Source organism: Pelophylax lessonae (assembly GCF_965119305.1).
Source record: "Pelophylax lessonae genome assembly, chromosome: 3".
NCBI lineage: Eukaryota > Metazoa > Chordata > Amphibia > Anura > Ranidae > Pelophylax > Pelophylax lessonae.
Window position 1 is genome coordinate 91288816 of NC_138770.1, and position 72089 is coordinate 91360904.

Here is a 72089-nt window from a genome sequence, read left to right on the forward strand (position 1 = left end):
GCCCAAAACATGTGTCTCCTGAGGAATGCATGGGGAGATAGTCTTAACAGCTAAAATGTTCCAGCCAAGCTGGCAAGTATTAGGAGTTGGAGAAAAGTACTGTCTCTCAAAGTAGCCATCATCTTGCTAAGGAGGAGGGTGTCCCGTATGACCTCACAGGTAGACCTTTTTAGATCATAGTTTCTCAACCAGGGTTCTTCAAGAGATTACTAAGGGTTCCTTGAGCAATGAAGATATCCTAACTCTCAGTAATTACTGAAATCAATTATCTTTTTTCCTGGGTGAAAGGGGGCAGTTTTCCCACTGGTCAACGATGTAAAAGTGTCCTTCTCCCATTGGCCACCAATGTTTGGGGCCACTATACCTACTACCAGCATAAGAAGGCACTTTCCAATTTTCCTGGGGCACTACAAATTTCACAGTTATGTTCATTTCATGATTGTTACTGAAATCATTTTTCTTGGGGAGGGGAGTATATGTACACATACACACATATAGGTGTGATAGGAGCGGAGCCCTATGCCTGCAAATAATTTCATTAGCGCAGGCATAGGGTTCTGCTACTTTTACACCTATATGTGTGTATGTGTATATATACATATATGTGTGTGTGCATATAGACCCCTATACAGAAGTTCAAATGTTATGCCTGCCTCCAAAGACGCCCAAAAAATGCCCAAAAAATCGCCTGCAACAAAAACGTCCAGGTGTGTTGTTGCAGGCCTTTTTTTGTGCATTTTTTGGGCGTCTTTGGAGGCAGGCATAACATCTGAACTTCTGTATAGGGGTATATATATATACACACACACTTATATGTATATATACACACATATAGGTGTGATAGGAGCGGAGCCCTATGCCTGCAAATAATTTCATTAGCGCGGGCATAGGGTTCTGCTACTTTCACACCTATATATGTGTATATATACATATATGTGTGTGTGTGTATATATACCCCTACACAGAAGTTCAGAAGTTATGCCTGCCTCCAAAGACGCCCAGACAATGCCCAAAAAAACGCCTGCAACAAAAATGCCCAGGTGTGTTGTTGCAGGCGTTTTTTTGTGCATTTTTTGGGCGTCTTTGGAGGCAGGCATAACATCTGAACTTCTGTATAGGGGTATATATATACACACACACTTACATGTATATATACACATACACACATATAGGTGTGATAGGAGCGGAGCCCTATGCCTGCAAATAATTTCATTAGCTCAGGCATAGGGTTCTGCTACTTTCACACCTATATGTGTGTATGTGTATATATACATATATGTGTGTGTGTGTATATATACCCCTACACAGAAGTTCAGATGTCATGCCTGTCTCCAAAGACGTCCACAAAAAAGCCCAATAAACGCCTGCAACAAAAACGGCCAGGTGTGAAAGTAGCAGAGCTACTACCCTGCTCTACTGCAATTCTAATACAAATGATCTTTTTTCTATGGCGGTCACCCTGACATGGAAAGGTTTGGTCACCCTGCCATAGCAGTCAGAGTCAGTTCACCCTGCACTACACTACGTTCACCCTGACACTTAACACTTTCCCTACAGAAACTAGATTCTTGAATCTAACTATAGTGGAAAATAGTACCCTAACTACACTAGATATCCCTTTCCTCACACTAATAATTGCTAAATGACACTTTTGAAGCAGGAGTAACAGAACTGCTTCCACTCTCTTCCACAGCCCCTATATTACAATGCTAGAGATTTGGGGGGGCTTACTTATATACTGGGGGTGTATTCACTACTGATTGGCCTCTGGACCCCCTAGTCACTCCAATCACATTCCTAGCATCCTCCTGCCCCCTCAATTGGCTTTTACTGATAGTTCTGGTCCAATCACGGGCCCTTAAAGCCCAGTTCCTGTCCCATTGCGTTTTGGTCGGTTCTGGTTGCCGAATTCCGAACTTTTACAGCAAAAAGTTCAGAATTCGGCCGAATTTCAAACAGTCAATGTTCGGGTCGAACCGATGGTCGACCTGAACCATTCAATCATCCCTACTAAGGACTACCCACCACCAGAGAGAGTCAGGAGAGGAAGAGGTCTCATAACATCACATGACCGACCAGAAAACATCTGAAAAAAAAAAAAGCATAACATACATGGGGCCCCCATACAGGGAAGGACGCTCATTAGCTAGGGGAGCATGGAGCCTAGAGTTGGCCCTAAATTTAATTGGAATATATTCTTGCTCAAATTCAATCAAAGGCCTAACTAAACAACATTTAGTTTGCTATAGAACTGTGTACCGTAAACAACTGCCACATTTTTTTTTTGTAAAATGTGTCCACTTTTTCTCCATTTGTTTTCTGTCCCAGTTTTGTTGATCTTCTCCAGCCTATGGTCCATTCTGCTTTAGCAAGGAAAACGTTACTTCCTGACTAGCCGCAATTGGATTAATCCCTATACCAACATTATGTTATCTATTATTATAACATGTTACAGTATATTGCGTCCTTTAGAAAAGCATTCATGCACCAATAATTTTTGGAATTAATTTACTGTATCTACTAGAAACAATGCTTGTGGAAGACAACACACAAGCAAGGATCAGGGTATCTGATAATATTAAACAGGGCACTTATTTAAACTATCAACATTATAAATTGCATAGCTCCCAACTGTTCCTATTTTCGAAGGACTGTCTCTGATTTGGAACAAAGTCCCTCTGTCCCTCTCTCCTCTTCATTTGTTTCTCATTTAGGTCTGATCTCTATAGTTGTATATAAAATGCATGTTTTATCTTTCAAAAAGTGTTTCCCATTGCTAAACCTTTCATCCAATTTCTAAAATTGCTGCATTTGTAAATTTCAAAAGCCGGTATAAGGGAATAGTAGTGGTAAAAAAAAAGCACTTGTGGGTTTAACTAATCATATTTTTTGTATAATTCTCCTTTAAGGGGGAGTGGCAGGGGGTGTGCCCTATTCCTACATACTTTTGCTAATATGTGTCTTTCATTCCCATCTCAAAAAGTTGAGAGGTATGTATATTGTGACACAGGTACCAGCTGTATGGCAGTGTGGGAAAAGGCCAGTTCTGGCAAGGGAAGGGTACCTTATAGCTCAGGACAGGTAGCCCAGTGGATGAGTTTTCACATAATCAGGGCTCTCCAGTAAAAGCTATTGTTAATGAGCCAGCATGTGTCAGGACAATAGAAGATTGTGTCCAGGCCTGTCTGGCCCTAAATGGAAAGGCACCTAAATCTGACTGACACATCACCTGAATGACTGGCTGTATTATCAGATCCAATAATGGTGTAGCCAAGGGAAAGTAAGAAAAAGCCCCCAAAAACTTCTCCCAAATCGGGAGGGAGTAGGTCAGCCTCTTACCAGAATTTTGGTATATCTGTGCAAGAAAATCCGCCTATATGGAATGCCTCTTCTGTTTTCCCAAGGTCTTAGGATCTGTATTGCTCTGGTTGGTATGACGAATCTCCCCGGTATAGAATGAAAAGACCGCTAATAGTGTAAAATCTTCAAACTATTTTCATTTAAATAAAGTATCACACTTACAATGCGTCGGCTTGAAATGATGCAGAAAGCGGTATGTATACCGGAGAAGTAGATTAGAAAGCCGCGGTCGCCTGCAGCGCGGTCCGCGGCGATGGATCGTGCCGTTGCGGCGCTCCTCTCTGACGCGTTTCCTCCTACGACGGACGTCAACTGAGATAGACTGAGATTTTCCCCAACGACCCCAGGTGAATTGGTTTTAGTCAGGTTTACCTGAGACCTGAAAAATTTCTAGGGTTCCTCTGGGGTAAAATGTTAGGAAAGGCTGGTCTGCTCTAGCCTTAGAGAAGCAGTCCAACAGGGAGAACTGTAACAAGCAGTCAAGAGGATGACTCTTTTTTTTTTTTTTGTGTCATGCTCAATGATCCCTGAAAGAGTAGATCCTTGTGTTATTCTTCTTCTTTGTGAAAAAAAAGGTGGCAAGGAGCCTTTAAAGAAGAAGTAAGGCCAAAGCTATTGGGATCACATGAATGCACTTTGTTCTGCACTTCTATCACTCATATTCAGCTGACAGTGTGCTAAAGCCCACTGTTGGCTGGCGTCACTCAGGCAATCCAGATTCTGGAGAGATCCTGACTTTAAAGTCAGGATCCACCCAGGTGCCTTTACCAGCAGCTAACTCTGATCCAGCCGCTCCCACCCCCTCCACAACCCGTTGATACAGTGAGTGCTGGAGGGCAGAGCACACTACTCTCTGAAGCCTGACAACTGAGTGATCAGCAGTATTTGATTGCTCAGTTCTGTGTGTAGAGGCGGCGGGGGACAGATTTTTCTAATCCCTAAATGGCCTAAAATCTTGAAAAACTCTCTGTTGAAGCTGATTCTTAAAATGTTTATTAAAATGTATTGTTATTTATTTAAAGAGATCTGATTACACACCTAGTCAATTTTAATTGAGCAAATGCAAAAGGTAAAGTGTATGTATAACCAAAACGTTTTTATTATTATTGGATAGAGTAGGAAAAGGTTTAAGTCCATCAGGCCATTTTTGTTGTCTGTGTGTAGCGCTCAAGTTTCTTTCCGCACTAGTGGAGCGGCAGCAAGGCACACGGCAAAATTCACTCTTCTGGCTCTATAAACATTTTAGGGGTTGCCTTTTTTATATTTATTGCTGCACAAACTTGGATAGGACACTGGGAGCTGTTGGATACGCCAAAAAAAAAAAAAAAGACTGAGCAGTATTTAGAAGATACTCTTGACTCTGCAGCTACTTTTTAGAACTGTTCCTTTAATAATACCCTAGCAAACTGACAGCACATGAGCAATGTCTCAGGCCAGGCAAGCCTTAGCAATAGTGCACAAGGGCGAGCAACAGTAACCCAGATCCTGCACTTAGGTTTGTACTCACAAGATCTCAGAATATTTGGATGTTTCCTTCCAGTATCAGACAAACACTTCCTTAGTGAGCTCTGCAGACCTAGATTCTCTCTTCAGAGATTCACAGTAAGCAGGCCAACCAGCTTTAGCATAGTTGGGACCTCAACGAGCTCAGTTAAATTTGAACTGGGCTGCCTGGGAAGGCAGCCCAGTTAAAATTTCCCTGAGATCATTAAGGTCCCAACTATGCTGGAACTTATGCTGGAACTTATCCTCCAAGACAAGAACAAGACTGCTCCAGATCCATGCTATTTATGTGGTCTGCGGTCACCTACTGGGAACACTTCTCAGGGATTGGCCAAGACCCTATAAATATTTAGGGCTACTCACTTGACCTGCTCCACTCCTATGTTCTGGAGCCTTCCTGACCCTGATCAGTCTAAAACAATCAGCAACTGCTCCACCAATTAAAGAGGAGCCAAAAATAACTAAATTTACCTAGCAGCCTAGCACCTAATTAGAAGAGTGCTACACATGTCTTGCTGTCAAAATTTCCCTTTACCTCCTGTCCTGAAAATAAATCAGGGAATGAGGTCATGCACCTTTAAACTGAGCATCTGCAAAAGGTAAAGTGTATGCATAACCAAATCTTTTCTTACTTTTAGACAGGGCTTTTTTTCTTGAAGAATAGGTACAGGAACTCCCCCTACCCACAACCGAGGACCGTTCCCCGATTCCACCCCCTGCCCACCTCCCAGTACTGCCCTTTATAGAGAATGCAGAACTATTTTTGGTACCAAGTACTGTAAGTATGGAATTTGTTAATGATTGTTATAAATAACAAGAAAATCTGTAAAATAGATCTCCTGCAGCCAGCAACATCAATACACCCTCCAGCAACAATAGATTCCCCCCAACAACAATGCACCACCCACAACAAAATATCCCAAAGTACAACAATAAAGCCCTGGCAGCGACAACAGATCTCCCCACAGCCTGCATCAATAAACCCCCCTTAACAGTAGATCTCTCCCAGCAACAACTGACCCCCCAGCAACATAAGACAATCCCCAGCAATAATAGATCCCCCTCCTGTAACAATAAACTTCCCCAGCAACAACAGACCCCCCCCTGCAGTGCAAATATGGATCCCCTCCAGCTACAATACATCCCCTACCAGCCAGCATCAGTAGACCCTTCAGCACACCCCAGTACCCCTTGCATACATTCAGTGCCGGAGGTGCCGGAACTGCGTTCCCCCCTGTTCCTGCTGAAAAAAGCCCTGCTTTTAGATAGGGTGGGTACAGGTTGAAACCCCTGTAAGGTTATTTTTGTTGTCCGTGTCTTGCTGGAGACATTTCTCTTCACCTCCTTTCCTGAAGACGCAACAGGAAATGTAGAAATCTCTCTAAATTTAGTGGAACTCCCATCTTAGATGGTGTCACTGGAAAATTGAATGTTCCAACCTGAGCTTTTTCTCTAAAATTTTAGATTTTCCCTCGTTTTATATTTTAGTCACAACAGTCATTAGGAAAAAAGGGAGGTACATTTTTTCAGCAGAAATACAGACTGGAAAAAATACTCAACAGGAGCTCTAACCAAATCTAAAACAAAAAGTTTGGGCTTTAGGGACACTTTAATTTCAGGGAAAAAAAAAACAATGTCAACAAATCATCAGATTACGCAGCTGAATCTATATGCAAATGTTGGCTCTTTTTTGTAAAAATTGAGTTGGGCCTGTCTCCTTACCATATTCTGAGCCTTCCTATTGGTCCATAATACGGTTAACCACCTTATAGGACCAATAGTTAGACTTGGAAGATGGGGGGGGGGGGGGGTCAAGCTTGACATCTATCAAAACTTGATCTATATCTGTAGTTCCACTCATTGTCTCCTCATGTGGTTTTCCTTAAACAAAATCTTTGCTTATACATTTTCCAAATCATAATTCTTAGTCCCCAGGTTTGGGAAATCATTGTTGGAAATTGTTACAGGACCTCTTTCAACCAGACATTTTCTCACAAGCTATTTCACAGTGATACATTAGGATAATAATCTCTCCCGCACTATATTTACTGATTTAATAAAACGAGCAGTAGAATCTTTGGCTGGAGCTATTTGTTTCACAGTTGGATACAATTTTCCCAGGTAGCATGAACAGGAATACCAATCACCGTGTTTTGGTAGGCAATCATAAAACATTGGATTTTCCTTGAACCAGTGCACATTATCTGAAACATCTTCATGTCTCACTCGAGAAATACCGCTGCGGAATGTAAAGCAATACAATTCTGTCCATAACCCTTGGAGCAATAATAGAACGGCAGGAGTGTGCCGGTGATAGACTTTGTGAGAGTTAATGTATTAACACAGTTGGATGTGAAATGAGTGACAACGTAAATACTGGACCAAAACAAATGAAAGGCAGATTGGCGGCAAGCGGCTTCTGCAGAAGATATTGTGGCTAACACATTATATTGTACATAAAACTGACGCTTTTTATGAGTTACTTGAGCATAGTCTAAGACCACACCCTGGTAACCCTTTGATTACTAACAGCAACATAAAATAATTCAGTTGTGGAAGTGCAATACTTTTAAACCACCCCCTTCTTATCACCTATACTATTTATTATATACTGGCAGCTATTAACCACTTCAATACCGAGCACTTTCACCCCCTTCCTGCCCAGGCCCATTTTTAGCTTTCAGCGCTGTTGAACTTGGAAGGACAATTGCACGGTCATGCAACACTGTTCCCCATTTAATTTTTTTCACACAAATATAGCTTTCTTTTGGTGGTTTTTAATCACTGCTGGGTTTTTATTTATTGCTAAATAAATTTAAAAAGACCGAAAATGTTTAAAAAAAAAATGTATTTCTTCGTTTCTGTTAAAAAAAAATTCAAATAGATAATCTTTCTTTGTAAATTTGGGCCAAACTGTATTCTGCTACATTTCTTTGAAGAAAATAACCCAAATCAGTGTCTATTATTTAGTCTGTAGGAAAGTTATAGAGTCCACAAACCATGGTATATATTTGAAAATTGATCAATTCTCATATACTGAAGGCCCTGTCTCATTTCTTGAGGAACGAAAATGCCAGGATAGTGCAAAAATGATCCCTATTTATAAAGTAGATAATCCTAGGTATTTAACAAGAGGCATGACACGTTTTTTGAAGTTGTAATTTTTCTGTCACATTTTTTGGGAAAATGAAAAAACAATACTGTCACCAGTGCAGCATCATCATATAACTGGTGTGGCAGTTAACAGGAACACTTACAGGTGACAGTTCAATTATTTTATTTTTTATTACTTTTTTTTCCTTTTTTACCTTTTTGTGACTGAGCAACACAGTGTTACCATAGTGACACTGTACTACTCTGGGGAAGTGATAAGGAATTATTATTTTTTTGTTACATAATATGATTGCTTATACCAGTGAATTTCACTGATATAAGCAACTATTTTTACTGAATGAAATTGATTCATTCAGTGTGTATTGTTGTAATTACCTGTAATTGGTCACAGCTAATCACATGGTACATATGGGAAATGATTGGGCCTGTCTGCACCATGTGATCACTGTGACCAATTACAGTTAGCAACACAGTTGTACACAATGAATGGCATGAAAAGAAGCCATACATTGTCTACAATTGTCTTGTGATCTGTTATGGTTGATCCCAGTGATTACATGGTACCAACGGTGAGTCAATATACTAATTAGTCATCAGTTGTGTCCAGTGGACACAGCCAGTAAAAGATTGTGCTGCAGTGTGGCCCATGAGGCGAGCATGAAATGTGTTTCGGGAGGAAGTCATATGACGTCTATCTGGAAGGACAAATGTTCCGCCCAGCCGTCATTTGACAATAGGCTGGGCTGGAAGTGGTTATGAATGCAGGTCTGTAAAAATAAATATATCATTAAATGTATTTTCTTTAATTGCAAATATTGTATGTGCCCAAGTCAGGTGCAGGTAATCCCCCCCCTCCCCAACCTTGAATCATACTTGTCTCTGCTCACTACCTACCTCGAAGCACTGTCTCTTGTCAGGCTGGCCACAGATGGTACAATTTTTTTCCTGTAACCATGGGTTGCTGGAAAGAAAATGGCCTGATGGCTTGAAGCTGGTCCTGGATGACCCCAGCAGCAACAATAGACCCCCAGCAAAAATAGATCTACATCACCTAAAATAGACCCGCCAGCAAAAATAGATCTACATCAACTACAATAGACCTCCCACACAGTAACAGTAGATCTCGCAGCAACAATAAACCCTCATAGTTATAATGCCCCCCCTTCACCACCAGTAATTAGCATTAACATACCTCCCAACTTTTTTAAATGAGAATGAGGGACACTTAATTGAAAATGTATGTAGGTGTAGGACACACCCCCTGCCATGCCCCCTTAACCTTCCTAGCGGTATTCCCGAGCGTGACTCGGGGTTAGATTTTAGAGCCAAAAGCGGTAACCCCCAAGCCACACTCGGGGTACCGCTAGGAAGATCGCTGGATCCTGGTAGAGGTTTTACTTACCTTTTCTCCGGGATCCAGCGACGAATGCGTGCGGTATGCAGCGGCGGAGCTTCCTCCCGATCGTCTGCGAGCCCCGGCTTCCGTCTCCGGCGACGTGACGTCCGCCGGGGGGTGGAACTGGCGGCAAATTCAAATGTAAAACACACTGATACCATTCAAAATAAAATAAATTCACATTACATTGCCCCCCAGTGCCCTTTCCTGCAGTTTTACTGTACTTTTTATGTAAATATATATATATATATATATATATATATATACATATATATATATATATATATACATATATATATATATATATATATATACATATATATATATATATATATATATATATATATATATATATATATATTATGTGAGGGATTAGCTCGGTGGCGGGCGTGAATGACCCCTTTGGGGGTGCGTTTACACAAGGAGATAGCCGAGCAGTGGTTGCAAACAGTGTGGTTTATTCATGCAATTTTCTTCACCAGACTGCATGCAGCAAAAACATCCAAAATAAAATAAAACACAAAATAAATCCTTGCCACTGTGGGCGGCTACCTTCTCACACAGGAACCTACCTAAGAGTCTGTCTCCAACCTACTGTTGGGCAGACGTTCTTATCCTACAGCGGACATTCAATAGTCCATGTTTTATCTTCCCACAACAAATGTCCATTGAACATGTCCCTTTACTCTTCACATTGAAAATGTCCCTTTGCTTGTCTCTTCACATGGCAAACATTCCTTTATTTCTTCCACATAGAAATAGTTTGTTTTCTCACCTTGAGAAGTCTTCACAACTGTTTACCCTCCTTAGCGCACATCACTTCAGGGGGTCTTCTCCCATGCCCACACAGCGTCAGGAGGTATACATCTGACTGCTCTCCTGTCCCCAGCTCAAACAGCTTCAGGAGACAGCTTCCGGAGGCAGCCCTCCATAGACTTTCTTTGGACAAATTATAGAAGCCTTAACTTCCTCATTCCGAACAGCTGAAGTCTGTTCAACGTCTTTAGACCTTTCTGCTGGCTTCTGCAGCCGACACCCTATAGTAATTGGTGAATTGTATCTCCCATCTGTGACAACACTCACAGATTTACCTGACTTTCTGTCACATGTCACATTTACTTGACGTCCTGTTACAATATATATATATATATACAGTATATATATATATATATATATATATATATATATATATACGTAATAATTCTTGTGAATGAGCAGCCCAAACCAACTGTATACATTATATATATATATATATATATACGTATATATATATATATATATATATATATATATATATATATAATATATATGTATACATAATATTATATATATATATATATATATATATATATATATATATATATATATATATAATAAATGTATACAGTTGGTTTGGGCTGCTCATTCACAAGAATTACATGCAAAATAATGGTACCGCTTTCAGCACCTAAAATCCAAAAGAATCATACCGCCAGGAAGGTTAAAGGAGAATTATACAATATGCTCATAAGTATATTAACCATAAGAGCTTTTTTTTTTACCACTAATATTCCTTTATATTGGCTTTTGAAATTTACGAATGCAGCAATTTAGAAATTTGATAAAGGTTTAGCATTGGCAAACACTTCTTGAAAGATAAAAAGGACATTTTATAAGCAACTATATATAGATCAGACTAAAATGAGGGACAAATGAGGAGGAACGAGGGATAGAGGGACTTTGTTCCAAATCAGGGACAGTACCTCAAAATCACAGACAGTTGGGAGCTATGCATTAATAGAGCCTCCTGCAGCCCACAACGGTAGACCCCCACAATAGGAGATCATGTAAGCAACAGTAAAGCCCACAAGCAAGATAAGACCAGCAAAAGCAACAATAGACTTCCCCCCAGCAATATTACACCCTTCAGGAGCCATAGATTTCCTAGCACACCCAAGCACCCCTTACCAGTATATACTTTAAATTCAGCGCTGGAGGTGCCAGAACTGTGTGCTGTAGCTTTCCCACTGAAACAAAGTCCTGTATGTACTTAGACTTAGACTTTGGACTTAGACTTGGTATCAGCCTCATGCAGTCCCTGTACAGTTTTCACAGTCAAGCTCAACGAGGGTGGGGAGAAGCAGCACAAAGGGCCAGTAAGGTGTGCTGCAGTTTAAGATACAAGCTGATAGGAGGAACAGGACCAGGACAAGCGGTCGGCAGGAGGGGCGGTGTGGTATCTTGTGAGCTGTGGGGGGGGGGGGGCAACACAAGCGTATTGGGGGGAGGGGATTTGTATTGGAAGGGGGAATTTGGGGGATGGCATGGGATAAGTATTGTTCTAGGAGGGAAAAATGGGGGGGGGGGTGCTAAGAATGGTGATTTAGGGGGATTTGTGCAGGGAGGGGGTATAGGGGGGAAGAAGATTTGTGCTATAAGGGGGGATTTGGGGGGAATTTGCACTGGGGGGGGGGGCATTTGAAATGGGGGGGTGTACACTAAGAGGGGAACGTTTAGGGATACAGGATTTGTGCTAGGAAGGGTGATTTTTTTTGGGGGGGACATTTTAGCTGGGGGGGATTTGAGGAATTTCAGGGCTATCAGAAGGCGTCACCTGGGATTGGAGGACCTTCTGAGGGGAAACGCGTTGGGTGGAGCAGTCGTGTCGTCACCAGGCGGCCGTGCACACTCGCCTAACCTGTCTTCCATCTACATACATGTAAGTGCAACTGTTTTATAATAAAAGGGATTTTTAAAGGTAATCACCCTTTCCTTTAATTGTATGTGAGTTCTGGATAGCCCTGTATGTCCAAGAAGCATCTCGATCTATGGATTGCTGACTTCATCTGTTAGAAATGTGTCTGTAGAGAGTGGAGACCAGTGGCTTGAATATTCAGGCTGGGCACAGTTCCTAATGCGCTACCCTGGTATAAAATAAGTAATGAAAAGTGCACGTGCAAACTTGTAAACAATGCTTACATAATAACTTATTGCTGATAAATAGTATTATAAATAAATTGATATTAGAATAATCAATAAATAAATATATATTCTGTGATGTTCCGTGATAAACCTCTAAAGTGCATGTGCAAACGTGTAAACCATAGAATAATAAATATATGATTAATATAATAAATAGCTTTCAGTATGTTGAATATAAATAAAGCCCAAAAAAGTTGATTAACATAAAAGTCCAATATAAAAATAGTCCGTGAAGTGAACACAACTTAGTAAGTGCAAAAACGTGCTCAAAAACTCTTGGTGTGGGAATGGGGTAGTGCGTGCCAGTGGTCCTTGGGTTCTCACACTCTGTGCCCAGGGGTAAGGTAACACACTTACCAGAAGGTGTGGATTCCAATGGCATACGCCAATAGAAATCGAAAGCGCTTTGTCTGCTGCTCCTATGTATGGATAGGTGGGTGGACGATCTCCTTATGGATAGGGATGAGCATTCAGCATGGAAGAAAGAAGGTAGAGGCTCCTCATAATGTAAAAAGGTTTTGTACCCTTTATTAAAACTTCAAAAAATGCACATCAATCTTCACATACAACATTCAAAAAAATCCATAAAACCCCCGATCGGTACGGCAGCTTGTACTTTAAAAACACTCCAAATATGATAAAAAAACACTCCAGATAAAAACGTGGGTGACACAGCAAAACGAACTTGACCCAAAAGAACTAAAGGGTCAGTGTGGTAATAAAGCCGCTCTTAGAGCTCCTATGTTGCCTCGCGGCTGGGATAAACATAGGACGCTGGCTCTATCCGCTGATTGCGCCGAACCTGGAAGTTGGAATCTCGGCGTGCGGTCCAGCTACTGGCTCAGAGCGAGGCAACGTGCGTGCCAACTTGACGCGTTTCGTCAGAGTGAGACGTCTTCGGAAGTGGGAAGATAGAGCATGATGCTTATGTGCACTTAAAGCTTGTATTTTCAATGTTCTAATCTTGACTCATGTAATGTCCACATATCTGGGGCAAAGACTTGTTGTTATGCTTCTTCACCACCTCAATGTACAGGTAAGCTACATTGGGAGATCAGGTGATCTCATAGCACAACCATGTTTATGCCTGTGGATGTTATTCTTGAGTTTGAAATAAGTGATGTTGACGCAAAGGTCCAGCAAGGACATGATTGGTCTATCTTGGATTCGGTACTACTGTCGGTCTTATTTCATTTCAGATGTTCCTTCACAGTCTCAATGGTCTCTACAGTGGATATAATAGTGGCATTTTACATTTTCCTGGCTATAACTTCAATCCATCGGTATCTGTACTCTGCATCTATGTGACAGAGTTGATGCTGCTGATAACTGGTCTTGGAGGGGTGCCTTCCTTGTAAATCTTAGAGAGTCAATACAGGCATGGGGTAGCTTCCCCAGGATAGAGATAGTGGTACAAGGTCTGATCAATGGTTTTTATATTTCCTAGCTGTTGTAAACAGTCTATCACATTTTCTTGTAAGAGCTAGTGGGGTTCTTTTTTTCATTTTGGAAAGAGTAAGGGAGGGTTATAATCCCTGTGAGTTTTTTTTTTTCAATATCTGTGTCCGATTGTGGAGATTTCCCTTCACTTCCTGTCAAATAGCCAAACAGGAAATGAGAGGAAATCCCTGGCATATAAGGGAATCCATTGGGCCTCCCTAGGTCACCAGAACCAATGCCCTTGTTGGAAGATTTCCCCTCTATTGTTTTTCTGGGAACAGCCCAAAATTGGGGATTTTCCTTTTCTTTTACCTTCACTTTCAGTGATAATGGTAAACAGGACAAATAGAAAGGATGAATCTCCCTTAAGGAGGCCCCAAAAGCAATAATAACAGGCATTCTAATCCAGCGTGACTCTGTCCAAAACTAAACAAAAACAAATTGCCTTTAGGGCTCTTTCACACGGGCGGTCCGATCAGATCCGCTTGTCAGTTTTTTAGGCGGATCTGATCGGATCCTCCATGCAGCTCTATGGGGCAGCGGGTGTCAGCGGAGACACCTCCGCTGACACCCGCTGCCATCCGCATCCGATCCTGTGCTGAAATCTGGACGGATGGAAACCCTATTTTTCCATCCGTTCAGTAATCGGAGCGGAGCGGATCTGATGAGAGCGGACAAGCGGCTAAGACGTCCATTCAGTCCATTGGCTAAGACGTCCATTCAGTCCATTGGCTAAGACGTCCATTCAGTCCATTGGCTAAGACGTCCATTCAGTCCATCGGCTACGACTTCTGTCTCTGGCCCTTTAAGCTCTCTAAAAGGTTTTCTGCCTACGTGTCATTATTGCTTTGAGTTGTTCCACTATCATCCATTCTCCTCCAGGTTAACTTTTGTTATTGCTGGTCCATAGTTGCAACTTGTTGATCTGCTTTTCCTTGCCCTTAGCGCGTTGGGCTAGCTAAGCTCATTCTGTGATCTCAACCACTCTTTCTAGGATCTCACTAGAAAGTTTTGATGCCAAACTCCAAACTATTTGTTCAGTTCCATTTGTTTAGATGCGGCTTTCATACTTTGGATAATTCGTAACTTCGGATAATTCATAACTTTGGATGCATTCGTAATAATTTAACTCTCACTCCCTGTGTCACAAGAGACTCACAAATCCAAAAAACCAAACCACCGGCCCACCACACCCTGTCTGGACTCTGGATGGAATGCAGTCTGACACAGAAAAACACACAAAGGGAATAAGGGACAAGCTCATTGGCCAGAGATAACACACTAACACTGCCCATCCTAAAATCAAATGAATCCGAATATATCCAAAAGAAATATGAATATAGTTACATAGTTACATAGTTAGTGAGGCTGAAAAAAGACACAAGTCCATCCAGTTCAACCTATGATGTGTGTGTGTGTTTGCTTTTAACCGTACATTGTATACCCCTGTATGTTGTGGTCTTTAAGGTGCCCATCTAATAGTTTTTTGAAACTATCAAGGCTCCCCGCTGATACGACTGCTTGCGGAAGAGAATTCCACATCCTTACCGCTCTTACAGTGAAGAACCCCTTACGCACTTTAAGGTTAAACCGCCTTTCCTCTAGTTTTAGTGAGTGGCCACGTGTCTTATTGTATTCCCTTACTCTGAATAGTTTGTTCCTTATGCTAGGGTCGCCAGTACAGTATTTGTACATTGATATCATATCCCCCCTCAATCCTCTCTTCTCCAGAGAGAATAGGTTCAGTGCTTGTAGTCTTTCCTCATAGCTGATGTCCTCCATTCCCCTAATTATTTTTGTTGCCCTTCTCTGGACTTTCTCCAGTTCCAGCACATCCTTCCTGAGGACCGGTGCCCAGAACTGGACAGCATACTCCAGATGTGGCCGGACCAGAGTCTTGTAGAGTGGAAGAATAATCTCTTTATTTCTGGAGTGAATCCCCTTTTTTATACAACCCAGTATTCTGTTGGCTTTGCTTGCAGCGGCTTGGCATTGCATGCCACTTCCAAGCCTGTTGTCTACCAGTACCCCCAGGTCCCTTTCCATCCTAGACTCACCCAGAGGTTCTCCCCCTAGTGAGTAGCTTGCTTTCTGGTTTCTGGCCCCCAAGTGCATTACTTTACATTTTTCTACATTAAATCTCATCTGCCATGTAGTTGCCCACCCCGTTATTTTGTTCAGGTCTGCTTGCAAGATTTCCACATCCTGCATAGAAGATATTGGCATGCCTAATTTAGTATCATCTGCAAATACTGAGATTGTACTAGATATCCCCTCCTCTAGATCATTTATGAATAAATTAAACAGGATTGGTCCCAGGACAGAACCCTGGGGGACCCCACTTTCCACACCCGCCCAATCAGAGTACTCCCCATTAATCACCACCCTCTGGACTCTCCCCTGGAGCCAGTTCTCTATCCAGGTACTCACCTTATGGTCCATACCTACCTTCCTTAGTTTGTACAGTAAGCGTTTGTGGGGAACGGTGTCAAAGGCCTTTGCAAAGTCCAGATACACCACATCCACAGGCTTACCTTTATCTAAGTGTCAGCTCACTTCATCGTAGAAGGTTAATAGATTGGTTTGGCATGAACGATTTTTCATGAATCCATGCTGATTACTACTTATAATACCGTTTTCATTACTAAAGTCTTGTATGTGGTCCCTTAACATCCCCTCCAAAATTTTGCAGACTACTGATGTTAGGCTGACCGGCCTATAGTTACCCGGGATATATCTCGGCCCCTTTTTAAATATTGGTACCACGTTGGCTTTTTTCCAATCAGCTGGCACCATACCTGTCTGTAAACTATCCTTAAAGATCAAGAATAATGGTCTGGCAATCACCTGACTGAGCTCATTAAGAACCCTTGGGTGCAAGCCATCCGGTCCCGGGGATTTATTTATGTTAAGTTTCTCTAGTTTAGCTCTAAGTCTATCCTCTGTTAGCCATGGCGGCACTTCCTGAGGTGTATTATTTAGTTCGGCCTTACAAGCAAGGTTCGTGTAGCCCCCCGATTCCTTTGTGAAGACTGAAGAAAAGAAATTATTTAACACTTCCGCCTTTTCTCTGTCCTCAGTGGCCATTTTTCCTTTATCATCTTTTATGGGGCCAATGTGTTCTGGCCTCGCTTTCTTACTGTTTATATACTTAAAGAACTTCTTGGGGTTCTTTTTACTCTCCTCCGCTATATGTCTCTCGTGTTCTATTTTAGCCGCCCTGATTTTGTCTTTACATTTCTTATTACACTCTTTGTAATGCTTGAATGCTGCCAATGACCCCTCAGTCTTGTATTTTTGAAGGCCTTTTCTTTAGCTCTAATATACATTTTTATGTTGGAGTTTAGCCACCCAGGGTTTAGTTTTGCTCTTTTAAATTTATTTCCCTGTGGAATGCACTGGCCCACCCCCTTGTTAAGTATGCTCTTGAAGCACTCCCATTTTTCCTCCGTGTTCTTTGTTCCCAGGGTTCTATCCCATTTGATATTTTCTAGCAGCGAGCGCAGTTTAGGGAAATTGGCTCTTTTGAAATTCAGTGTCCTTATATTACCCTTGTGTTTCCTATTACTGTAATTAATACTGAAACCAATTGACCTATGGTCACTGTTTCCTAAGTTGTCCCGTATTTCTATATCCGTGAGCAGGTCTGTATTGTTGGTAATCAGTAGGTCAAGTACCGCATTGTTTCTTGTCGGTGCATTCACCATCTGACCCATGAAATTGTCCTGCAAAACATTTAGGAACTGCCGAGCCTTGGCTGAATGCGCGGTTCCTTCTGCCCAGTCTATATCAGGATAATTAAAGTCCCCCATTATAATGACATTTCCCATCCTTGCTGCCAATCCTATCTGTAACATGAGGTCCACCTCACCCTCCTCCCTCTGGTTTGGGGGCCTATAGCATACGCCCAATATTACCTTCCCCACCGTGCCTTTCCTTTGAAGCTCTACCCATAGGGATTCTGCCTCGTCCATAGCTCCATTATTAATATCATCCCTCATATTTACCTGTATACTGTTCTTAATATACAAACATACCCCTCCCCCTTTTTTACCCTCTCTATCTCTGCGATAAAGGGAATACCCCTGAATGGTCGCCATCCAGTCATGAGAGCAGTCAAACCAAGTCTCAGTTATCCCCACAAAATCTAAGTCCTCCTCAAACATCAGCAGCTCCAGCTCTCCCATCTTGTTGGCCAGGCTTCTGGCATTGGTATATAAGCCTCGTAATTTTGATGTTTTTAGGCTGCTCTCTTGATTTTTCCCCGTACCCACCCTGGGTATAGGGGCTCCGAACACCCTACCGCTAATGCCCCCATTTCTGCCCTCTGAAACTTGCTTTCCACTGGCTAATTCTACATCTGTACCCTCCCCCCCCATTCCCTAGTTTAAAAGCCCCTCTAACTTTTTGGCCATCCTCGCACCCAGTACGGCTGCACCCACCCCATTTAGGTGCAATCAGTCCCTACCAAAGAGCCGGTGACCGACTGAGAAGTCGGCCCAGTTCTCCAGGAACCCGAAACCCTCCTTACTACACCAGATCCTCAGCCACTCGTTAACTTCCCTAATCTCCCGCTGCCTCTCTGGTGTGGCTCGAGGTACAGGTAGTATTTCGGAAAATACTACCTTGGAGGTCCTAGTCCTCAACTTAGCGCCTAAGTCCCTGAAATCGTTTAGGACTCTCCGTCTTCCTCTGCCTATGTCATTGGTACCCACGTGTACCATGACAGCTGGGTCTTCCCCAGCCCCACCCAATAATCTGTCCATCCGATCCGCGATGTGCCGAACCCGAGCGCCCGGCAAACAACAGACTGTTCGGCGCACACGGTCTTTGTCACAGATTACACTATCTGCCCTTCTAATAATTGAGTCCCCTACCACCAGCACCTGTCTTTCCTATCCCTTTCTCCCAGCCTCACTGGAGGAGTTCTTCCCCTGGCAGCTAGGGGCGTCGCTCTGCTCCAGCAATGCTGGTCCCTGACTGGTTTCCCCAACATCACACAACGGGGCGTATCTATTGGGGTGCTCCAGCCCAGGATCAGCCTCCTTGACTTGTTCCCTTCTACCCCTCCTAACTGTCACCCCTCTAAACTGCTCTGATGCCTGCACCTCCGATACTCCGCCCACCTCTGTGCAAACCCCTGTCTGCACCTGACTGGTACGATCCTGGCTCTCCTCCGGTATGGACATTCGTCTCAGTGTTGCCAGCTGCTTCCCTAGATTCAGGACCTGAGCTTCCAGGGAAGCAACGTGCTCACATTTTGCGCATTTGTATTCGCCCTTGATCGCATGACCGAGGAACGCATACATATCACAAGATGTACACTGAGTCGCATCTCCACACCCACCGGGCATTGTACCTACTATCTAATCTAATGGGGATTCAGCGATTTAAGTCTATCCTATGTGGCTATTTCCTGGCTTCCTAACGCTACCTTCTCACCCTCTGGTATTCCGCTCCACTCACTTGACACCGGTCAGTCACCCAACACTCACAATCTCACAGCCCGGTCAGACGCACAACGCTGAGTCGCACAGCCCGGTCAGACGCACAACACTAAGTCGCACAGCCCGGTCAGACGCACAACACTAAGTCGCACAGCGCGGTCAGAAGCACAACATTCAGTCGCACAGCCCGGTCAGACGCACAACACTGAGTCGCACAGCCCGGTCAGACGCACAACACTAAGTCGCACAGCCCGGTCAGACGCACGACACTCAGTCGCACAGCCCGGTCAGACGCACAACACTCAGTCGCACAGCCCGGTCAGAAGCACAACACCGAGTCGCACAGCCCGGTCAGACGCACAACACCGAGTCGCACAGCCCGGTCAGACGCACAACACCGAGTCGCACAGCCCGGTCAGACGCACAACACCGAGTCGCACAGCCCGGTCAGACGCACAACACCGAGTCGCACAGCCCAGTCAGACGCACAACACTCAGTCGCACAGCCCGGTCAGACGCACAACACTCAGTCGCACAGCCCGGTCAGACTCACAACACAGTCGCACAGCCCGGTCAGACGCACAACACTGAGTCGCACAGCCCGGTCAGACGCACAACACTGAGTCGCACAGCCCGGTCAGACTCACAACATTGAGTCGCACAGCCCGGTCAGACTCACAACACTGAGTCGCACAGCCCGGTCAGACGCACAACACTGAGTCGCACAGCCCGGTCAGACGCACAACACTGAGTCGCACAGCCCGGTCAGACGCACAACACTCAGTCGCACCGCCCGGTCAGACGCACAACACTCAGTCGCACCGTCCGGTCAGACGCACAACACTCAGTCGCACCGCCCGGTCAGACGCACAACACTCAGTCGCACAGCCCGGTCAGACGCACAACGCTCAGTCGCACAGCCTGGTCAGACCCAAAACACTCAGTCGCACAGCCCGGTCAGACGCAAAACACTCAGTCGCACAGCCCGGTCAGACGCAAAACACTGAGTCGCACAGCCCCGTCAGACGCACAACACTGAGTCGCACAGCCCGGTCAGACGCACAACGCTCAGTCGCACTGCCTGGTCAGACGCACAACGCTCAGTCGCACAGCCCGGTCAGACGCAAAACACTCAGGTAGTGATAGGTACTCCCAGACACTCAGGTAGCAACAGGTACTCACAGATACTCAGGTACTCACAGATACTCAGGTACTCACAGGTACTCACAGATACTCAGGTACTCACAAATACTCACAGGTACTCACAGATACTCAGGTACTCACAGATACTCACAGATACTCACAGATACTCAGGTACTCACAGATACTCAGGTACTCACAGATACTCACAGATACTCAGGTACTCACAGATACTCAGGTACTCACAGATACTCAGGTACTCACAGATACTCAGGTACTACACTACACCCTCAGTCAGTGTACAATCTCAGTCACCAGTCTTACTTACCTAGTGCATGTCCCTTTAAGTCTGTCTCTAGCAGTTCCTGGCTGTTTTTTTTTTTTTTTTTTTCCCTCAGACGGTCAGTCTCAGCTCTGCACCCGCCTCCCTCTGTCACTTCCCGGTCAGCCTTTGCTCGCTAGTCTCCTCTGCTCCCTCTCTGTCTGGGGGGGGGGTCCGCACCACTCGCCGCCCTCCGCAAAAGGGGGGGGGGGTTTACTGTTCTGCTCGCCACCCGCAACAAGAGAGGGGGGGGGTTACCGACCCGCTCGCCGCTCGCTTCTGGGGGGGGGGGGTTGGGGTTCGAGCGCCGCTCCCCGCCGCTGCTCTCCTGGGGGGGGGGTTACTCACATGCGGTCGGTCACGCACACACTCCACACACACTCCTCTCTCCTGCACGCCCTGACAGCCTCTGATCCCGCGCTCTGCTCCACAGCACCACCTGCTGGCAAATGCATCCATCAATTATTTCTTTATATTCAGCGATAATGAATATTTGGAAAGAAGGAAAATACAAAAAATGAAATTATCCGAATGTAATCGATTCGTTAAACTCGTAGGTTGAATCATTTTTTGTTCTTTTGGCTTTTTGGATTTTCTGATTTTCGTTCTTTAGGGTTTTTGTTCTTTTGGATTTTCGTTCTTTCTGACAATTGAGTTTCGTACGCATTCGTCAAAAGAGTCTTTCATTCATTTGAATGCTCTCAAATTAACAAATATGCCTGATTTCATCTGAAAACCAATTCGTAACAAAACAAATTGCACGTTTAGAGTTTATGTGCCGGTTCACGCATATGCGATATGGGGAACCCTGCGAATCCGCTGCTGGATTGCGCATCGTACTCAGCTCGCAGGCAGTTCACACTGCCATATGCAAATCGCTGGGGGTGTCAATACAAAGTTAACAACACCCCCAGATCAGTTCAAATATCGCTGTGCGAACTGTCAGTTCGGACATGAATTGGATCGCATAGGTGTGAACACCCATGCGATCTGATTCTGGTGCGAACCAAAAAAAAAGTGTCCTGTGCGACTTTGGTCCGAATGCAATGCAAATTCAGCTATACTATCTGTCTGACATCGCATATGTGTGAACCGGCACTATAAAAGAGAACTAAGAAAGCTGGTAACATTGTTTTGGATTTCAAGAGTAACTCCAATTTTGTTGAGAAAACAACATTTTAACAAACTTTATTGCAGATTCCATCCTTTTGTTTTTTTTTTTTTCAAAATAACTGTTTGTTTGTCCATGTGCAATGTAAGTATGAATGGCAGTGATTTCATAATTATCGATCAGCTGCTGCACTTGCAGGGTTAAAATGAGGAAAATGGCAGGGTCTGCATCCCTTTAGTTGTGATTTCCCTTTGGGAGTATCTCACCAAAAATGAAATTTTTGTTGCAGGGAATTCCAGATTGCTAGAATATTGCAAGAGTGTCTCATAGACCCTTGCTAGATAGTGAGGTGGGGTTTGTTATTTTTAAGTACCTGTATTCTATTGTTCTATTGTTTCTGTCTGCCTTAAGATCAACCTATTATGGGATGTATATGTGTATGTGGATTGGCTGCTAAGGGGGAGGGGGGATTGTCCAATAGTGTATATCTCTTTGTGCCTGTGTTTGAATAAACAGTTCATTCTGGTTGACTCCAAAACTTGTACTGTCGAGTTCTTGGGGTAACTATAACCAGATTCATGGATCCCATGTTCCAGAGCTTAGAAAACAGCTTCTTGGTGGAGATACCCAGTCGGGGTGTCCGGATTCCATCACACAAGGATTTTAACAAATTTTATTGCAGACTCCATCCTTTTGTTTTTTGTTTTTTTCCCTCAAAATAGCTGTTTGTTTGTCCATGTTCAATGTGAGTATGAATGGGAGTGATTTCATTTTTGTCGATCAGCTGCTGCACTTGCAGGGTTCAAATGAGGAAAGTGGCAGGGTCTGCATCCCTTTAGTTGTGATTTCCCTTTGGGAGTATCTCACCAAAAAATGAAATTTTTGTTACAGGGCATTCCCAAAATCTGACTTGTATAAACAGTAGATTTGTTTTCAGCTCTGGAAGTTGGGGAAAATCAGTGAGCCAATCACACAAGCAGAAAATTACATATCTGGGGGGCAGAACAAGATCGCATGCGGTGTCCAGACACATTTTCCCTAAATATCACACGCAATCCTGAAACTGTCAAATCACTATACTGTTCTGCAGTATTAACCGCAACACGCTAAAAAGCTTAGTAAATACTGCATGAACAGGCTTTAAATTCAATTCATGTACTATTTAAGTAGGGTTTTTTTAGTGAATGCCAAAAACACTGTGCGGCATCTTACCGCATACGCAGATGCAGTAAAACACATCTTTGTAAATAGAGCCCAATATGACTTGTGTTGACATTGTACATGCTATATTATTTTTGCTATTTTTTTTTTTCCCCATAAAAGGGGAGTTACCTTTCCAGTGCAAAGCACAGAAATTATAAGGAGACTGAATTTTGGAAGGATCAACAGTTTTTTTCAGTGCTTGCTACAAAGAAAACAATTGAAGTCATCACATCTTAAAGTTATATTAAAGCTTCAGTTTTTTGTTTTTTTTAAATAACAAACATGTTATATTTAGCTGCTCTGTGCAGTGGTTTTGTACAGAGCAGCTCCAATCCTTGTCCTTTCAGGTCCCTCGGTGCTCGTGACTCCTCCCCCTCAAGCAGTGACCCCAGAGAAAGCCTCTTGTCCTAGGGGCACCGCTGCACGCTTGCTCCTGAGCCACTGCTCTTTGCGTCCATAAAACTCTTAGAGCTGCAGCTAGACCCCTCTCTCATCATTGGCTCATTGGCTGTGATTGACAGCAGTAGGAGCTAATGGGAAAGTCCCCATACAGCCTAGGCTATAGTGAACATCGCTGGATTGGAGGGTGGAGGGTGCTCAGGTAATGGTTGTGGGGGGGGGGGGGGCTTGGGGGAGCCACTGCACATAGAAGGTTTTTTTTACCTTCATGCATAGAATGCTTGAAGGTAAAAAAACGTTCAGCCTTTACAACCACTTTAAGACTAGTAAACTGTGAAGTATTATTGTTTGTCCTTGGGTTAAGGTATTCTAAAGTATTATTTTCAGAGTCAGAGTTAAGGTAGGGGAAGGATTAAGTGTTCGATTTAAAGTAGAACTGTGGGCAGTGGCGGCCCGTCCATTGAGGGTGCAGGCGCACCGCCCCCCCATGCATGCGTCCGGCCCCCTAATCTGCATGCAGGGCGCCGGATGCATGGATTCCAACAGGGGAATTTCTTTTTTTGAAGAACATGATTAGAGCCAGAGGCTCTAATAGGTTTCAAAAAAGGGTGGGCTCTGGGCGCAAAGCACTGCGCCCTGAGCCCACCCAGTTGTATGACAATAGCAAATGAATATTCGCTATTATCACACTGATTTGCCTCCCAGGCAATCATGAAGTGGGTCATGAGACCCCTTACCTGATTGGCTGAAAAGAGGAGCAATTTTACTGGCCATTGGCTAGGAAGAGGGAGGAGACGCATGGCCTTAGGAGACTCACAGTCACTCGGGGAAGGAGCAGGTAAGGATGCTGGCTGTCCGTCTGGGAGGAGGTGGTAGATTTAATTGTCTCACCGGGGGTGTGGGGGGTGGTGGGTTTTTTATTCACCAGCCACCACTGACTGTGGGCAAAACCTTTTTTTTTTTCATTTTGGATAGAGCGGGGGTGGGGGGGGGTTATAACCCCTGTCAGAATTTTTTTCTTCATCTGTGTGCCATTGCGGAGATTTCCCTTCACTTCCTGCCCCATAGCCTAACAGGAAGTGAGGAAATCCCTGCAAATTAAGGGAATTCATTGGGGACCCCCAGATCACCAGAACTAGTGTCCCCATTGGAAGATTTCCCCTCTATTACTTTTCTAGGGTCAGCCCAAAATTTGGGATTTTCTTTTACTTTCACTTTCAATGACAATGGTAAACAGGACAAATAGAAAGGGCGAATCTCCTTAATGTGGACCCAGACAGCAATAAAACCTGACAGGTATTCTCATCCTGCTCAACTCCATCCAAAAAAAAAAAAAAGTTTGCCTTTAGTAATACTTTCAGGGCAATTTGGGGAATGTTTGTGTTTTTCACTTGTTTCCATTGCCGGAATTCTCATGCCAAATATTCCAGAGCCAAAAACAAATCTACTGTTTAAACAAGTCATAAAATAAGATTTTTATTGTTGATATTTTATTTTAAAGAAATCAGTCTCGCTCTTCTATTCCATAAAGTATTATTTCATTGACATCCTGGCAAGAAAGAAAACAAGACGAGGCTTGGCGTTTTTCCATTTTTTTTTTCTTCCATTGCACGCCGTGAACATTAGAGGATATTTAGAATGCGAGGGCTCTGTGTATGGAACTTGCGAGGTCAGTCCGGCGCAGGCAGCTGTGAGTCAGTGACATTCACTTATATTGACACAACCCACTTTTTGCTGCAGAATCACAAAGCAAAAACACCCCGGGCTCTTCTGCCTTTTTCAATAAGACGAGAATTTTTGTCTTCCTCGTATTAAGCAGGGATCTGTCATATTGACTTGTTCACTAAATGGTCCATTCTGACTGCCTTGTTTTGTGTCCAATCGCTGCCAGAAAACCTGGAAACATGTGTTAACGTTCGGCATGTTTAGGGGCCAGTGGAAAGGCCTCGGGCTACACTCCCTGATGCTTGCTGCAGGGCAGTCAATAATCATTAGCCCTTCAAGTAGTGGATGCCCAACATAAATGTACTTATTTATTTAAAAAAATCTTTACTCTCGGCCGTAGAGAAAGAAGTATTAGAAGAGTTCTATGTCTTCAACTGGAAGCTGAGGGAAAGTGGCAGGACAGCTGCAACAGGAAGTTGTATGAAGTTAGAAGTGAGAGGTCTACTTGTTGCCCAACTGAACTTTGGGTCCAAATCAGTTCAATGCATTCAAGATGCATCAGGTGTACAAAGGCTTTGCAAATTGTTTTACTATAGATAGTAGCTACAGCCTGAGTAGAAAACCCTATTCCTGCCAGCATGCTGCAGGAAAGGACCCTTGCTCCCAGTGTGGAATTGGTGGTCTCTCTGCAGAGGTCCGGCACACCGTCTGTACTCTGCAATTAGTAGAGGTTTAAGCTTTTTGATTGGAGCGCTATAGGTCTGACTCAGCAAGTGGGTGCGTTAGACCTCTTCAGAGAGACCACTGCTGCCACACAAAGGGCAAGGGTACTTCTCTATTGTATGCTGCCAAGGGAAAGTTTTTTTTCACACAGGCTATGACTGCTCTCTACAGAAAATGAACCGTAAGACTTTTCAACTGAAAACAAGTAACAGCGCTACTACCTCTCCAATTATACATCCATGGGTGGACGACCTGTGCTCAGGCACGGATTGAGGTTATCTAAAGAACTGTAGACAAGATTGCTGGGATCCAGTCTAATGCAGCAGGACATCAACTTTATTTGGACATCGGTGTGCGCAGCACGAACAGTCAACGCGTTTCTGCCAAAACGGCCTTACTCATTAATGGTTATGACTGTCATGAGTACGGCCATTGTGGTGGAAATGTGTTTACTGTTTGAGTTGCACACATTGATGTCTCAATAAAGTTGATGTTCTTCCTTCCAGGCTAGGGCCCTTCCACTGATCCCGGGACCCTTTACTCCCTCTGCGGGCCCTTTATAGTCCCTGTTTATATTGCTGCCATAGACTGCAATGTCAAATCACAAAAGTCGCAAGGAAATCCCAAGTAAGTCACAAGCAAGTTGCAGTTACAGCAGTGTGAACCAAGCCTTAGGGTCCCTTTCACATGTTCTACAGTGGGCCTCCTTCCTCCCATTTTGGGGCCCCCCACAGTAGAGGAACGCCAGGGCCCAGTCGCAAGTGTGACCTTTGTGAGTCTGGTAGTTCCGCTACTGCTGCTAAGTGAGCCTATCAAGAGCACTGGACTGCAAGAGTGCTGCTGCAGCTGCCCTGCCAAAGACTGTCTCCTTGTAAGGAGAAAGCTAAAAGGGATTCTGTTGCTGTAGGTTGTGAGTGGTACTACTCTTCTAAAGACTCTGTTACTGTTCCAAAGACTGCTGTATACTACTGTTCCAGTATTCCTGCCCGTACAGGGTTTCTGCAGGCTGGATCTTCCCATTATTTCTGTCTACTGCTTACTACAGGTGCTTCAAAATCTGAACAGGTTAAAGAAGTAGGCTATTCCATAACTATCCTGAGTGAGGGAGAGATCCTATATTGGACTGACACCAAAGGAACACTTTCATAATACAAGATTGGTGGGAAGCCCTTTGTAATACAGCTGTTGTTGTTGAACATTACCTACAGAGAGGAATGGAGCTCTTAACCATCCTGGAATTGCAAACACTCCCACTGTGGAGTAAGTGCCCCACTATAAGAGCCCCACCTACTGCAATAGTGTATTTAGTATCCCATACTTGCCAACAGTCATGGATTGCCCGGGACAGTCACAGAAACCAGACCAATGTCACAGTCTATGCCTGTCCCAGGCAGAATCCAGAAAATCTGCCTCTGTCAATGACAGCCGTGCTAATGATGGAGGTTGGAGCTCAGGTGCTGCTGGGCGGGTGCCAAGAGACAGAGAATCAGAAGCATTGATTGCCGGTCTATCCCTCCCCATACCTTAGATCAGACACTCTCATTACAACACCCTGCAAAGCTTGCAGTGTCTGATTGGCTGGGACACAGGGAGGGGGTGTGGCCAGTCTCAGAGAGCGTGTCAAGCCCACCTCCTGAAGGGAAACAGATGGAGGGAGATTTCCTGTAGGACCACCCCCTTTCTGCTCTGCTTATCTCTGGCTTAATGAACAGAAGGGGGGGGGGCACGGTGGTGAACAGAGAGACACCTGAGGCCGGTACCCATGCCTGCTGCCAGAAAAGCTACAGCGTTGAGTCCTATAGGAAACTGTCTGCTGATTGTCCTGTGCAGCAACTTTTGTGCACCTTTCCCCCCCCCCCACTGTTCCGTCCCAGTGTCTTCCCTCCTAGCACTCCTGAACAGCCCAGCTCTGCTCAAAATCCCCCTTCACCAACCCTATTAACCCCCCCAACTCTGCTCATCCCCCTCTTCTCCATATCCACCCAACTCTGCTCACCCCCTCTTCTCCACCCCCCCCCCCAATCTCTGCTAACCCCCTCTTTTCAATAACCACCCCACAATTCTGCTTACCCTCTTCTTCTCCATATCCACAACATCTCTGCTCACCTCTCCCCTCTTTTCCATCCCCCCCCAAATTGTGCTCACTCCCCTCTTTTTCACCCCCCCCCCAACTCTGCTCACTCCCCTCTTCTCCACTCTCCGAACTCTGCTCACCCCATCTTCTCAATATCCACCCCAATTCTGCTCACCCCCCTCTTCTCCATATCCACAGCATCTCTGCTCACCCCTCCCCTATTTTCCATCCCCCCCAACTCTGCTCACTCCCCTCTTCTCCATCCCCCAATTCTGCTCACCCTTATCCCCATCTCCACCCCAACTCTGCTCACCCCCCTCTTCTCCATATCCACCCCAGTTCTGCTCACCCCCCTCTTCTCCATATTCACCCTAACTCTACTTACCCTCCTCTTCTCCATATCCACCCCAATTCTGCTCACCCCCCTCTTCTCCATATCCACCCCAACTCTGCTCACCCCCTCATCTTCCTCTCCATCTCCATCCCAACTCTGCTCACCCCCCTCTTCTCCATATCCACCCCAACTCTGCTCACTCCCTCATCTCCATCTCCATCCCAAACTCGGCTCACCCCCCTCTTATCCATTTCCACCCCAACTCTGCTCACCACCCTCTTTCCCATATCCACTCCAACTCTGCTCACCCCCTTCTTCTCCATCCCCCCAACTCTGCTCACCCCCTCTTCTCAATCCCCCCAAAATCTGCTCAACCCCTCTTATCCATTTCCACCCCAACCTTGCTAACCGTTCCTCTTCTCTATCCCCACCCCAACTCTGCTCACCCCCCCCTCCCCTCTTCTCCACCCGCAACCCCTGCCCTACCTACATTCCCTATATATTACCACATCTTCCACTATGTAAGTCATCTCAGACTCTAACCACACCCCCTTTTAGCCACACCCACCATTTAGAATAATTTAAACAGCACCACAATTTTTGAATCCTGCTAAGCCACGACTACTAATGAATGTCACTTCCATAATTAAAATAATACTTCGCCTACAGAGAAAAAAAGTGTCCCTAAACATTTTTCCAGAATGTTGGCAACTATAGTATCCCCCTGGCCAGTGGTAGACAGGGTCTGTGATTTAGTAGTTAGAATACACTGCTATTGATACTGTCATTATATCTGTTGTTACTGCTTGTTACATACCTAGTAGTGACTGACGAGAGGGCTCTATCCTGTCCTATTATCCTCCCGAGATTGGTGACAGAGTATGATGGGATAGGTAGTAGCTGTAGAGCAAGAACTTGTGCTGAAGGTCTTGATCAGGCAATGAGGCAGGAGCAATAGAGCAAGAACTGGCGCTGAATAACGTCAAAGGCACTTGCAAGTAAAGAAGACAGAACAGTGGTCAGGCAGTAGTTGGCAACAGCTGGGCAGCAGAGGAGCAGATTCAGAAGACAAGAGCATAAATGGACATTGAGCCAAGGTCACTATCACACAGGCAAGAGATGGTACCAAAACCATGAGCAGGATGTGGAGTCCAATAACAAGCCAGAGGTCAGGTAATGATTTGAGGTCAGGCAAATTGGGTTGAATACAGAAGCAATAAGGGTCTGGTCACGGATCACAGGAGCTGATGACTGATCACTAATGATCTTGAGCCTTGCATTGCTTCAAATAGGCCACTGGGCTCCAAAGTCAATTCAAACATGCACACTCATGCTCATGTGCATGCTCATGCAGGCAAACGTACAGATGTGTGCAGGTCCGTGGAATTTGTGCATCATCGGTGGACAATTCCGCACACATGTGCAGTTCTTTGGGAATGGGCATACACTTGGTTTTCCTGACACTGCTTAACCAGCATTGTTTCCTTTTTCTGGTCTGGGTTAAATTCTTTGACGTGGGTCACATGTAAATCCATATAATTAATAATTAAAGTGGTTGTAAAGGCAGAAGTTTTTTTTTTACCTTACTGTATTATAAGCAATGAGGCAAATGCCCCTGGGTTTAATTCTCTGACCCCTAAGTCTTTACAGGGCTCAGCAATGACATACTGGTTAGAGAAAGTAACCAGAGTATAAGGTTAGGGGACACACACACCATCCGCCACTCCGGGAAATGTCAAATGCTGAAAAGTCATTTGGAGGCTGCTTCATTGGAACACTGGGGAGTTAGGAGACATTGGCGTCAACTCACTAAGCTTTACTACACGCGATGAGGGTATAATGTTACTCATTTGTATAAATTATTGCATGCAATTCACCAAAAAAAAAAAAACAAAGATTATGCGGTACTTACCCGAAAAAAAAGTGTGCCAGTAAATATTGCATAAAAAACTTGACGCATCCTTAACAACAGATGACTCATCAGCTGTCAGCAAGCTAAGTGTAAAAATAAAAGCTGACATTTAAAAAATATGAAAAGAAAACAGTGTTGGGTCCCTCCCCCAATCCTTCTTAGGCCCTTACCAGGCTCTGCCCCCACCCCAAAGCACCTTGTCCCAATGTTGATTGGGACATGGGCCTCATACCCACAACCGTAGATGTTAGTTGTGGGGGTCTGCAGGCAGGTGGCTTATTGGAATCTGGAAGCCCCCTTTCACAAAGGGGGCCCCAGATCCCGCCCCCCCCCCCATGTGAATGAGTGTAGAGTACATAGTACCCCTACTCATTCACCGAAAAAGTGTAAATTAGTAAGTAAAACCCCAAAACAGTTTTTGACAAATCATTTATTTAAAAAAGAAAAATGTGTCCTCTGATGTAGATCCATCGTCAATCACAACGACCGCGCACCACTGGAACCCAAAAAAAAAGAGCTCTGCTTCCGAGGACGGCTGGCTGCCGAATGCCTCCTTCGCAGTTTGACAGTTCTTATACAGGTAAGACGTGATGTCACCGACCTAGCATTTACTGGTCCATGACATCACGAGGGGTGCAGTGCCACCAGGCATTCGGTGGCCAGCTGTCCTCAGGAGCACAGCTCTTTTTTTTTTTTTGGGGCTTTAGTTGGTGCGCGGGCGTCAAGATTGACAATGTATTTACGGGGAACACTGATTTTGTTAAATAAAGGATTTGGTACTTTTTTGGTGAATAGGTAGGGCTATGTACCCCATATTCATTCACATGGGGGGGGTGGGATCTGGGGGCCCCCTGGTGATAGGGGGCTTCCAGATTCCAATAAGCCCCCTGCCTGCAGACCCCCACAATGACCGGCCACAGTTGTGCCCCCCTGCCCCAATGCATCCACCCCCCATGTTGAAGGTATGTGGCCTGGTATGGTTCAGGAGAGGGAGGTGGGGGCGCTCGCTCACTTGTCCCCCCCCCCTCCTGACTTGCCAGGCTGCATTACCAGAAAAGGGTCTGATATTACATTTTGGGGGGGGGGGTTTAAATGGGGTTCCTCCTTAGATCCATACCAGGCTCTTTGCGCTGTGGGTTTTTTTTTTTTTTCATACTTTTTAATTGTCCGTTTTTGAAAACATTTTTAGCATGGAAGCCCGCTGACAGCTGATGAGTCATCTGTTATTAAGGAGGTGGCAACCGGCTTCCCGGCCTACTGCTTAGCAAACAGCATTGTCAAGAAAATGGCATGAGGGTTCCTCGACCCCAAGCTGTTTTTTGACAAATCGACAATGCGATAAATTACTGTATTAAATAATGTGGTATTAAAGTAAATATTATGGTAATTCCAGCTAAATCAAACAAATACAGCATTCGGTATTTAACGGTAAATTCTTTGTAAATTGAACTTTTACAACAGATTTACCACATGCAGTATTTTACCACATTTTATTTGCCTTATTTAACTCTTAGTGAATTTACCCAATTGGCTGCTGGAGATGAGTATTGTAACGGAGCTCCAGTACTCCAACCGAGTACCTCCGCCAAGTCTGCTACCTATTAGTTATCAGGAACCTTGGAGCACTTCATATCCAGTCACCGAGGCTTGTCTGAGATCACTGGGGGCCTTTTCCAACATGGACCAGGCTAATGTGCTTACGGCCCTGGACACCCTTTCCATCAGCAGATTATATCCTTTTCCCCAAACACCAGACGACACATGGTGAAGGTTAACACAGCAACTCCTTTTACTAGACATAGCAAACACATTTCAAGCCCCCAACAGCCTCATTTACATGGTGCATAGAGTACTATAGTAAAGGAAGGGTGGGGTCAGACAATAGCAAGGGCTGATGGGAGATTGAGGAAGGACAAAACAGCTAATTTAAACTGGTCTGCCAGTGACAGGGGACTGCTGGGGAAACAATAGTACAGGAAAAAGGGGGAGGGGGAGAGGCACAGACAAGCAATACATTCAACATATCAATAATGGGCCCAGGGTGACCAAAATACAAAAGGAATCTAGGGGACCCACATATAGTGTCTGTCTTTCATTCCTAGTGACAGTGACTACCGTCACAAGAATAATTCCTCTTCTATTACAGGAGACCTAAATTAGGATTTTTTTCACTAGAGCTAATTGTATGGCCACATGGCACAGCTGTCAAAAGACATCACTCCAATAATGTAAATCCTTTTTAAAAACATTTATTGCTACATAAAACCCAATTAACTATGCACTTCACAATATTACCAGTGAGGTATCAGATGCCTTGTGTGTTGTAGTCCCCACCACCCGACACGTTTCGTCAGAATGACTTTAACAGTCAACAAATGTTTTGTAAAAAGGATTTAGAATTTTGAATTATTTTATGCTTTTAACATGGCTTGACGTGATTTGGAGTGGAAGATAGAAATGGGAATTAGCGGCTTTGGTGCTCAGCACAAACAATTTCTATTAGACCTTTTCGTAAGTAAGAGGTTATTTTGTTCTGGTGATCTATCTGCATTGGTGTGTGGGGTTTTCTTCATGCGTGCCGAGCTCACAGGAAGGCAGGGGAGGGAACAATGTCACTGATAAGAACACACAAGATTGTATTGAACACATTTGCATAATGAAATCACTTGTTTCATTACATATTTTTTTTATTGTTTTTGGTTTATTTTTATGTTTGTATAATTATTTATGACTGGAAAAAAAGATTTAAAAAATAGTTTTTTTGGTCATAAATGTTTTAGTATTGAAGTTTGTTGCATTATAGGTATTTTTTGAGATGCCCTACATCACAAATACAGATTGCGTTTTTTTTTTTTATAGGGCTTTCACAGTTTCAAAGACTTGTTCTACCTTTTTTCTCTTAAAAAACATAAGAATTTGAAGATTAGCCACCAGAGGGAGCACTCAATGGATCAGTAAATTACTTTGATATCTGCCAGCTACATGGAGTGCATTGTTTTCAAAGTGTTAGGAGACTATTATGTGGGAGCTTCCCCCCCATACCCCGACTCTCTACAATGAAGTACTTGGGGCTTTAGTGGCCATTCAGGTCCCAGGGCTGACACAAGGAGTTGGGGAGGGGCATTCCACAAAGTGTGAGTCTGGTATTTATCTGCAATATTGTGTGGATGACAGCTGGAATAAGTACTGTTTTGCTACCTGGTCAGCATCTTACCTGCCTTGACAAACAAGGAATGGCTACACTTTGGTACTTCCAGAAAAGGTTCAAAACTTTATTGAACCAAGGTGTACAAACAATCCCTGCCCCTCCCTATTACCAGCCTGGCCAGTAAAAATGGGACATTTTGCACATGGTAGTAAAAGAAAAGTGATAATAAAGACATTTTGTTGCATATTTTTTTGCCAATTTTTTTTTTTTTGCAGCATTTTGGGCCCCCGTTGGCCTTCAGAACTCCTTCATTCTTCGTGGCATAGATTCAGCAAGGTGTTGGAAACATCCCTCAGATATTTTGATCCATATTGACTTGATATGTTTCTGCAGATTTGTCAGCTACACATCCATGATGCGAATCTCCGGTTCCACTACATCCCAAAGGCGCTCTATTGGATTGAGATCTGGTGATTGTGGAGGCCATTGCAGTACAGTGACCTCATTGTCATGTTCAAGAAACCAGTGATGAGATGATTTAAGCTTTGTGATATGGTGCTGCTGGAAGTAGCCATCAGAAGATGGGTACACTGTAGTCTTGTATGCTCAATTGGTACTAAGCGGCCCAAAGTGTGCCAAGAAAATATCCCCCACACCATTACACCACCAGCCTAAACCATTGATAGAAGGCAGGATGGATCCATGCTTTCATGTTGTTTAAGTCAAATTCTGAACATACTATCTGAATGTTGCAGCTGAAATCAAGACTCATCAGACCAGGCAACATTTTCCCAATCTTCTATTGCCCAATTTTGGTTAGCCTGTGCAAATTGTAGCCTTAAGCCCCATACACACGCGTCGAAAATTGGCAGGGAATTTTCGGCCAACGTCCGATCTGCCGATTTTCGGCTTGTTAGTATGATGCTTCCGACAACCGTCTCCGACTTTTCGGCCGAAAAAAATCTGGTGTGCAGACTATAACATTTTTGTTGGCCGTCAACACAACGGCCGATTTTCGTGCAGTCAGTACATATTTCGACAGGGAAATATCTGATGAGCAAGTCTGGGCATGCTCAGTGAAGAAAAAACACAAAGAAAGCAATCCAACACATGACATCACTTCTGAAGTAGAATTTTGTTGGCCGAGAAAATTAGTGTGCAGTCTAGGCACATTCCAACCAACAAAACACAACTTGGACAAAATTTGGACGATCGGTCGGACGATAATCGTTGTGTGTGTACGAGGCTTTAGTTTTCTGTTCTTACCTGAGAGGAGTGGCGTTCAGAGTGGTCTTCTGCGGCTGTACACTATCTGCTTCAAGGTTTGATGTGTTGTGCATTCAGAAATGATATTCTGCATACCTTAATCGTAACGAGTGTTTATTTGAGTTACTGTTGTCTTTTTATCATCTCAAACCAGTCTGCCCATTCTTCACCGACCTCTGACATCAACAAGGCATTTTCATCCACACAACTGCCGCTCACTGGATATTTTCTTTTTTTCGGACTATTCTCTGTAAATCTAGAGATGGTTGTACATAAAAATCGCAGTAGATCAGCAGTTTTTGAAATACTCAGACCAGTTTGTCTGGTACCGACAAACATGCCATGTTCAAAGTCACTTAAATCCCATTTCTTCCCCATTCTGATGCTCGGTTTGAACTTCAGCAAGTCTTCTTCACCATGTCTAGATGCTGTAAAGTTCTGGCACTCTCAGTGCCTCCTATCACATTTATTCCGGGTGATTTCCATCTACCTAGACAGAAGAAACACATATAGGTGTGTTTCCCTTTAAGGCTGAAGCTGTCATCACCAAGCGCCGGACTAGATGGCTATTTAGGGCGTCGGTTCTCACTCACATGTGTTCGTTCAAACACCAGTACCTGGATACTAATCTTGCTTGAAGCTTCCATGCTTGCAAGCTCTCCTCGCTGACGAACCTCGCTGCGCTGATCCCTGCATCCTGCTACTGGATCATCCGCATCTCCTGAGCGATCCTTCGGCTATCGCTATTAGTGCTAAGTACCCCACAGGGGAAATCTCTATAGACTTGTACTAGGCTTACACTATTTAGCTCTGCATAGCAAGGACTGTCTTTTACATCTGCATAACTAGATTGCTAGCTCTTGAGGCTACTGCTACTATTTCCTGCACTGGGTTGATCTCTCCTGTATGCACCTGCTACTCTGTCATCTATTATCATACATGATCGCTAACCCTTCCTGCATCCATCTGCACTGTCTCACCTCAAGTGTCTGTCACCTACCACTTCCACTCAAACCTATCCCTAAGACCTTTATCATTGTCTTACCACATGTATATAAAGTCACACTAGGAACCAGCTTAATTACTGTGTGTATTTACTGGCTGAAATAAGACCTTCCATACATGATGAGTCATTGAGGTTGGGATTGGTATCTCAGCATATCTCCTACATGACTACTGACGTGGAACTACTTCTGCAGCTGAAAATCCACACCTTATAAGAAACGCAAGGAGCGTTACAGATGCCTAAATGCATTGAGTTGCTGCCATGTAATTGGCTGATTAGTAATTTGTGTTTCCAAGCAATTGAACAGGTGTACCCAATAAAGTGACCGTAAGTGTATGTTACATAGTACAGTGCAAGGGTGGCAGGTTTGGAATTTGTTCTACAAAATGTCTATTGTAAAGTATGTTGCAGGTCCCCGAGTCAAAGGCATTATCTAACTTTCCATAACTAAGAGAATCATTCCAAACATCTGTATTACAAGACGTTCACATGGCCTACTGCAACTGACCTCGAGAGTGCAGTGTTTAAAATAATTAGGAGTAATATAAAGGGGCCAGCTCGACATTAATTAAACATAAATTAGCCGTCTTTAGCGTTCCTCTCCGCAGCCCTGTCACAGCTTATTATCCGATGTATAGAGTTCAGAGCAGTCAGCTAGATTTCCCCTTATGTGAGACGGAGTGTGAAGTGTGGTAATGTTTCTAAGTGCAGAACAAAAAAATCTCTTTTTTGTGTCCCACCACTGCTTGAGGCAACATTCTTGGAAACCTCTGAATAGGGAAGCTGAAGGAATAACCTGAGATAGATACGCTATGACAAGCCAGGAGGCTAAGCTCCACCGGTAAACCATCCTGTGAATGCCAGTCGCCTGTGGCTGTGACATTACCACATTTTGCTCAGCTTCAGAGAAGGGAAATTTAACTGACGACTGCTATGAACTCAGGCCGCTCTCTGAAACCAGATAATATGCCCTGACAATACTGTCAGGCAAAAAAGGCTGCGTACCCATTGATTTTATCACATTGGAGAGGTATTACCCTGAGCTGTGTGTGTGTTTGAGGGTGTATGCAAATACTGCGGGGAATAGGCCAGGAAACATACACTCATTTAGGCAGAAGCAAGGCCCCAAAGCTGCCGATACGGACTTGGCGAACTGACACCGACCACAATGGCGTGCATCCGCTGGAGCATTGATTTTGCTGTTTGCTGCTCATTGTGCATGCTAAAATAATTAGATCTCAATGGAAAATGTGTGTGTGTGTTTGTGTGTGTGTGTGTAGGGCATGCTGATTTATTCTTAACCCCCTCATAATCTTCTTTGTTGAGATAAAAAAAAATTCCTTTTCTAATCTCTAATTGAACAATGACCAAATATGAGTTACTCAACATAGAAACAATTCAACAAAGAATAGCGCATGTATTCGCAGCACGTACAAAGCCTCCCATTGCGTTGCTCACTGGGAACAAACTCAGAAGCTCCTCACTAGATGGTACTTAACTCCCTTAAGACTATCCACATTCTACACCCAAAGTAGCCCACTATGTTGGCGTGCATGCGGCCTACCAGGAAACCTGCTTCATGTTTTCTGGTCTTGTAAAAGCCTCACCAGCTTCTAGAGAAGGATATTTGAGATCATCTCAGATACTATGGGTATAATCACTCCCCCAAGTCCAGCTCTGGCGATCCTGTTCTTGGGTATGAACCCTTGTCCCTCCTGATCTGAGAGTGGTAACGGTCCATATCCTACTGGCTGCCAAAACCGTGATCGCTAGACACTGGAAACAACCGTCCCCATACTCTCACTTGGAGGCGATTCATTAAATTAATCTTCAATACTCCCTTGAAAAAGCTTACGCTTATTCCATTTCTAGGAGCTCCCTCTTTTATTCCCAATGGCAACCTTGGACGCAAAGCAAATACTGCTCTATACTCAGGGCCGGTGGTACCACTAGGCAAACTAGGCGGCCGCCTAGGGCGCACTGCCACCCCTAGGGCGCAGCCATGGCCAGTGCCCCATTCCTCTCCTGTCACCTCCTCATCCCCAGGGGAGGTCACCTCTAGAGAGGGGGGCACTTTGTATGTGAAGGGGTGTGTAGGGTTAAAGGGGGGCAGTGTGTATAGGAAGGGAGGTGTAGGGTTAAAGGGGGGCAGTGTGTGCAGGAAAAGGGTGTAGCATTAAAGAAGGGCAGTGTGTAAAGGAAGGGGAAAGGGGCAGTGTGGACAAGAAGGGGTGTGTAGGGTAAAGGGGGGGCACTTTGTATATGAAGGGATGTGTAGGGTTAAAAGAGGGCAGTGTGTATATGAAGGGGGTGTGGGGTTAAAAGGGGGGGCAGTGTGTAGATGAAGGGGGGTGTAGGGTTAAAGGGGGGCAGTGTGTATATGAAGGGGGTGTAGGGTTAAAGGGGGGTAGTGTGTGCAGGAAGGGGGGTGTAGCATTAAAGAAGGGCAGTGTGCGCAGGAAGGGGGGGATGTAGGATTAAAGGGGGCAGTGTAAGGAGCTGGTCTTGCCTAGGGTGCAAAATAGTCTATACCCCCTAACGCATATCCCAAAACTTTCTACGGGCAACAGTCCTATGATTCATTGCATCCCTCTACACTTTCTGTACCACTGTCGTGATGTTTTAAGTTCCTGATGATATGTCATTGTACTTCCAGTTATATTGATTGCATTACCGTAATAACTCTCCGGTCAACACTATTTCCGAATCGTACTTGACTGCATACTGCTTTACCTGCAACTTGTTGTACACCCTTTTACTCTCGTTTATACTGCTATATGTTATACACACTTTTGTTGTTCCATTGAAAATTCAATAAACATTATTGCAAATAAAATATATAAAATTCTCAAAAAAAAAAATAAGAATAGCGCATGTAGGCGGGTGCAGTTTACTTTCTCCACTGCAGGTGGCGCTCATCCACAGCGACCTTGTAGCTGGAGAGGAAGTCAAGAGGAACATAGTTCCTTTACAGTTTCCTGGGTCACTGGGGAAGCAATCCGGTTGGATACTGCCGTCCCATGTGACTCTGGCTATTTAGGGTCCTGGCTCCCAGGCTTGGTGTGCTTTCTACAAGTGGGTAATGTAGGGAAAGATACTCTGCCTGTCAGGGAAAGAACTAGTGGTAGGGAAAGGTTCCTGATAAGGAGGGAAGGTATAGGGTCACAATTCCTCTGGACATCTTCCTGCTTGGGCAAACCCCATTCTGCACTCTAAACAGACGCTGTTAGTCCGGCCAAAATATTCTCTCTTCACGTGACTGGAAACCATGAGTGTACAAAGTTGAGCAGTCTTCCAGCTGGATTTGTGTTGAACTGCTGCTGCATTACTTTGATAAGTTGCACCTGTGTGAACAATTGCTGCTACACCGCACTGCACTTCCACCTTCACACACTCCTTCAGGAGCCGCTAGCTTTGAATGGTCCCATTTCCCCACTTAGTGCACACACAGCCAGGCACACAGTATTTTATTCTTTCTCACTGGCTCAAAACACAGACTAAGGGGTATATTTGGTATTTTTTTATTGCTGATTACAACTTGGAGAGGTATGTGGGAGGCATGGATACCTCAAAGAAACTGAAGCAACTGAGGACTTTCCCTCTTCCGTTTCCTGGTAGAGAACTTCCACAGAGTTACTACTTGCTAGGAGAAATGTTTAGGATGCATTTCTTTGTAAAACTAAAAAGAACTGCATACAGTATCTAGGGCACAGGTCTTGGGTAGGTACTCACACACCACCTTTTGATCCCCTGAGTGCTTCTTAGTGATGGAGACGCAGACTCATGATACCACCAGCCACTGAATCCTCTTCCATCCAGCCTCCAACTGGTATCCTCCAGAGTTCTTCTCTAGGCCATGAAAGAGAAACCCCAAACTTTAGGGAATAGGTCCCCCAGCCTAAGCTATGGATGGGACCTCAGTGTATTCCAAGTAGCATCTCTAGCAGACTGTCCAGAGGGGATCTCAAACCACCTTCTGGACGCACCCCTCCAGAGATTGGGAGATGGAAGAGCCATGGGAACCTTTCTTATTAGGAGATTGGTCATGGGAGAGAGAGGGGCCATACATAGAGAAATGTATTGCTACATCTTAGTGGGGTCATCCTTTTGGCAGGACCCTGAAATGGGACTGTTAGTAAACAAGGCATCATTTGATGGGAACTCACAAAAGTTGAAAGTTAGGGTCACCACAGCATAACGTTTCCTGCCAAAATGAAAGGAGAAACTCTGCATCACTTTCCTTCTTATGCCTGGAAGGGAGGAAAGCTACCTCAATGTGTCTGCCTTTAATACTTAGAAGTCACCCCAGACAAATGAAAGTCAGAGAAACATATGAGCAAACCTATTACCAAAATAAAATATTCCTTTATTTATTAGTACCCACCATGTAAAATTTATGCCTTCCACATTTACAAAAAAACACACCTTTTTTGGAAAGTTAAAATGCCAAGGGCCACCTGGAGAAATCAAGGGAACTCTGAGGATTTTGCCAGAAGATGCTCCAGCAGGGCCCAATAAATAAATAGACCTTGAGTTTTGGTGCATGGCCCACTTTAAAGCAAGCTGCCCTTTAGTCTTGCAGGACAAAAAAAAGCCTTACATTCAAGCTAGCCCATCCTCAGCTAATATTGTTTTCCTATTTCTTTTCCACCTTTCCATTTGTATATTGATAATTTGGAAAAATAGCTGGGAATTCTGAGTATGAGTAGCATATGACCCACTACCTTTCCTCCCATGTGGCCATGCTGGTTCGAAAGTTTTGGTAGCAAATAGAAGAGATGCATGTATAGCTGGTGGGACAGTCATTAAAGTAAACCCAATGCTTTGCCAAGCACAGGTTCAGTTTAAGGCTGGCTGTGTATTATGCAATTTTCTTTCCTTTAACTACAGGTTGAAGGAAAGAAAATTTCTCGATTCCCCAGTCAACACAACCAATGTTGATAGGGGAATTCCTCCCACTGTGCTATTGTATTCTAACAGCTGTAGATTTCCCCGCCATCACAATGCAATGATAACTGCTGCTAGCTATAGGCATTGGCAGTGATCATGTGAAAAAACCAACAGGCTGGTTGTAGTGAAGCCGATTTACAGATCAACTTCAGTACAATCAGCCTGCCTATAGATGGATCGAAATGCAAGCCGTTCCTTCTGAACCAGCCAAAGTTTGATCCGTCTATGGCCGGCTTAAATCTACATTTTAACCTCTTCCCACCGCAGCCGCCTGGACCTTTAAGAGCTTCTAAATTCTGGGAGGGAGAGGTGCGCATTCGGGTCATGTGACTGCTGTGATTAGCTCTACAAATTCTGGAAAGGATGTATAGCAGTCTACATCAAAGTAATCCCTCTCATGGCCAGTCCTACACTGCTTTGCCACTACAAATGCTATGGTGGACACCATGCCAACATGGGGCATGGAGGCACAAGGTGGGGGAGAGCTACTAGGTTCAGGTCTGGTCACTAACCTGCATTACAACAGAGAAAACATATACCTGAGCTCAAATTCCAATAGCTTGTACATGTATTTAAACTACCAGGGGTGTGACCATTGTGAGGGATTAGCTCGGTGTTAGGCGTGGATGACCCCTTTGGGGGTGCGTTTTCACAGAGAGATAGCCGAGCAGTGGTTGCAAACAACACTTTGCTTTATTCATGCAATTTACTTCACACAATTGCAAGCCTCAAAACAGCCAAAATAAAATAAAACAAAATAAATCCTTGCCACTGTGGGCGGCTACCTTCTCACACACTGGAACCTATCTAATGAAGTCTGTCCCCAACCTACTGTTGGGCAGACTTGGCTGGTCATACAGCAGACTCTCAATAGTCCATGTTTTATCTCTTCACACGGCAAACAGTTCATTTAACATGTCCCTTTTCCTCTTCATATGGAACATGTCCCTTTGTTTTTTTTCCACATAGAAAAACAGTCCATGTCCTCACCTTTGAGAAGTCTTCACAACTGGTTACCCTCCTTAGCGCACATCACTTCAGGGGGTCTTCTCCCATGCTCACCAGCTTGTCGGGAGGCACTCATCTGTCTGTCCTCCTCTCCCAGCCCACACAGCGACAGGAGGCAGCAGTCCTTCTCCCATGCCCACACGGCGTCGGGAGGCACACGTCTGTCTGTCCTCCTCTCCCAGCCCACACGGCGACAGGAGGCAGCTTCCGGAGGCAGCAATCAATAGGACTTCCTTTGGACAAATTATAGAGGCCTTCATTTCCTCATTCTGAACAGCTGAAGTCTGTTCAACTTCCTGCTGGCTAGCTCTGTAGCCAACACCCTATAATAATTGGTGAACTTTCTAAATCAGGTGGAAATGTATCTCCTGCCTGTGACTACATTCCCAGATTTACCTGACTTCCTGTCACACCATATATTAACACTAACAAATTCTGGATGGACCCTCTGCACACTGCTATACACCCTTTCCAGCAAACTATGCAATGAAAAACAGGGATTTGGACACAGTTGGACAGCTTAAGCGTGTATTGCAATATGTGTAAACTAAAAATCCCTGTAAAAATGGAAGTGCCGTTTATCAGCTCTCATTTACAATCAGTGACATGATTTAGTGCCCAACAGTGACACCAATTAGTGCCCATCAGTGATGCCAGTCAGTGCTGCCTTTTAGTGCCCATCAGTGTCTGATCATCAGTGCTGCCCATCAGTGCTGCCCATCACTGCCCATCAGTGCCGCCTATTCGTGCTGCCTATCATAGCTCATCAGTGCCGCCAATCAGTGCCCATCAGTACGGCATTTTAGTGCCTCCTCATCAGTGCCACCTAATCAGTGCCTTTCAGTGCCACCTCATCAGTGCCCATACATGCTGTCTCATCAGCTCACATCAGTGAAGGAGAAAAATTACTTATTAACAAAATTTACTGACAGAAACGAAGAAACCTTTTTTTTGTCAACATTTTTGATCTTTTTTCATTTTTTTTTAGCAAAAAAAAAAACAAAAAAAAAACAGCTGTGATTAAATACCACCAAAGAAAGCTCAATTTGTGTGAAAAAATGTATAAAAATGTAATTAGGGTACAGTGTAGCATGACCGTGCAATTGTCATTCAAAGTGTGACACCGCTAAAAGCTGAAAATTGGCCTGGGCAGGAAGGGGGTGAAAGTGCTCCGGTTGAATAGTAGCAAAAGAACTATGTGTTTTACATGTAGGATAGGAATGTCAGAATTGGCTTAGACTGGAAGGCATTAAAAGGTCCTCTCCCTGCTGGTTGGTATGTTTAAACATTTTTCCCATATGGAAGTGCCCAGCTGCCCATACCTGTATTTTAAACAAAAGCTTGCAAATTAGTCTTGAAAAAAGGCCAGAAAAAAATAACAAGATTTGGCTTCATAGACTTCATAGGTTTTAGAGCTTTGTTCTAATTTAGGAGACTTTTTGCTAGATTTGCCACACCTCCTGCAAGTGAATTCTGTCTGGTTTGCTCATTCTTGAATTTGGGTTTGGCGTCTTTGATCATCTTGATTGGTTGGCCACGGGTAAGGAGACTACCATGGGACCTAATCCAGAAATGGGGATTATACTGTATGCTAAGTCGCGCATGTGCGGCTCAGTATACGTGTGAAAAAGAATATTTCTGGCAGGCATGTAAGTGGGGTGCAGCGTGGTGCAGCAGCAATAATTCAACACTGTCGGGTGCAATACAAATTTGAATTGAAGTAGACATGTGCAGAACGAAAAAAATTGTTTTATTTCATTTCATTTGAATTTGTTATTTACATTAATTTGTTTGGATAAATTTGTTTAATTTGTTTAATTTTTTTCCGGAATTAGTTTCATTTATTCAAATCCAACTGGATTCAAATTTTTCTAATGCCATTAGAATCTGAATCAAATTCCATTTCAATTCCTTTCAAATTGCATTTGAATATAATTTTGTTAAAAATCTAGTTTATTCCATTCAAATTTTTACATTTTAAAGATGGATATATTCTTTCTATTCCAATCTATTCTTTTTTTTTTTTTTTTAATTTAAGTTTTAATTTTCTATTCTGTTCTTTTCTATTCTATTCAAATTCAAATTTTATCTATTCGAAATTTAGATTTATTCTATTCAAATTTCAAATATATTCTATTTGAAATTTTAATTTCCGAAAGCAGTTATGCTGTTAATTTCTTTCTCTTTTATTCTGTTATTTTCTATTGTTTATTTCAGTCTATCCTTTCCTATTCAATTATTTTATTTTCTCTTCTATTATTTATTATTTTCTATTTTATGCTATTCTTTTCTATTCTATTCAAATTCAAATTTATTCTATTTGAATTTTAATCAGTGATGCCAGTCAGTGCTGCCCTTTAGTGCACATCAGTGCCTGCTCGTCAGTGCCGCCCATCAGTGCCACCTATCCCTGCCACCTATCACAGCTCAACAGTGCTACATATCAGTACCACCTATCAGTACTCATCAATGCAGCATATTATTGCCTCCTCATCAGTGCCACCTAACCAGTGCCTTTCAATGCATCCTCAATCATCAGTCCCCCTAAGTACTGCCTCATCAGTGCAGCCTATCAGTGTCCATCAGTGCCGCCTCATCAGCGCACATCAGTGAAGAATAAAAATTACTGTTTTACAAAATTTACTGAAAGAAATAAGAAACCTGTTTTTTTTTCAAAATTTTCTGTCTTTTTTAGTTTTCTTAGCAAAAAATAAAAAAAAAACACTTTAAGATAAATGATAAAATAGATGGCATGCATAAAACAAATATATTGAATGCTGACATGCAGCCAAAAGGGCATCGCTGGTTGGCTGGATGTCAGTTTTATGCCTGGATGTGAGATCTCACTGCAACCCCTCAGGTATTGTTGATAACAGTATAGGACAGATGGCATCTCGAAGATGATCTATCCAATGTGCAGCCATTCACAGCATAGCCAGCACACAGATGTAAGGAATAGGCAACCTGAAATGAAAAACAACTTGTGAACATTTAGAAAATGCAGATAACCAGATAAAACAAAGAGCGGCAAAAAAAAAATGAGCTGCGGGAAGATATTTAAATACACCAATGAATGCAGCTATGTATTCATTATGAATTGGTAAAATCAATTTTTAAAGCTAGTTTAAGTATCTTAATAAGTATTTTAAAAAACACGTATAACCACTTGGCAGATTTACCGGAAGATTTACCTCCCTTCATGACCAGGCAATCTTTTGTGATGCGGCACTGCGTTACTTTAACTGACAACTGCACAGTAGTGCAACGCTGTACATAAATTAAATTTATATAAATGTAGGCCAATATGCAGTCTGCTACCTGTCTTTGGTAAAAAATCCCAATAAGTGTATATTGAATGGTTTTGCACAAAATGTATAGCGTCTACAAACTATGGTATATACCATATTTTTCGCCGTATAAGACGCACTTTTTCTTCCCCAAAACTGAAGGGGAAAAGTTGGTGCGTCTTATACCACAAATACACATTTTGCCTGCATTAAAACTGCCCCTTACTTTGTGTGGTGCTTGCTGCTACACTGGCCGCCGTCTCTGTCTCGGCTCCAGTGTGTGTGTCACCTCCCAATGCTGCTGACTGGCCGAGGCTTGCGGGGCCGGGGAGAGCGGCAATGCCGATTGGTTTGGAGCAGTGTGGGTGGGCGGGCTGTGGGCGGGAGCCAGAGCCAGAGCCAAAGCAAGAGAGCGGAGCAGCTTTCCAGGCAGCACAGCACAAGAACGAACCCGCTTACCAGTTACCACAGACAGTGAAGGCAAGACAAACAGGATGGTAAAAACCTCTACCGCACCTCTGTGAGCCCCCTAGGTGCTAAACATGTACCCTTATGTCATGTGACTGGCGCTTTGTATGATTATTTAAGCCTCGCTGACACCTCGATCAGGAACCTGTTAAATTAAACTGCCAGCACTCCTGATGTCTCTCAACATCTGTGGCAACCTTATTTAATCGTTGTTCTGAGGCGCCGGTGGGTTCCTGTATTCAGCTTTTTTTAGTGTCATGTGACCAGCACAGCACCAACCAGTACTGTGCAGACACAGATTATACATCAGAAGAGTACTAGAAACTCCTCAAAACTTTCCCTGAGGACAGCAAAGACCTGAGCATCTTTTTTTTATAGATTTTCCTCCTTTAAAATTGGGTGCGTCTTATATTCCGGAGCGTCTTATACGGTGAAAAATACGGTGTGTGTGTATATATATATATATACTGAAATTTTGTTTTATATATTTATATTTTATGTTAATAATGGCAGTGATCAGCAACTTATAGTGGAACTGCGGTATTGCAGCGGACAATCTGACACTAACTGACACTTAGTGGGAACCAGTGACATTAATACAGTGATCAGTGCTTAAAATATATGTACACTGTCACTGTACTAATGACAGTAGATGGGAAGGGGTTAAACATCTAGGGAAATCCAAGGGTTAAGTGTGTGACTAACCAGTGTTTTTATGTGTGTACAGTGAGGTGCTTTCACTAAGCGATGTGCTGGTTTTTATTCCCTGCTTTGCAGGGAAACAAAAACCAGCACATCCCTGCTGACAGGGCAGAGATCTGTATTGTTTACATAGACAGAGCTCTGTCCTGTCTTCCTTCTCACTGATCAGCGGGTGCCGGCAGTCATCCATTGGCCTTCACCCACTGATCGGCTTGTGCTGTGACTAATCACAGCACAAGCGGCGCTCGTGCGCCCCCTACCCGGAATAGCAGGTTATATAAAACGGGTAAAATAAGTATTGAACATGTCACTATTTTTCTAGGTTAATATCTTTCTAAAGGAAAATTTTCACCACATGTCGGTAACAATTAATGCAATACATACAAAACAAATACATTCAGTAATAAAGTTGTGTAAAAAAATGAAATATAGTATAGAGATCCTAATTTCATGCATTGCTCGGGTGTGATTTTGGCCCATTCCTCCACACAAACAGTCTTCAAATCTTGAAGGTTCCGTGGTCCTCTTCTATGAACTCTGGTCTTTAGTTCTTTTCATAGATTTTCTATTGGATTCAAATCAGGTGATTGGCTGAGCCATTCTAGCAGCTTTATTTTCTTTCTTTGAAACCAATTAAGAGTATCCTTGGCTTTGTGTTTGGGATCATTGTCTTGCTGAAATGTCCACCCTCGTTTCATCTTCATCATCCTGGTAGATGGCAGCAGATTTTTTATCAAGAATGACTTTGTACATTTTTCCATTCATTCTTCCTTCAATGAAATTGATTTTTCCAGTACTGTATGCTGAAAAACAGCCACACACCATGCTGTTCCCACCTCCAAACTTCACTGGTGGCATGGGGGTGTTTTTGGGGTGATGGGCAGTGCAATTTGACCTCCAAACATGGTGTGTATTATGGCATCCAAAGAGTTCAATGTTGGTCTCATCTGACCAGACCATTTTCTCTCAGTATTTAACAGGATGGTCTAAATGTTGTGCAGCAAACTTTAAACGAGCTTCAGCATGCTTTTTCTTCAACAATGGAGTCTTGCGTGGTGAGCGTGCATACAGGCCATGGCGGTTGAGTACATTACTTATTGTTTTCTTTAACACAATTGTACCCGCTAATTCCAGGTCTTTCTGAAGCTCTTCACAAGTGGTCCTTGGCTCTTGGACAACTCTTCTGATAATTATTTTTACTCCTCTGTCAGAACTCTTGCGAGGACCACCTGCTCGTCACCGGTTTATTGTGAAATATTGTTCTTTCCACTTCCGGATTCTTGCCCCAACAGTGCTCACTGAAGTTTAGAAATCCTTCTGTTACCAATGCCATCAGTATGTTTTGCAACAATAAGGTTGCAAAGGTCTTGAGAGAGACCTTTGCTTTTACCCATCATAAGATATTTCTTGTGTGACACCTTGGTAATGAGACACCTTTTTATAGGCCATCAGTTGAGACTGAACCAGCTATTAATAATTTGCACTGACAAGGGACAGGATTGCTTTCTAATTACTGGTAGATTTTAGCTGGTGTCTTGGCTTTCATGTCTTTTTGCACCTCCCTTTCTTCATGTGTTCAATACTTTTTCCCTGTGTCATTCCATTTAATTACACATAATTACATTTCTGAATGTAATTGTTTTGGTTTCTTTGTATGTATGGAATGCATGGGTTGTTACCGACATGTGGTGAAAATTTAATGTCAATATCATCTTTAGGAATAAGCACAACCGCGCAATTGTCCGTTAAAGTAACGCAGTGCCGAATCGCAAAAAATGGCCTGGTCATTAAGGGAGCAAATCCTTCCAATCCAGAAGTGGGTAAAAAAATCCTCCTGTATTAGTTGTGAATATACATGTGCAATATTATTTCTCACCCACAGGGGGTTTGGTGAGCTTTGACGTCATGTGCAAAGATGGCTGCCACATATCGTAAAAATGGGCAGACTGAGAAATGTGAACAGTGAGCTATGTATTTTGGCACAGGTGGAAGGAACGTATAATCTGCTTTGTCTCTTACTCTTTTCAGGTACTGAGCATGGAGAGGTGGAGCAGGCAGAGCAGATGACCAGGCCAGATGGGATGAGGCAGACCAGAAGATCAGATGGAAGCCTGAGGAAGATGTGTATGATTTCCTGATAGTGGCTAAATTGGAGTAGACTTTCATCTGAGCATTTTTCTATGACCAGGAGGACAAGGAGGACATGGAACTCTCCTCATCTGGATTTTTTTTCCACAGACTGCTAAGGGCATTGCTAACCCTGCTTAAAGGAATGTTGAAGTTTTCCAGGGACTTTGATTGCACAGAACATACGGGAGTCGCAAGGGAATTTTTTCCTCCCATTGACAATATGGTGCAGCAACAATCCCGGCTCAGTCTCAGCCGGAATCCCCCATGGAGCCCATACGGCACAAAATCCACCCTCAGATCGTCATGCTCATAGATGTCCCCAAAAAGATATAAAGCTCGCCATAATGTAAAACCATATCAATTTTAATCTAATTTTAAAAATTGCACTTACATCAAAATCACATAGAATGTACATTGGTTAGTCATAAGCCGGCTATAGCATTAATGCCCATCCTTCCGGGATCTAAAAAGCGCGATGATGTCAGAATGTCGCTCCGCCCGATGTGTTTCGCCACACACCGACATCGTCCTGGGGCAATGGTGGAGGTCACACTTCATTTGCGATGTTGGATGGTGCTAATATCACTGGAAGGGCACTTTTTCATTTTATTTGGACTTTTCTTATGCCTCATCACTGCTTGAACTGTTGGTGTAACACTAATCTATGATTACCCATATTGGGATATTTATCTTGCCTATAGTTCTACTTTAACCACTTGAAGACTAAGCCTTTCTCTGACAGTTGTTGCTTACAAGACAAAAATCTGTATTTTTTGCTAGAAAACTACTTAGAACCCACAACCATTATACATATATATATTCGTTTTTTTTTAATAGTAGAGACCGTAGAGAATAAAATGGCAGTCGTTGCAATATTTTATGTCACACTGTATCTGTGCAGCGTTTTTTTGGCACAAATACACTTTATTGAATAAAAAAAAAAAAGTAAAGTTACCCAATTGTTTGTATAATGTGAAAGATGATGTTACGCCGAGTACATAGATACCTAACATCTCATGTTTTAAAATTGCACACACTGGTGGAATGGCGACAAATTATGCTAATAAAAAAAAATCTCCATAGGTGACACTTTAATATTTTTTACAGGTTACCTGTTTATATTTACAGAGGAGGTCTTGTACTAGAATTATTGCTCTAACTCTAACAATCATGGTGATACCTCACATGTGTGGTTTGAACATCGTTTACATTTGCGAGCGAGATTTACGTATGTGTTCACTTCTGTGTGTGAGCACGGAGGGATGGGGCGCTTTACTTTTTCTTTTTTTTTTTTTTCTTACTTTTTTTTTTTCTTACTAATTTTACTTTTTATTTTTTATTTTTTTTTCATTGTCACTTTAATTTTTTTTTGGTCACTTTTATTGCCGTCACAAGAAATGTAAACATCCCTTGTGACAGTAATAGGCAGTGACAGGTACTTTTTATGGAGGAATCTGGGGTCTATAAGACCCCCAAACCCCTCCTTTGAGATCCTCCAAGATTGGCGTTTTGGAATACTTTCACATTTTTAAAACTGGCGCCTTTAAGACTCCAATGAACCTGAAAGTGACGTTGTGACGTTGCCTACCGGGTTACTACATCAGAGACACGATCTAAGAGGACTCCGGATTTGTTTGAGTTTCCGGGCAGATGGCGGATGTGCTGGCTGACCGCTCGGGCAGAGTGGTGGAAGATGATGAGACACCCCCCCTCCCGCTACTTGTAATAACAGCCAAGCAGGCATCACCCCGATACAACCATCTGAAGCAGAATGACGTACAGGTATGTGATTTCGTGACAAGTGGTTAAAGCTGAACTCCAGGCAGACATAAGAGGCACAAATAATGTAGCCATACAATATAGGGATGCCACACACAAGCAGCTCAGCATGTGATGACAGATGGAAACGCCCTCAGGCTCAGCAAATCCTTTACCATACCTGCTGACGCGTTTCGCCCCAACCAAATACCTAATTGTAGAGATGGCAGGGTGAAACATGTCAGGGGGCGTGGTCAAGGAGGACCGGAGGTTGGGGTTGTTTTCATCGATCCTCACGTACCGAGCTTCTGGGGTGCAGTGTCCCTATTATTGTATGGCTATTTTGCTCTCTGGATGAAACCGGCACCCCCCTTTTGTTAGGGGATCACCGGATTGATCATTTAAGACAACTAAAGCAGCACTTCAAGGACATTTGCCAGCAACACAAATAATGCAGCTCTTTAACCATTTCAATACCGGACACTTTTACCCCCCTTCCTGCCCATGTCAATTTTCAGCTTTCAGAGCTGTCATACTTTGAATGACTATTAGACGGTCATGCTACACTATACCCATAATACATTTTTTTTTACTTTTTCACACAAATAGAGTTTTCTTTTGGTGGTATTTAATCAACGCTGTTTTTTTTTTTTTTTTTGCAAAATAATCAAAAAAGACCAACAATTTTGGGGGGGAAAAATTAATTTTTCATTATTCCTGTTAAAAAACTTTGCAAATAAATAATCTTTCTTCATAAATTTAGACCACAGTGTGTTCTGCTACATTTCTTTGATGAAAATAACCCAAATCAGTGTTTATTATTTAGTCTATAGAAAAGGTATAGCGAGGTATAGAGTCCACAAACTATGGTGTAAATACAGTATCTGAAAATCGATCAATACTGTTATACTGACTGCCTATCTCATTTCTTGAGGCAAGAAAATGCCAGGACAGTACAAATTACAGACATAGTAAGAGACATAGGGAGTTTTTTAGAATGTCATTTTTTGTCACAATATTTTGGAAAATTAAGTAATTAAAAGAAAAAGTTTTTTTGTTGAGATGTTCATCTATCCGGTTTATTAGCCTACTATCCTCACAAAGGGAAGTGATTGAAGTCACCTTCCCCTCACCATCTATACCAGGGGTGTCAAACTATATTTCATTGCGGGCCGCATCAGCATTATGGTTGCCCTCAAAGGGTCAGCAGTATCTGTAAGACTATATACATTTATACTGGGCAGGAACTCAACTAGCCACCCCCCACCAAGCTGCATCAAATCGTGGGAGTGGCCAAATTGCAGTGGGAGGATCTTAAAGGGGCAATAAATACCAGGAGTACATTTTGGTGGAGTTCAGGGGTGCACTATGTACAGATAGCAGAGTTCAGGGGTGTGCTATGCTCAGTGTGCAGAGTTCAGTGGTGTGCTATGTACAGAGTACAGAGTTTAGGGGTGTGCTATGCTCAGAGTGCAGAGTTCAGGGGTGTTACAAAGCACAGAGTTCAGGGGTGTCCTATGCTCAGTGTGCAGAGTTTAGGGGTGTGCTATATACATAGTGCAGGGTTCAGGGGTGTGCTATGCTCAGAGTGCAGAGTTCAGGGGTGTGCGATATACAGAGTGCAGATTTTAGGGGTGTGCTATGCTCAGAGTGCAGAGTTCAGGGGTGTGTTTTATACAGATAGCAGAGTTCAGGGGTGTGCTATGCTCAGACCGCAGAGTTTAGGGGTGTGCTATATACAGAGTGCATTGTTCAGGGGTGTGCTATGCTCACAGTGCAGAGTTCAGTGGTGTGCTATATAAAGAGTACAGACTTTAGGGGTGTACTACTGTGCTATGCTCAGAGTGCAGAGTTCAGGGGTGTGCTATGTACATAGTGCAGAGTTCAGGGGTGTGCAGTACTCAGAGTGCAGAGTTCAGGGTGTGCTATGTACAGAGTGCAGAGTTCAGGGTGTGCTATGTACAGAGTGCAGAGTTCAGGGTGTGCTATGTACAGAGTGCAGAGTTCAGGGGTGTGTTATATACATAGTGCATTGTTCAGGGGTGTGCTATGCTCAGAGTGCAGAGTTCAGGGGTGTGCTATGTACAGAATGCAGAGTTCAGGGGTGTGCTATGCTCAGAGTGCAGAGTTCAAGGGTGTGCTATGCTCAGACTGCAGAGTTCAGGGGTGTGCTATGTACAGAGTGCAGAGTTCAGGGGTGTGCTATGCTCAGACTGCAGAGTTCAGGGGTGTGCTATGTACAGAGTGCAGAGTTCAGGGGTGTTACAGAGTGCGGAATTGATGGGGTGTCCTATGCTCAGAGTGCAGAGTTCAGGGGGTTACAGAGTGCAGAGTTGATGGGGTGTCCTTTGCTCAGTGTGCAGAGTTCAAGGGTGTGCTATGTACAGAGTGCAGGGTTCAGGAGTGTGCTATGCTCAGACTGCAGAGTTCAGGGGTGTACTATGCTCAGAGTGCAGAGTTCAGGGGTGTGCTATGTACAGAGTGCAGAGTTCAGGGGTGTTACAGAGTGCAGAATTGATGGGGTGTCCTATGCTCAGAGTGCAGAGTTCAGGGGGTTACAGAGTGCAGAGTGCAGAGTTGATGGGGTGTCCTATGCTCAGTGTGCAGAGTTCAGGGGGTTACAGAGTGCAGAATTGATGGGGTTTCCTATGCTCAGAGTGCAGAGTTCAGGGGGTTACAGAGTGCAGAGTTGATGGGGTGTCCTATGCTCAGTTTGCAGAGTTCAGCGGGTTACAGAGTGCAGAATTGATGGGGTGTCCTATGCTCAGAGTGCAGAGTTCAGGGGGTTACAGAGTGCAGAGTTGATGGGGTGTCCTATGCTCAGAGTGCAGAGTTCAGGGGGTTACAGAGTGCAGAGTTGATGGGGTGTCCTATGCTCAGTGTGCAGAGTTCAAGGGTGTGCTGTGTACAGAGTGCAGGGTTTGTGTCTACACTGTGTACAGAGTGCCAGGTTAAGGAATGTGTTATGCACAGAGTACAGGGTTCAGCTCTCTTTCACAGGCTGTCCCCATCTCATTTCCACCCCTCCTCAGCTCTGACCTCTGCACAACTCTCCCCAATCTCCGACCTCTACACACATCTCCCTCCACAGCACTCATCTTTCCCCCTGACCCCAAAAGCTTTTTTTCAGCCACGTTTTGGCTGAAAAGAAGCCTTGGGTGTGAGAGCCACATGAAATGGCCCGGTGGGCCTGATCCCGCCCTTGGGCCTTGTGTTTGACAAATGTGATCTATACAATACTCCTACTCCATACCAAGGCTCAATCTGCATATATTACAGCACAGTGATAGGGAGATGAACTCATCACTGTGCTGCTTCTCCTTTCACTATCAGGTCACATGCAGGGGGCGGGTCCAGGACAACTTCACTTCAAAGAAAGTGGGTTGAATGCTACTGGCTATCAAACTGAGGACATCTTGTGGCAGTAAAAAGTACTACAGGGGAATCTCTAGATTAAAGGTAAATATTGCAGTAAAATAATGTATTTTATTTTTAACCACTTAAGGACCGGGCCTACTTCTGACACTTGTTGTTTACAATCAGTTTTTTTTTTTTTGCTAGAAAATTACTTAGAACCCCCAAACATTATATATATATATATATTTTTTAGCAGAGACCCTAGAGCAGTGATGGCAAACCTTGGCACCCCAGATGTTTTGGAATTACATTTCCAATAATGCTCATGCACTCTACAGTGTTCGCTATCACTGCCCTAGAGAATAAAATGGAGAGCGTAGCAATATTTTTTAACACACCGTATTTGCGCAACAGTCTTACAAACGCAATTTTTTGGGGAAAAAAATATACTTTTTTTAATTAAAAAATAAGAAAACAGACGTTATGCCGACCCAACATGTCATGCTTCAAAATTGCGCACGATCGTGGAATGGTGACAAACATTGGTACCTAAAAATCCCCGTAGGCAACATTTTAAAAATGTCCACAGGTTACCAGTTCAGAGTTACAGAGGAGGTCTAGTGCTAGAACTGCAGCAGGCAGCCGCTCCTACGCGAATCACAGTAACTGTACAGCGGTCACGCGCAGGAGGCTAGGGGGCGAACACGTGCAGCGGCCAGCGGGCTCCTGCCCCCGCTCGTCAGCGGTGAAGCCGATGCAGCGGACAAAAGGCTCCAATTGCCGCCTGACACCCGCGATCGCTCCCCGCTGAGAGAGGAGAACAGTCAGCTGTTGTAAACAAAGCTGACCGTTCTTCTCCCTGGAATGATCATAGAGCCCATGTGATCCTTCTATATAGAAACAAAGGTCTCTATGGTAATTTCACAAGCCATGCCCCCCACAGTTAGAATCACTCCACTAGGCTCACATTTAACCCCTTGTTCACCCACAATGTTAACCACTTCCCTGCCAGTGTCATTATTACAGTAACAGTGCATATTTTTAGCACTGATTACTGTAGTAATATCACTGGTACCCCCAAAAGTGTAAAAAATGTCAGTTAGGGGTCCGATCTGTCCACTGCAATGTCGTAGTCCCGCAAAAAATCGCAGATCGCCATTACTAGTAAAAAAAAATAATAAATAAACCTTTCCCCTAGTTTGTAGACTCGATAACTTTTGCGCAAACCAATCAAAATACGCTTACTGCAATTTTTTTTTTTTTGGGAATGTTATATAGCAGAATGTGAAAAATATTGTTTTTTTTTTCATAAAAATTTTTTGTTTATAGCGCAAAAAATAAAAATCGCACAGGTGATCAAATACCACCAAAAGAAAGCTCTATTTGTGGGAAAAAAAGGACATAAATTTATTTTGGGTACAGCGTCGCACGACCGTGCAATTGTCCGTTAAAATAACGCAGTGCCGAATCGCAAAATAGGGCCTGGTCATTAAGGGGGCAAATCCTTCCAGTCTTAAAGCGGTAGTATACCGATTTTTGTGACTTTTACCTACAGGTGAGCCTATAATAAGGCTTACCTGTAGGTACAATTAATATCTCCTAAACCTGCACGGTTTAGGAGATATTTGCACTGCATGCAGCCACTGATGCTAGCGGCGCATGCGCTCTAAAGGTCCGACGGACATTCAGAGTTCCTTGCCGGGAAGTTGCCGGAAAGTGAAACTCCCGCGCGTATGACGTCGCTCCAGTCCTCCAATGCCAAAGAGTTGAGTGGGGGCCATCTTGCCCTCACTCGACTTCCTGCCTGAGGGGACAGCAGACCGGATCGTTTTCCCGCTACCGACGGCTCCGGTAGGCGGGGAAAACAACCGGGAAGCTTCAGGAGGAGGGGGCACCTCTCCCGCCGCTTTAAAAGTGATCCTGCGGCAAATCCGCCTTATGTTAAAGTGGACCGTCCTTCGTTTAAAAAAATACCGGGATTACGGTAGTTATCTGCTGCTATAACCCCGTTATTTAACTACTTGCCTTCTGTGCACTTAAACCCCCTTCCCATCCAGACCAATTTTTAGCTTTCAGCGCTCTCACACTTTGAATGACAATTGCGCGGTCATGCTACACTGTACCCATATAAAAATTTTATCATTTTTTTCACACAAATAGAGCTTTCTTTTGGTGGTATTTAATCATCTCTGGGTTTTTTATTTTTTACAAAAAAAAAGAAAAAAGACAGAAAATTTTGAAAAAAAAAAAAGTTTTCTTATTTTTTGCGAGTAAATTTTGAAAATAAATACATTTTTCTCCTTCACTGATGTGCGCTGATGAGGCGGCACTGATGGGCACTGATAGGCTGCACTGATGGGCACTGATGAGGTGGCACTTATGGGCACTGCTGAGGTGGCACTTATGGGCACTGATGAGGTGGCACTGATGAGGAGGTACTAATATGCCGCACTGATGAGCACTGATAGGCGGCACTGATGAGCACTGATAGGCGGCACTGCTGGGCACTGAGAGGTGGCACTGCTGGGCACTGAGAGGTGGCACTGACGGGCACTGAGAGGTGGCACTGACGGGCAGCACTGATGGGCACTGGCAGGCGGCACTGATGGGCACTGGTGGGCAGCACTGATGGGCACTGGCGGGCGGCACTGATGGGCACTGGCGGGTGGCACTGATGGGCACTGGCGGGTGGCACTGATGAGCACTGATGGGCGGCACTGATGAGCACTGATGGGCAGCACCATCAGTGCCCACACTCAGTGCCCATAGTGCTGCCAGTCAGTGCTCATCAGTGCCTAGATGAGCAGGCACTGATGGGCACTGACTGGCAGCACTATGGGCACTGATTGTGTGCACTGATGGGGGGCACTGATGGTGGGCACTGTGGGCATTGAAGGTGTGTTTGGTGTACCTCTAGTAATCAGGGCACTGGTGATCGGTGCCCTGATTACTTTTTTCTGTGTCCCCGGCGCTGTGCAGCTCTCCCTCCTTCCTCACACGCAGGCTCTGTGTGAGGAAGGAGCGCCGGCGATGAGAGATGATCTCATATGTTTACATATGAGATCATCTCTCATTGGACGGCTTGATCACGTGGTGAATGGCCGCTGTGATTGGCCATTCACCACGATCTGTGATCAGCTGTGTCCAAGGGACGTATATAGGCTGTAGCGCGGATGGCAGGAGGTTAATGTCGAAGTACTGACGAAAAACTGCAGTGGGTGGTCCGTAAGTGGTGAAAGGTGAATATTGCAGCAAAATAATTTATTTTATTTTTAACCACTTGCCGACCGCCGCACGACTATATACTGCGGCAGTCAGCCCCCTACAGGCAAAGTAATGTAGGGGTACGTCACTCGCCCGCGAGCCTGCAGGGGGCGAGCTCCCACCCCCGCTCATTCCCTGCCTAGCCTGCGCGTGTGACCGGTGGCTCCGATGTCCGCCGGCCACTCGCTATCTCCCGCAGGAGAGGGAGAAAGACAGACGGCTGATGTAAACACAGCCGTCTGTCATTCTCCCTGAAGTAATCACAGAGGCTATGCGATCCTGCTATGTAGGATCATATGTCTCTGTGATTACTTCACTAGCCACGAACCCTAACAGTTATAATCACGCCCCTGGGGTCACACTTAACCCCTTGATCACCAATAAAGTTAACCCCTTCCCTGCCAGTGTCATTTTTATAGTAACAGTGCATATTTATAGCACTGATTATTGTAGTAATGTAACTGGTACCCCCAAAAGTGTCAAAAATGTCAGTCGGGGGTCCAATCTGTCCGCCACAATGTCGCAGTCCCACAAAAAATAAAATTGCAGATCGCCGCCATTACTAGTTAAAAAAAAAACAATAAAAATGACATAAATCTTTACCATAGTTAGTAAACGCAATAACTTTTGCGCAAACCAATCAAAATACGCTTATTTCGATTTTTTTACCCAAAAATTTGTAGCAGAAAACACATTGGCCTAAAATGTTAAAGAATTTTGATTTTTACTTTTTTTTGAGAAGTTCATATAAAAAAATGTGAAAAATATTGTTATTTTTTCAAAATTGTCGCTATTTTTTGTTTATAGCGCAAAAAATAACAGTCGCACAGGTGATCAAATACCACCAAAAGAAAGCTCTGTTTGTGGGGAAAAAAGGACGTCAATTTCATTTGGGTATAGCGTTGCATGACCGCGCAATTGTCCATTAAAATCACGCAGTGCTGAATCGCAAAATAGGGCCTGGTCATTGAGCAGCCAAATCCTCTGGGGCTTAAGTGGTTAATGGGCTTTTTTTTTTTCGGTTTCGGTTGGAGTTTTGATTTAAGTCCTAGTATAAGTACCGCACAACCTATCTTTGTATGCAAATAGGATTTACTGGGAAAAAAGAAAAAAAATAGAATTGTAGAAAGAACCTTAAAATGTCACGCGCTGCAAGACAGCGATGTGTGCAAACAGAATAAAAGAGTGCATGAAGAGCGGACTCAGACATCTACAAATAGTGATTGTGCCAGAGATGCAGCAGAGGAACATCAGTGGCTCCGAAAGTCTTCAAAAGACATGGCTGCAGGCAAGGTCCTAAAACCACCTGCTTATACAAAGCTCTTTAACGGGGAATATTGATATCCATAAACATGACAATGACTTTAAACACACCAACATAATAACGCTTTTTATTTCTTTTTAAGCTTTCATCACCTGCTATTGGATTGACTGAGCAAATTAACCCCACGATGACTAAACAGCCACCCTAATCTCCTGCCCGTTCCTGCGCTGGGCTGTAGGTCAATGCTGCGTATTAGTAACGTAAAGATAAAGCCCATCTCTAAAATCTCATAAGCTTATCTTAACCCAAGAACAAAGACGACAGGTATTTCAGCTCACCAGTCTTTTGTTATGGGTGTCTGCATTCATTTTCAATTTTCAAGCTCGTTACGTCCCACTTGTATGTATTTTTTCTCTATCGTATTGATCTGCTTTAGGCTGAAATTTTGTTTAGTAGTATGCTGACATTTGGTGGAAGTTTTGTGCTGCTACAACTTGTTAACTGGTGTTTTTTTTTTCTTTTTTTAGTTTAGTGATAATTAGTTCCGTCCTAGTTAGACCCTCCTCATTTCTCCCATGTTCTCTCAGTCAATGTTAGTGCTTGAGATAGGGCTATGGGAAGCAGGGCCAAGACAAGGGGTGGGCGGGAGGGACGGTTGCCCTGGGTGAAATGGTTTACTGAGTGTAGGAAAATTATATAAAATTTCACATCATGAATAAGGGAAGGGGGCGCCGTTTGGCATCTTTGCCCGGGGCGCTGGATGATCTTGTCCCGGCACTGATGGGAAGTCATTGCCTTCTTACACTTCAAAGGATTGAAAAAAAATCTTCCTTTGTACTGAAATTAGTTGAAAGTGGTATTAAACCCACAAGCAAACATGCACTATATTGCAGCTTCCCAATTCTTAGATGTCGAGGCTGCATTAGTCTGCATTAGACTTTTTTAGGCTTTTTTCACTTGGTGATCTGGCCAATAAGGCTGTTGTATTTCAACAGAACAAGCTCTCCTGCAGATATAGCAGTTAGAGTGTTGAGGCAAACCATTTACCACTGACCGGGGTGTTTGCAATGATCAGCTTTTATATATTCATGTAAAACTTTTATCCCAAAAGAAAAAAAAAATGTTTGCTGTAACTGCTTGTGGTACTGCAGTATGAGCTGAAGTTTGGCTTCAATGTGTTAGTGTATCTACAGTAAATCTGCCAGTACATCCAGAGTGGAGGCACTTTAGCACAGGAGGCGTGTTACTGGCCAGCTCACCAGGTGAAAACAGAGGGGGAAAAGTCTTAAAAGAGATGTATGTTTTTTAATTTAATAATCATACTTTATTTATAAATCATACTTACCTAGGTGGATGCAGCATCGGCTCTAAGACTGAGAACTGAGCGATCAAACATCACTGATCTCTCAGGTCTCAGAGTTCCCTAAGCAGAGAGTGATGACTGTCAGCCAGCAGCTCTCTGCTATGCCCCCCCCCCCCCTCACTGGAGCACTGGACTGTAGAGCGGCTGGTTCAGGCTCTCCTAGTGGCTCCCCGAGTAGCTGAGCCGGGTGCCGGTCCTGGCATGTGGGCCGATCCCAACTTTATTGTCACGATCTTGCCAAAGTCTGGCCTGGCTCTGTGATGTCAGTAGACAGCAACTTCAGCCCGCTGTCTGCTGAAAATGGGTCACAGGAGTGCAAAATGAAGTGCACTCCTGTGATCCACAGGAGGAGTACAGCCAAACAAACTTTGCCTGTACTTCTCCTTTAACTAAGAAAACTAATGCAGCCACCACATTATGATATTTATTGGTATAGCACTTGAAATTGCTTTTATCATAATTATAAATGCTATTGTTCATTACACTTCATTATGTATTATACCACATCATTTTCCACTATCGAGCATTTAAAGCAACCTGAGCCATATTCCACCATTGAGCATTTAAAGCTTAGTTTTTAAAAATTGTACTTTTTAAATAAAAAGTAAAATTTTACTTTTAATACTTTTTTTATTTAATGTGATAAAACTAGATAAGGGTAGTTACTACTGATTCAATATACTATATATAAGTATATGAAATGGACATGTTCTGTAGGCTCTGAAGGAAAGGGAAACCTTGAAACGCGTTAACTGATGTGTCTACAAGTTTAGCGAATTTAGTACATGGACCTAAGCGGATGATTTCCTGTTAAAGCTTTGACACGAGTGCTGGTTTGTGAGTATATTCCCCTTTGTTTTACATAGTTACATAGTTACATAGTTAGTCAGGTTAAAAAAAGACACAAGTCCATCTGGTTCAACCAAAAAAAGCAAAAAACAGTATTGCAAACCCAACCATACAATGTCATATATACAATCCTATACCCGCAGTTGATCCAGAAGAAGGCGAAAAAAAACAGCAAAGCATGATCCAATTTGCTGCAGCAGGGGAAAAAATTCCTTCCTGATCCCCCAAGAGGCAATCGGATATTGCCTGGATCAACTTTACTTAAAATATTTTTAGTACCCACTTATATTAAGTCCACCCAGGAAAGAATCCAGGCCTTTTTTAAAACAATCTAGAGAGCTAGCCAAAACCACCTCTGGAGGGAGTCTATTCCACATTTTCACAGCTCTTACGGTGAAGAAACCTTTCCATATTTGGAGACGAAATCTGTTTTCCTCAAGACGTAAAGAGTGTTCCCTTGTCCTCTGTGTTGACCTTAAAGTGAATAACTCAACACCAAGTTCACTATATGGACCGCTTATGTATTTATACATGTTGATCATATCAAGAGAGAATAAATTTAGTTCCTCTAATCCTTTCTCAAAGCTGAGCTCCTCCATGCCTCTTATCAGTTTGGTTGCCCTTCTCTGCACTTTCTCCAGTTCCCCGATATCCTTTTTAAGAACTGGTGCCCAAAACTGAACTGCATATTCCAGATGAGGTTTTATTCAATAAAATATGAATTGATGATAATGCACTAGGCCTACGCTCCATCTGTTTTCTTTTGTGCTTCCAGTAATTTTGGACTTCCCCAGTCTATGAAAGGCACCAAAGTATGTATTGTCCACTTGCCCAAATAGGAGCCGGTTGCCCTGTTGGCACTTGCTGCACAGCCCAGGAGAGTGAACATTGTAGTATTTTTTTGATTGCATGAACCCATGCAAGGGTACACAAACAATCTGTGTATAGGATAAACAACTTTGCATGCGCAAGTTTATGCATAAACCCAGCCGAATACAGCCATACATTACAGCTGTGTAACCCGGGCACAGAAATATGCCTGCAATTAATGTTTATATGCCCCAAAAGGCTTAATCTGCAGTATGCATTTAGTTAACCGGGATTATGGCTAAAGCTATCCCTGGTATCGTTTTTGCAGCCGGCGGTTGGCTTTCCCATGAAACCATTCTGAGTGGCTCATGATGAGGACGTCCTCTCCTGCCACTCTTCTGGGTTTCCTGGGTTTACCATTTCCACAGGTGCACCAGAGAAATGATCTGATGGTGCGGCCAGCTGCTCTCATAGGCGATCGATCAAAGAATAGATACTCTTTGACCACCTCTATGGCCTTGGAGGATCGGACTGATGCCATGACGTCACTTCCGGTCTAGGCTGGAAGAATTCTTTTTTTTTTTTTAAAGAAAAAAATTTCGACCCAAGGTTTCTCCATAAGGAGGACTTGTCATCCTTATTTCTATTACAAGGGATGTTTAAAAAAAAAAAAATGAAGGGACTTTGTAAAAATTAAAAGTAAAATAAATAAAAAAAAACAAAAAACAATTTTAATCGCCCCCATCCCTCCGTGTTTGCACGCAAAAGCAGTATGTTGCGCACACACTGACTGTGGAAACTTCACACTGGACCTTATGCAACTTGGATTCCGTGCCTCTACACTCTTCCTCCAGACTCTGGGACTTTGATTTGCAAATGAAATGCAGCAGTTTCCACAGTCCATGATGATTTGGGGAGCCATGTCATCTGCTGGTGTTGGTCCACTGTGTTTTATCAAGTCAAGTCAGCTCAGCCCTCTACCAGGAAATTCTAGAACACTTCATGCTTCCCTCTGCTGACCAGCTTTATGGAGATGCTGATTTAATTTTCCAGCAGGATGTGGCACCTACCCACACTGGAAAAAGTACCATTACCTGGTTCAATGATCATGGTATCACTGTGCTTGATTGGCCAGCAAACTCGCCTAACCTAAACCCAAAAGAGAATCTGGATGAAGATGAGAGACACCAGACCCAACAATGCAGATGAGCTGAAGGCTGCTATTAAAGCAAGCTGGGCTTCCATAACACCCCAGCAGTGTCACAGGCTGATTGCCTCCGTGACATACCGCATTGATGCAATAATTCATGCAAAAGGAACCCCAACCAAGTATTGAGTGCATACTATACTGTACATGGACTACATTTCATACTATACTGTACATGGACTACATTTCATACTATACTGTACATGGACATACTTTTCAGTAGGTCAACATTTCTGTATTAAAAATCCTTTTTTATATTGGTCTTATGTAATATTCTAATTTTCTGAGATACTGAATTCTGGGTTTTCACTAGCTGTAAGCCATAATCATCTAAATTAAAAGAAAGAAATGCTTTAACAGCAGACCAATGACAATGAAGTCCTGCAGATTAAACCATGGGAGCCACATTTCTTGTGTTATTATCTGTGCATATTTGCTGCCAGTTTGACAGCTAGGTCCTCAAAAGTAATGACAGCAAGAGAGAGTCCTGCACCAGCTGCTTGTTCTTGACCACCACAGTGCCAAAACAATAGCCTAAGAATATTGGATCAGAAATGAAAAAAGACAAAAAAATAGCCTTGTTTTTTTTTTTTTTTTAATAACAAACAACTTATCTCCTCTGTGTAGTTAGGATGCACAGGGTATCCTGGATCCTCCTCTTCTTGGGTCCCTTGTTGCTGCTCCTAGTCTCTCCCTCCCGTCGAGTGCCCCCACAGTAAGCAGCTTGCTATGGGGGCACCCGAGCCAAGCTGTAGCTACGGGTGTCCATTCAGACACGGAGCTGCCATTCGGCCCCGCCTTCTCAATCTCCTGAATTGCTAATTGAATTTGATTGACACCTGCAGGAGCCAATTATGCTGTGGCTGTGTCTCAGCCAATCAGTAGGGATGGCCAAGGGACTTGTGGACATCGCTGGACAGAGATGGGTCTCAGGTAAGTATTAGGGGGTTTTGGGGGGTCTGCTACACACAGAAGGCTTTTTATCCTAATGCAAAGAATGCACTAAGTTAAAAAAAAAAAACCTTCTGACTTTACAACTCCTTTAAAGTGGTTGTTAATCCTCTCCTATACCCAGTGAAGTAAACAGCCTCAGGTGATGACAGAGATGAAACACATGGCCCTACATACGTTTTACATGTCTATCTTCAGTCTTTCTCCTTCTACATTCTTTAGAACCTGCACATCATGTTACAAATCTTTCTTCCTCATTCAGCAGTGGGTGTGGAGTCTGGGCATACACTGTGTATGAGTTGATTGGAGGAAAGATACACACCCCCACATAGGCAGAGGAACAAAGAAACCTGCAGAGCTGCAGTCTGAGTAGACAAACTCTCTGGTTATTTATCTGTAAGTTCCTTCCCTGACACAAATTTACAGCTGCTTTTATCTTGTGTGTCAGAGAGCTTGTCAGAAGTTATTATGCTGATAACAATAGAACAGAGCAGCAGAAAAACATGGCACTTAGGGCTTTGGAGAGAGATAAGTAAACAGATATATTTGCCCAGGTCAGATTTCATAAATGGTGTTTACAAACACTTTGAAACAATAGCCTAAGAAGATCTCACCTAAATACCTGAAACGACAACCTGACAACATTTAACCAAAAAATGCCTAAAACAATAACCTAAAAATATTCGACCAGAAGAGAATAAAAACCTAAACCCAAGAACATTTGACCTTAATTAAAGAAACATTCCATGCTGCCTCATTTGCTCAAAAACCTCATGTGTATACAAAAAGCCCTAAAAGAATCCTTACAACTAATGAGCGAATGTTGGGTAATATACACGCATTTTCCCTGCACTATTAGTTATTAATTTTTTTAAATAGACTCCTAACTCCATCTTAGTGATGGAGGGTAAAACAAATGGTAATGCCTGAACACAAATTTGTGTATCCAGGTAGATTATTATTATTTTTTTTTTTTCAGGACAATTTGTCTTTCATTTGGTGATAAATGGTAACGAATACCTCTTTTTTTTTAATTATCAAAAGGAAAACTGGCCCAAAACAGTAAAAAAAAAATGAAAAAAAAAATGTGTTTTTTAAATTTAGCTGTATATTTCTTGCAAGTACCATAATTTAGCATCAAAGAACAACCCAAAATAAATTCTCCTTCTCCTGTTGATTGCAGCGATACCACATATGTGTATGTTAGTTGATGTTTGTACTCATAGTACAGCCTGGAATCAATGGTGCACATTTTGCTGTCTTTTTATCCTACCTAAAACACACAGACATTAGCTGACACTGATACTAGCTTAAAAAATGTTTTTTTGTTTTTTTAATAATTCTACCCTAAATATGTTGACCCTGACCTTTGACCACGACCTTGACCTTTGACTCTTACCTTGACCCCGACACTAACCTTGACACTGACCTAGATCAAACCTTAACCACTTAAGCCCCGGAAGATTTTACCCCCTTCCTGACCAGGGCCTATTTTGTAATTCGCACTGCGTGACTTTAACCACTTGCCGACCACCGCCCGACTATATGCGGCGGCGGTCAGCCCCTCCCAGGCAAAGTGACGTACAGGTACGTCACTAGCCTGGGAGTGAATAGGGGCGAGCGCGCGCCGCCGGAGGCGCGCTCCCGCCCCCGCTTGTACCCGAAGAAGCCGGCGTGTGTGACCGGCGGACCCGATGTCCGCCGGTCACTCGCGATCGTCGAGTAGAGAGGGAGAAAGGCAGGCGGCTAGTGTAAACAAAGCCGCCTGTCACTCTGCCCTGTGTAAAAGCACAGATCACTCAGTCCTGCTATGTAGGACCGTTGATCTGTGCTTTTACACACAAAGCCACATCCAATCAGAGTAAGAAACACGCCCCTAGGGACACACTTAACCCCTCCCTCAAGTTCATCAAGTTCAACCTGCATAGGTGTACGTGTGTCAGTGTCGGTAATTATTTCCCATATCCATGTATGTTGTGATCTTTAAGATGCACGTCCAATAATCTTTTAAAAATATCAATACTCCCCACTGCCACCACCAATTGTGAAAGAGAGTTACATATCCCTATCGCCCTGACAGTGAAAAACCCCCTGCACAGTTTAAGGTTAAACCACTTCTCCTCTAATCTCATTGTGTGGTCCCGTGTCCTCTTACACTCCCTAAGACTGAATAGTTTTTTCCTATGTTGGAATCACCATTGAGGTCTTCATAAATCGCTATCATGTCCCCTCTCAAGCGTCTCTTCTTGAGCGAGAACAAATTTAGTGCCTGTAGTCGTTCCTCGTAATTGAGGTCCTCAAGGCCCCTTATTAATTTTGTTGCCCTTCTCTGGACCCTCTCCAGCACATCCCTTCTTAGTACTGGTGTTTAGAACTGGACGGAATACTCCAGATGTGGCCTAACCAGAGTTTCATAAAGTGGCAGCATTATAGTTTTATCTCTGGAGTATATCCCCTCTTTTATGCATGCTACAATTCTGCCAGCTTTGTTAGCTGCAGCTTGGCATTGCATGGTATTGCTTAGTCTGTTATCTACTAGGATCCCCAGATCTTTCTCCATCCTTGATTCCTCCAGATGTTCTCCCCCTAGTGAGTAGTTTGCGTTTCATGTTAGGTAATATTGGCAGGTTCATGTTAGGTCATATTGGTTATGTTTATGTTAGGCCATATTGGCCAGGTTCATGTTAGGTCATATTGGCCAGGGTTATGTTAGGTCATATTGGCCAGGTTTGTGTTAGGCTATATTGGCCTAGTTCATGTTAGGTCATTCTGGCCAGGTTCATGTTAGGTCATATTGGCCAGGTTCATGTTAGGCCATATTGGCCAGGTTCATGCTAGGTCATATTGGCCAGGTTCATGTTAGGCCATATTGGACAGGTTCATGTTAGGTCATATTGGCCAGATTCATGTTAGGTCATATTGGCCAGGTTCGTGTTAGGTCATATTGGCCAGGTTCATGTTAGGTCATATTGGCCAGGTTCATGTTAGGTCATATTGGCCAGGTTCATGTTAGGCCATATTGGCCAGGTTCATGCTAGGTCATATTGGCCAGGTTCATGTTAGGCCATATTGGACAGGTTCATGTTAGGTCATATTGGCCTCGTTCATGTTAGGCCATATTGGCCAGGTTTATGATAGGTCATATTGGCCAGGTTCATGTTAGGTCATATTGGCCAGGTTCATGTTAGGTCATATCGGCCTGGTTCATGTTAGGCATATTGGCCAGGTTCATGTTAGCCCATATTGGCAATGTTCATGTTAGGCCATATTGTCCAGGTTCATATTAGGTCATATTGGCAAGGTTCATGTTAGGCCATATTAGCCAGGTTCATGTTAGGTCATATTGAGCAGTTTCATGTTAGGCCATATTGGCCAGGTTCATGCTAGGTCATATTGGCCAGGTTCATGTTAGGCCATATTGGACAGGTTCATGCTAGGTCAGGTTCATGTTAGGCCATATTGTCCAGGTTCATGTTAGGCCATATTGGCTAGGTTCACGTTAGCCCATATTGGCCAGGTTCATGTTAGCCCATATTGGCCAGGTTAATGTTAAGTCATATTGGCCATGGAAATGTAACAACAATTGAAATTGAAGTCCCAAACCACTGCTAAGAGGTCCATATACAACCTAATTCCTATAAAAGTCAGGGGTGCAAACCAAAAAGTATCCAATGCGTTTCGGTGGTTCAACAGTGCCCCCCATCATCAGGGCTTGATTGAGAACAAACCAGAAGTGAAGTGGGCCTACAATTGTATTTTTTTCAATGTGAATTACAAGCACAAGCTTTGTCAAAAGCGTTGACTGTTTCTCAAGCAAAGGAAGATTCTAAATGTAAACCCATCTCATTAAATGCATAACTCCCCCTGTCCCTGTCTTCGTTTGTCTTGTTGTGAGGCCAAGTCGGTAAACCTCTCCCTAAGTATTTTCCCCAAAGAAAAGGTTATTTCTCCAAGTCTAAAGTAAGATGAGGTTACAGTATAAGGCTACTTTTCATGCAGATATAGAGTTTAGTGGACCCAATTATATCCCGTGAACAGCCACTCTCTGATCACAGGTAATAAAACGGTACAGGATTCATATGCTGCAAACATTTGAGCAGTAACAGGCAAGCAGACTGCTGGATATAAGGTATGTACCTCGGCACAAGCAAAAAAGTGCCGCGAGACAGCAGCTTCAAACGCACCAGGAAGGGAAGCAGAGTTCAAAGGATAGCTTGTCTTAGAAAGACAGCAAAGCAAAGACAGAGGAAATACTTCTGGGGCCGAGATGACCACCCCACCTGACACCAGCTGAATAACGTTAGTCTCTCGGCTGTACGTGGGATTTCCGTGTAGATCAAGGAGAGGGAAAGTCAAGTGCTTTAAATCAGTCTTAATTGCGTAGATGTCACTTGTGTGTTTGTTTGCATTTAATAGTACTATATTTGTATAGAAGAGATGTGCTGTCTGCACAGCTTACGCTACTGAAAAGGACAAAAATGACATTAAGAGTGAGGGGTCTACATGGAGGAGAGCCCTCCCTTCCTCTGCTCATCATCTCCCTTCTTTAGATGAAATGGAAAACTCTATTCTCATTGAACGTTGTTCAGTGCATAGCTGTAAAAGCATTTTTTATTGGATTTTGATGTGATTAAACACTTGACCTCCAGAAGATTTTACCCCCTTCATGACCAGAGCTTTTTTATTTGCCATTCGGCACAGTGTTAGGCTGGCCATACATTATACAACTTTCTTGTGCAATTCTCTTTTAAATTTACCAAAACCACTTAATATGAAGTCAAACATAAACACTTTCAATTTGTATGCAGATAGGCAGGCCCTGGCACTACATAGTTGAAGGTATGTAAATCTAAAGGAAATTGAATTAGAAAATTGTATAGTGTATGGTCAGCAAAAGTTTAACTGGCAATTGAGTGGTCATGCCACACTGTACCAAAATTAAATTTATTTTTATTTATTTCAGGTACTTATATAGCGCTGTCAATTTACGCAGCGCTTTACATATACATTGTACATTCACATCAGTCCCTGCCCTCAAGGAGCTTACAATCTAAGGTCCCTAACTCAGATACATACACAGTAGGGCCAATTTTATTTATACAGGATCCAATTAACCTACCAGCATGTCTTTGGAATGTGGGAGGAAACCCACGCAGGCACAGGGAGAACATGCAAACTCCAGGCAGGTAGTGTCGTGGTTGGGATTCGAACCAGCGACCCTCTTGCTGCTAGGTGAAAATGCTAACCACTACCACTATCACAAATGTATGTCATTTTTCCATGCAAATAGAGCTTTCTTTTGGTGGTATTTGATCACTACTTGGTTTTTAATTTTTTGTAAAGTAAATGAAAAAAAAACCTGAAAATTTTGAAACAAACAAACAATATTCTCAGAAAAGTAATAAAAGATTTGGTCTCCCACGCTAGACACTCCAATACCACAATATATGCCACAGATTTAAAGAGGAAGTAAACCCCCCCCCCCCCCAAAAAAAAATCGGATACTAGCTCATTATGAAATACTTACCTTAGAATGAAGTCCCCACAGTGCCGCCCGCTCAGTGCCCGCTCATTATGAGATGTGGTGGAACGGGAGATTAGCATCATGGATGTGCAGACGGCAAATCTGCAGCAAATGTGTGACGCTATTATGATAATATGGACCAAAATCTCTGAGAAATGTTTCCAACAATTTGTTGAATCTATGCCATGAAGAATTAAGGCAGTTCTGAAGGCAAAAGGGGGTCCAACCTGGTACTAGAAAGGTGTACCTAATAAAGTGGCCGGTGTTGATCCTGCCAGAAATACATTTAGTGAGTTCATTTATCTGAACAGCAGCATGGTGCATTGCACTGCGGTGCAGTGAGACACAGTGCTTTCCAGAACGTTGCAAAAAAAATACAGAATCACTGCATTTTTCCACACTGCACATCACACCAGCATTGTAGTGGGAATGGGGCACATAGAAAACAATTGTTTTCTATGTGCCGTAGCAATAACCTGTGTTTATCCAGTGCAGAAACACGCCACTCACTGCTCATAGCATGAACAAGCCTTGAATCCCCCCTACTCCCAGAGTGCAGCACAGCTGCTCAAATATGTACCTTTCTCCTCTATCCAGAGATACTTGCAGTGCATCACTGCCTGGTACCACACAAGCTTTCCAATGGGTAGGTGCTCGGAACTAGCTAACTTCATGCCTCTCGGGGCCCCCTTATTAAACTGATGAGGCTTGGGCACCCTAGGCAAGGAGGGGGGGACCATACCACCTTATTGGTAGCCCTGTAGCTGACAGATCACTCGGCAACTCTGACTGCTTGTGCTGTGCTGTTGCTGAGGCGCAGCAGCAGGGGCAGTGACAGGGCATTTTGACAGGATTCTCTGGGGGGGAAAAGGGTTGTACCCCCCTGACCCCTCCTTTATCTATGCCGCTGCAATGAAGATGTCCCAGTGGCCTCGCCAAGATGTTGCAGATAGGGATGATCAAACTTTTGAAAAGTTCAGTTCGGCCAGAACATCCGAACTTCCCGAAAGTTCGGCCCGGATTTCAGAACCCCATTGAAATCAATGGGACCCGAACTTCGGTAATCAAAAAACACAATTTTTAAGCCCTAAAACATATATAGGTGTGATAGTAGCAGAAATATATGCTTGCGCTAATGAAATCATTTACAGTAATGTATTTCTGCTACTATCACACCTATATATGTCTAGGTGTGTATATAAATATATGTATGTGTGTATATACACCACTATACACAAGTTCAGATGTTTCGCCTGCCTCAAAAGAACCCCAAAAAATGCCAAAAAAAAACGCTAGCGTCAAAAAAAAAAAAAATGCCAAGGTGTGTTTTTGCTGGCATTTTTTGGGGGTTTTTGGAGGCAGGCAAAACATCAGAACTTGTGCACAGTACCACTATACACAAGTTCAGATGTTTTTCCTGACCGCAAAGAACCCAAAAAAATGCCTTCTATTAAACCGGCAAGGTGTTACAGCAGTGAAGCCATACTCCTGTGCTGAAAGTTTTCTAATACAAACAATCTTTTTTTTTATGGTTCTGGACATGCTACAGAGCTGAAACTTCACATGTACACTTTTTAGACCCCCCAGATCTGAAATCCAAAGTAAAAATCAAAAAATCTCTTTTTTTTTTTTTAATTTTTTCAATAATTGGCTTTTTTTTTATCAAAAATGACAATTTTTAAGAACTTTTTTTTTGTGTGATTTTGTGTCTGGGGGGTCTAAAAGGTGTACCTGTGAAGTTTCAGCTCTGTAACATGTCCAGAACCATAAAAAAAAGGATTGTTTGTATTAGAAAACTTTCAGCTCAGGGGGTTAGCTTCTCTTCTCGGTTTTCACACCTTGCCGGTTTCAAAGCAGGCATTTTTTTGGGTTCTTTGCAGTCAGGAAAAACATCTGAACTTGTGTATAGTGGTACTGTGCACAAGTTCTAATGTTTTGCCTGCCTCCAAAAACTCCCAAAAAATGCCAGCAAAAACACACCTGGGCATTTTTTTTTGACGCTAGCGTTTTTTTTGGCATTTTTTGGGGTTCTTTTGAGGCAGGCAAAACATCTGAACTTGTGTATAGTGGTATATATACACACATAATTATATGTATATAGACACCTAGCCATATATAGGTGTGATAGTAGCAGAAATATATTACTGTAAATGATTTCATTAGCGCAAGCATATATTTCTGCTACTATCACACCTATATATGTCTAGGGGTATATATACAGACATATATGTGTATATATACCCCCTATACACACGTTCAGATGTCATGTCTGACATCAAACATGTCCTCAAAAAAGCACTGGCAGTGGCAGCCCCTGCAGCATGAAAAATGCTTGGCTGGTGAGAAGCCATATTCCTGTCCCGAAGCAACTCAGAGAAATGATCATTTCTCTATAGCGGTCACCCTGCTATGGAAGGGTTTTGTCACCCTTCTATAGCAGTCACTGTCAGTTAACCCTACACTACACTACGGTCCCTTTACACTTAACACTTTCCCTACAGAAACAAAATTTTTGAAGCTAACTTAAGTGTAAAGGAGCACTCTAACTACACTAGATATCCCTTTCCTCACACTAAAAATAGCTAAATGACACTTTTAAAGTAAAATTAACAGAACTGCCCGCACCAATTATAGAACTCCCATAATGTCCGGATTAACTAGCTTCTCCTTGTACATTACAAGTTTACCAAAATGATTGGTTTTTGGGCCCGCCTAGCATCCTAGTAACCAGATGCATAGAGGCCCCAGCATTCAGAGGAGGAAGATGTAACTTCCTCCTCCATCTCTAGTGTTGTACTTCCTGCTGACAATGGAAGGGCCGGGAGTCTGAGAAGACTTGACATTTGGACAGGGACACTGCTGCTGAGTTGAATGGCCAGCAGTCTGAGGAGACCTGAGTACAAACCGGACCAGGACACTGCTAATGTTAGTAAGTGTCCTGGGTAAAAGTGAGCAGAGCTCCGGCGATAGCTGCACATACAGAGGAGGCGAGGGGGGGGGGGGTAGGGATCACACAAGTGTATACTAGAGGAAAGGATGACAGGCTTCCCCAGAACTGTGTACACTGACTGCAACATCACCACACCATCCACACTACTTTGCCTGCAGTCTCTCACCATCCCCTGTATGATGCCTACAGTCCCTGACTATCTCCTCTATGATGTCTGCAGTCCCTGACTGTCTCCTGTATGTTGTCTGCAGTCTCTGACTGTCTCCTGTATGATGCCTGCAGTCTCTGACTGTCTCCTGTATTATGCTGCACTCTCTGACTGTCTCCTGTATGATGCTGCACTCTCTGACTGTCTCCTGTATGATGCCTGCAGTCTCTGACTGTCTCCCGTTTGATGTCTGCAGTCTCTGACAATCTCCTTTATGATGCCTGCAGTCTCTGACCATCTCATGTACGATGTCTGCAGTCCCTGATTACCTCCTGTATGTTGTCTGCAATCTCTGACCATCTCCTGTATGATGCCTGCAGTCTCTGACTATCTCCTGTATGATGCCTGCAGTCTCTGACCATCTGATGTAGTATGTCTGCAATCTCTGACCATCTGATGTAATATGTCTGCAGTCTCTGACCATCTAATGTAGTATGTCTGCAGTCTCTGACCACCTCCTGTATAATGCCTGCAGTCCCTGATCATCTCCATTATGATGCCTGCATTCCCTGATC